This window comes from Apium graveolens, chromosome 8, assembly GCF_009905375.1.
Source record: "Apium graveolens cultivar Ventura chromosome 8, ASM990537v1, whole genome shotgun sequence".
Classification (NCBI taxonomy): Eukaryota; Viridiplantae; Streptophyta; class Magnoliopsida; order Apiales; family Apiaceae; genus Apium; species Apium graveolens.
In genome coordinates, this window is record NC_133654.1 from 5,062,574 (window position 1) to 5,123,714 (window position 61,141).

Sequence of the window (61,141 nt, forward strand, 5' to 3'; positions counted from 1 at the left end):
CTATTTTATATTGCAAGCGCTTTAAACTATTCGACCTTGAACCCTGATTCTTATTGTTCTTGAGCCATAATTCTTCATAAACCATTGATTGTTGAATTCTCAGATACGAGCCAGACACATACGATACTACTCCACAAATACATATCTACCACGTACTGAATTCTGATATTGAATTGCTTGACATACCAACCCTTATTCCTTGTTTAACAAAAGACCAATCCTTGTAACCCTTGAACCCTTGGTTTTCTACTTTCTGATTCTTTCCTTGATTGAAAGCCAATCTTTTTGAAATCCTTGTTATACCTTTATGGTATTGTGAATCACCATATGCTTTAAGATAAATGTTGTTTATGATTCAGCTTATTGAATTACATTGGTTATCATATTGAATTATTTTAGAATTAGATGGTTTTATAAACGTGGACCAGATTCGTGGTCGGACCAGATTCGTGGTCATAATAGGCCAATACGTGACTTGGATCCAGTATATAGAGTAAATCTGGGAGCCTTGCTCGGGCTTAGTGCGTGACTGATCAGCAGCCTAACCTTGGTTCTTAAAATGAAAAGTGAATATCCAATTCTAATCATTGCTTATTCAGAAACTTGATTCTTCTGAATCATATCAATTGATTATTGTTTAACCTCAGTTATTGCTATTATGACTTGCTGAGCTAGTTAGCTCACTCTTTCAAACCTTTTTATATTTTCAACAGTTGAAAAGGAAAATTGTGGGTGACAAAGAGTTCCAGTCCAATGTGCGATCTAGGATTCCAGGTTAAGTTGGAACGAGCTGGCAGGAGCTTTATATTGTAAATGAGTTATGCAAGATTGTGAGAATGATATCATTATCAGTTGTAAGTTGAACTAGTTGGGTTTTGGTACGATGTAATAAAAGTTAGGGTTGTGGCTTGTTTTCATACTTTAACCTGTTGCGATCCGTGGTTGTGTAAAAAAGGGTCAATGCATATAACATTTTATATACAGGTTTAAATATGGAGTGTGTGTGTGTGTGTTGTGAACCCCAAACTTCTGACCTGGGTTTAGAGGGCATTACAAAAAACTAATGCTATCTCTTGACTTTCGGGTTTGAAATACTCAACATTTGGAGGCAACTCATCATTAGGGACACCGTGAACCATTTTTGAGTGAAGCTTTGTGTGAATAAAAAGTGGTCCTGTTCCCCCTCTCTTCTTCACGTAGTCCTATATATAAAACACTTAATTAAAAAAACAAATACATAATGCGGAAAATGCAAAAAGATGTACCCAAAAACTATAGAAAATTTCTTACATCTTCATGGTCGACAAAAGCTTTTGTACCACAACTATGCTTTGTTTTTTGCTTCTTCCGATTCTCAGGTGCAACATTTGAGTTATGTTGATGGTATAAACTTTGCCAATGTTCTATCGCATCCTTCCACCATTCATCATCCCAACCATCGAGATTGCCCTCCCACACCGACAAACCCTTTTTATCGGCATCATCGCATGCCTTTAATTTTACATCGTTCATTACTTTTTTCATGGAATTCTTCATGTGTGTTATAAGATCATTGTAAACATTGATCTTGTCGAGACTCTAGTGTGGATTATAATACTCCTACTAAAGGTAAATTTGACCAATATTTTTATCACCTCGATATAATGTTCTGTAAATTTATATTTAAGGTCATAGTCTTCTTGGCACTGTCTGTTTTTTTGTATTTATTCAAACTAATTAGAATTTCCTTTAATATTAATAAAATATAACACAAATATAAATTCAACTTTCTTGCATGCTATGTATTAACCATTGACGAAATATTTCACTAGTGAATGTTATCTTAAGTTCAAAACATATAGATATATTTCACTGCAAGAAATTCAGCTAAATGCGACCGAATTTTTTTTGTAGAATTTAGCTAAATTGAGATTCGGCCAAATTTAGTCTAAAATTGTTATTTTTGACCGACCATATGTTGATAGAACAAAGTCTATTATAAAATATTTTAAAATTAAAGAAATAAAAAGTCAATTTTCTTCTGGTAAATGTTATCTTAAGTTCAAAAAATTTAGATATATTTCACTACAAGAAATTAAGCTAAATGCAACCGAATTGTTTTTGTTAAATTTAGCTAAATTGAAATTCGACCAAATTCAGTCTAAAATTGCTATTTTTGACCGAACAGCTGTTGATCGAACAAAGTCTATTATAAAATAAGTGGTCTCGAATAAGTTTGACCAACTAAATTCGATCGACTAAACTCGAGCGAAATTCATTGTTCATACTCATCCCAAATTCTTTAATGAAATTTAAATTTTTTGGCAAAAATTCAAAAAATTCCGACCAAAATACTAAATTCGACCATATATGGTCGAAATTACTAAACCTAATTCGACCAAAGATGAGCGAAACTAGTATGTTAAATTCGACCAAATCCGGTAGAATTTAATGAACATTAGATTTTTAAAAAATAGCAACAGACTGTTGCAAAATGCATCCTGGTGACCATATAATTTTTGCAACTTGTAACTAGCTTTTGTATAATATAATTTTGTAAAATAATAATGGACACAAAAATAATATTTCTTTACTAATCTTAACATCATGTAAATACATAAATATAGATTTAATAACAAACTATTTTTATTCCTTTAAAAATATTAAAAATAAAAAACTATAAAAATGAACTTATCGAAATGATAAACAAGTATGAAAACAACAAAGAATAAACTTAAATTAGTTCATATGTATGAACAAATTAATATTAGTCTTATTTCACTTCTAAGTTGGCGAAAATGAATTTGCTGGAGGTGGTGGATTTAAACTCTCGTTGGAGGTGATGAAGATGAACACGCTAAAATGAGTGTGAATCGGATGAACTCCCCGATATTGGTGTGAATCGGATGAACTCACCGGAATTTATGTGAATCGGATGAACTTGGCAGAATTGGTTTAAATTAATTCTCCCTTGGGAGAAATATAATTAGATGAGGTATTTAATATAAGAGATGTGTGTGTGTTTGTGTGTGTATATTGCTTGAAATATAAAAAATATGTATGAGTATATGTAAGTTAGGAAGAAAGATTAAGTATGACTGAAAAATATTTTTATAAGAGAATAAAATTGGATGAGGAATATAAAAATAAAGAGACGAGGATAAAAGATTGAATGGTTAGGATGAAATAATTAACTTTTAATGGATGATCTAGATTAACGTAAGTTGGCAATCCATGTTCTTGCTTCCCAACCAATAAAATCGTGACAAATGGCAATTTTAAAATGTGCTAAATTCGACCAATATTGGCCAAATTTACTATTTTCAACCGAATTTAGTCAAAAATTAAACATGATTAAACTGTACGATTGGATTACTCAAAACAAATAAAAAAATAAAACTCTAACTTAAAACCATACCACAAACTTTAAATCCATCCCCTAACCGCATATTTTATCGAATCATCTTGATATAATTTTCTCTAACACTTACATAAATGTCATATGTCTTTTTGATACTCTCATTTTTTTATTCTTTAAACTAATTAAGTTTTTTCAATTTATTTTGTAAAATATAAAATAAATAAAAGCTTAACATTTGCTATTATATATAATTATTTTTTATTGAAATAAATTGTATATATATTGAAAGTATCCTGCTACTTAAAAATATTGTTAAAAAATTTGAAAACTTTTCAGCCAATTTCAGTCGACTTTAGCTAAATTCGTTCGATGTTAATCACATCTTAGCTAAATTCTTATGAAATAATTCAATTTAGCAGCTAAATTTGACCAATATTTGTATCACCTCGATATAATGTTCTGTAAAGTTATATTTAAAGTCATAGTCTTCTTGGTACTATCTATTTTTTTTGTATTTCTTCAAACTATTTAGTATTTCCTTTAATTTTAATGAAATATAACACAAATAAAAACTCAACATTCTTGCATGCTATGTATTAACCATTGAAGAAATATTTCACTAGTGATTGTTATCTTAAGTTAAAAAAATATAGATATATTTCACTACAAGAAATTCAGCTAAATGTGACTGAATTTTTTTTGTCGAATTTAGCTAAATTGAAATTCGATCAAATTCAGTCTAAAATTGCTATTTTTGACCGACCAGTTGTTGATCGAACAAAGTCTATTATAAAATATTTTAAAATTCAAGAAATAAAAAGTCAAGTTCCTTCTGGTGAAGGTTATCTTAAGTTCAAAAAATATAGATATATTTCACTACAGAAAATTCATATTAATGCGGTGGAATTGTTTTTGTCGAATTTAGCCAAATTGAAATTCGACCAAATTCTGTCTACAATTGCTATTTTTGACCAACCAGCTGTTGATCGAACAAAGTCTATTATAAAATAAGTGGTCTCGAATAAATTTGACCAACTAAATTCGACCGACTAAACTCTAGCGAAATTCGTTGTTCATACTCATCCCAAATTCTTTAATAAAATTTATTTTTTTGGCAAAAATTCAAAAAATCCCAACCAAAATACTAAATTCGACCATATATGGTCGAAATTACTATACCTAATTCGACCAAAGCTTGTCGAAATTAGTATGCTAAATTCGACCAAATCCGGTAGAATTTAATAAACACTATATTTTAAAAAAATAGCAACAGACTGTTGCCAAATGCATTTTAGTGGTCAAATAATTTTTGCACCTTGTAACTAGCTTTTGTATAATATAATTTTGTAAAATAATAATGGACACAAAAATAATTTTTCTTTACTAATCTTAACATTATGTAAATACATACTATAGATTTAATAACAAACTATTTTTATTTCTTTAAAAATATTGAAAATAAAAAACTATAAAAATGAACTTATCGAAATGATAAACAAGTATGAAAACAACAAAGAATAAACTTAAATTGGTTCATATGTATGAACAAATTAATATTAGTCTTATTTCACTTCTAAGTTGGCGAAAATGAATTTGCTGGAGGTGGTGGATTTAAACTCTCGTTGGAGGTGATGCAGATGAACTCGCCGAAATTGGTGTGAATTGGATGAACTTCCCGGAATTGGTGTGAATCAGATGAACTCGCCGGAATTTTTGTGAATCAGATGAACTCACCAGAATTGGTTTAAATTAATTCTCCCTTGGGAGAAATATAATTAGATGAGGTATTTAATATAAGAGATGTGTGTGTGTTTGTGTGTGTGTGTATATTGGTTGAAATATAAAAAATATGTATGAGTATATGTAAGTTAGGAAGTAAGATTAAGTATGACTGGAAAATATTTTTATAAGAGAATAAAATTGGATGAGGAATATAAAGATAAAGAGACAGGGTAAAAGATTGAATGGTTAGGATGAAATAATTAACTTTTAATGTAGATTAACGTAAGTAGGCAATCCATGTTCTTACTTCTCAACCAATAAAAGCGTGATAAATGGCAATTTTAAAATGTGCTAAATTCGACTAATATTGGCCAAATTTACTATTTTCAATCGAATTTAGTCAAAAATTAAACATGGTTAAACTGTACGATTGGATTACTCAAAACAAATTTAAAAATAAAATAAAACTCTAACTTAAATTCATACCACAAACTTTAAATCCATCCCCTAACCGCATATTTTATCGAGTCATCTAGATATAATTTTCTCAAAAACTTACATAAATGTCATATATCTTTTTGATACTCTCATTTTTTTATTTTTTAAACTAATTAAATTTTTTCAATTTATTTTGTAAGATACAAAATAAATAAAAGCTTAATATTTGCTTTTATGTATAATTTTTTTTATTGAAACAAATTATATATATATTGAAAGTATCCTGCTACTTAAAAATATTTTTGCATAATATGTACAAATATTTTAAAAAAATATTGTTAAAAAATTTGAAAACTTTTCAACTAATTTCAATCGACTTTAGCTAAATTCAGTCGAAATTAATCGCATTTTAGCTAAATTCTAATGAAATGGTGCAATTTAGCAACTAAATTTGACCAATTTTTTATCACCTCGATATAATGTTCTGTAAAGTTATATTTAAGGTCATAGTCTTCTTGGTACTATCTATTTTTTTGTATTTATTCAAACTAATTAGTATTTCCTTTAATTTTAATGAAATATAACACAAATAAAAATTCAACATTTTTGCATGCTATGTACTAACCATTGAAGAAATATTTCACTAGTGAATGTTATCTTAAGTTCAAAAAATATAGATATATTTCACTACAAGAAATTCAGCTAAATGCGACCGAAATTTTTTTGTCGAATTTAGCTAAATTGAAATTCGACCAAATTCACTCTAAAATTGCTATTTTTGACTGACCAGCTGTTGCTCGAACAAAGTCTATTATAAAATATTTTAAAAATGAAGAAATAAAAAGTCAAGTTTCTTCTAGTGAATGTTATCTTATGTTCAAAAATTATAGATATATTTCACTACAAGAAATTCAGCTAAATGCGACCAATTTTTTATTGTCGAATTTAGCTAAATTGAAATTTGACCAAATTCAGTCTAAAACTGCTATTTTTGACTGACCAACTATTGATAGAACAAAGTCTATTATAAAATAAGTGGTCTCGAATAAATTTGACCGACTAAATTCGACCGACTAAACTCGAGCGAAATTCGTTGTTCATACTCATCCCAAATTCTTTAATGAAATTTAAATTTTTTGGCAAAAATTCAAAAAATCCCGACCAAAATACTAAATTCTACCATATATGGTCGAAATTACTATACCTAATTCGACCAAAGCTGGTCGAAATTAGTATTCTAAATTCGACCAAATCCGGTAGAATTTAATGAACACTAGATTTTAGAAAAATAGCAACAGACTGTTGCAAAATGCATCATGGTGGTCAAATAATTTTTGCAACTTGTAAGTAGCTTTTGTATAATATAATTTTGTAAAATAATAATGGGCACGAAAATAGTTTTTCTTTATTAATCATAACATTATGTAAATACATAATATAGATTTAATAAGAAACTATTTTTATTCCTTTAAAAATATTAAAAATAAAAAACTATAAAAATCAACTTATCGAAATGATAAACAAGTATGAAAACAACAAAGAATAAACTTAAATTGGTTCATATGTACGAACAAATTAATATCAGTCTTATTTCACTTCTAAGTTGGCGAAAATGAATTTGCTGGAGGTGGTGGATTTAAACTCTCGTTGGAGGTGATGGAGATGAACTCGCCGAAATTGGTTTGAATCGGATGAACACCCCGGAATTGGTGTAAATCGGATGAATTCGTCGGAATTTACGTGAATTGGGTGAACTCACCAGAATTTGTTTAAATTAATTCTCCCTTCGGAGAAATATAGTTAGATGAGGTATTTAATATAAGAGATGTGTGTGTGGCGGGGTATATTGCTTGAAATATAAAAAATATATATGAGTATATGTAAGTTAGGAAATAAGATTAAGTATGACTGAAAAATATATTTATAAGAGAATAAAATTGGACGAGGAATATAAAGATATAGAGACGAGGGTAAAAGATTGAATGATTAGGATGAAATAATTAACTTTTAATGGATGATCTAGATTAACATAAGTTGGCAATCCATGTCCTTGCTTCTCATCCAATAAAAGCATAACAAATGGCAATTTTAAAATATGCTAAATTGGACCAATATTGGCCAAATTTACTATTTTAAACCGAATTTATTCAAAAATTAAAGGTGGTTAAACTGTACGATTGGATTACTCAAAACAAATTTAAAAAAAAAATAAAACTCTAAGTTAAATCCATACCACAAACTTTAAATCCATCCCCTAACCGCATATTTTATCGAATCATCTCGATATAATTTTCTCTAAAACTTACATAAATGTCATATATCTTTTTGATACTCTCATTTTTTTTATTTTTTAAACTAATTAAGTTTTATCAATTTATTTTGTAACATACTAAATAAATAAAAGCTTAATATTTGCTTTTACATATAATTATTTTTTATTGAAACAAATTGTATATATATTGAAAGTATCCTACTACTTAAAAATATTTTTGCACAATATGTACAAATATTTTAAAAAATGTTGTTAAAAAATTTGAAAACTTTTCAACCAATTTCAGTCGACTTTACCTAAATTCGTTTGATGTTAATCGCATTTTAGCTAAATTCTAATGAAATGGTGCAATTTAGCAGCTAAATTTGACCAATTTTTTATCATCTCAATATAATGTTCTGTAAATTTGTATTTAAGGTCATACTTTTCTTGGTATTATCTATTTTTTTGTATTTATTCAAACTAATTAGTATTTCCTTTAATTTTAATGAATATAACACAAATAAAAATTCAACATTCTTGCTTGCTATGTATTAACCAGTGAAGAAATATTTTTTTAAAAAAATAGAGTTTCAACTAGTTTCGGTCGTATTTAGCCAAATTTTACCATTCTTGGTCGAATTTAGTTTTAAACTTTTGGTATTTTTTTGGTGGAAAATTTGTTCTTTCCATCCATTTTTTAAAAAAAGGCGTAATATTTTTCGTCAAGATTATATACTAAATTCGACCAAAAATGTAAGAATTTATTTTGCAAAATTTAATTTATAAGCGGGAAGTTGTTTCTCCCTTTTTTGGCAGAGTATTAAATTTGATTAAAAAAAGATCGGTTGAATTAAGCTGCTAAATTCGACGGAGTAAAAAGTCGGTCAAATTTAGCTACTAAATTTGACCGATTAAAGTTAACCGCTCTTTAATTCAACCGCAAATTGTTGAATATACCCGTACCCCTAAATTCGACTAAATACGGTCGAGTTTAGTCACACTCGTTTTTAGTTGATTGAAAATGTCGTGTCTTTAACAAGATAAAATGCGTAATTAATTTTATCCCGTGTACTAGACATGTTAATAATAATATGACTTCTTAGATATATTTTTAAAAGGAGAAAATTGCATTTCGCACCCCTTAAATTTGGTCAAAAATTAATTTTATATACCTATTTTCAGATATTGCAGTTTGCATCCTCCTTATTTGAAATCTGATCCAAATTGCACCATTTTTACCAAAATTTGTCAAATTTTTAGGCCAAATTATTGTATTCGACAATATATATAATCTATTCTTGTAGAGAAAAGATGAGATATATTTTAGTAAACAACAATTAGGGCTAATTAGTTAGGCAAAAATGGTGCATGTTGAATCTTATTTCTAAGTAGAGGGATGTGAAGTGCAATTTATGAAAATAGGTATACAAAATTGAGTTTTGGCCAAATTTATGGGGTACAAAATGCAATTCTCTCTTTTTAAAAGTAAATTAATATAACATAAAAATTATTTGATGGCAGATAGGAGAGTTTCGTATCAAATGCTTAAGAAAACTAGATAGTAGAGTTTCGTACAGGAGATCCAACTAAATCAGGAAGGCTGTGTACACATGCAGGTCCATTTGCTCCACTTTGCACATACCAGCTGTTTTTTTGGCAACATGCTAATAACTTGTACAAGTTTATATTTGGAAGATGATGCTTGCACTAAGCTATGCAGGGTCCATTTCTCCAATTTGTTTACATACCAAGTCAATTGCTTTTTTTAAACAACATGCTAATAACAGCTTGTACAGTTTTGAGTTTATATTAAGAAGAAGATGCGTGCACCAAGTCCTGTGATTAAGCAATGTGGGAGTTTCAGGAGTCCGGTGATCTTCATGGTAGTTCTAGTAAGAACACGAAATATGGGGTGGCAGTGGCTGCAAATAAAAGCTAAAAAGAATTAAACGAGTGAATGTGATACATGAATGTACAAATATTGGAAGTGGAAAAAGAATTAAAGGAGTGAATGTGATACATGGATGTACAAATGGAAGTGGAAAAATAATATTCTACTACAAAACAAGTAGGTCCTGCCATGACAGATTGTAGTAAAACTATCAAAATGAGAACACATGTAGGTGGGCCTGGTAGACGGAGAATTGGAAAGCAGATAGATGCTTTATTTATGCGTGACCAGTAATTTGCAACTTTACTGTGGGGATAAAGCGAAAGGATTAATAGGATAGAAAAATCGGATGTAGTTTAACAGTTCAGTTATATTTAATTCAATCCACTTATTTTTATTAGTTACTCACAACTTAATACATTTTTCCATATTTTATAATTTATAATTATTTAAAATTACAATAGAACATCTATTTTATATCTATTAATGTATTGATAATATATATAATGATCAAGAAAAATTTATACAATTAATCGAATTTCAAAAGTTGAATCAGTTTTATAATTTGTAGAAGATTAAGCTGTGATTAATCGGTTAAATCGGGATTCGACAACCAGACCAGCAATGACAGGAAGAATAAACGTGATGATAGCCTAAAGCAGGATTATTGACGTGTGGAAGACTTGGAGTCAATATTGTCGAGGGGAAGGATGTTTAGTCCTTAAACATAAAACTAGGTCACACATAAATGATTCATTGAAGCCATTATTTTTGACCCTCGGACTTGTTAGCTTTTCATATACAAACCAGCTGGTCATGATTTGTGCTGGAAAGATATCAGTAGTTGATATGACAATAGAAAGGGAAAAGAAAATACAATCACCTATCTTGCTATTTATACATCCCCGTAGTTCATGCATTATTCATTTAGAGTTGAAAAACACAATAGTATATCAGATGGCTGTCAAGTTGTTAATGCTACTCATGTTAATGTTCATAACTGGAGCATTTGCACAGAATACTACTAATATGTCTGTTGCATTGCCCGGATGTCAAGAAAGATGTGGCAGCCTTGCTGTTCCTTACCCATTCGGAATCGGAGCAAACTGTTCACCTTACCGGTCAATGGTAATATCATGCAACACCTCTTTTAGTCCACCTAAAGCTTTCTTAGACAGCCGCATCTACTATATCGAGAACGATACTATAACAAATCTAGAGGTGCTGAAAATATCATTAGAAGCAGGAACGATTCACATCAACTATCCAATTACCACAGGATGTACGGATACACCTTCTACCACAGATGTTGTATTAAATGAAGCCTTAACATTCTCAAACACTGAAAATCTATTCACTTCCATGGGCTGCGACAATCTTGCTTTATTATATACCATTGACGTTAACCCAATAGGAGTTGGAGGGTGCATATCACGGTGCAATCCATTCTTAAAAAAGGACAACACTTGTTCTGGGCTTAATTGCTGCCAAACACGATTTCTTCCATCCTTACAGTCCGTCAGGCTATCTTTCACAAGTAGCTTTTCAAAGAAACAATGCAGCGGGTCGCCCAGGTACGTAACTACCAGCTGGGTACTAAATTTTTTACGACAATGCTGAATTCACTTTATTTTTCTCCATCTCTCAAAGATTGATTTGCATATCATATGTGTTATATTTTGAAGTAATTTAAAAAAAAATCGGTTTCTAATTTCTATTCTAAAATTTATTTGTGTTAGACTAGCCCCACACTACAAGAAAAAGAAGTAAAAGCGACCACATAAAAGCGACCGACTATAAATTCCACCGAAATTGGTGGCTTTTAAGGTTAACTTTATATGTCCTTAAAACATAATTAAAAACGACCGCTCTCGGTGGAATTTAATGAGCGGTCGCTTTTGTTCGGTAGAATTTGAAAGCGGTGGCTTTTAGCCGGTGGCTTTTATCAACAAAAGCAACCGCCAAATTTAAAGAATTAAGAATATATGGCTTCAGGCCATTTTTGTGTTTGAAATTGACCATATAAAATCCACCGTCTTCAGTGACTTTAATAAGTAAGCGAGAAATTTAAAATTCAGTGAAAATCAAGAAACGGGATGTTTAAATTTTCACCAAAATGTTAAAGGGGCTGTGTGAAACTTTGACTTGAATTAAAAGCAACCGCCAAAGCGGTCGCTTTTATATAAATTCCACCGCGAAAAATAATTTCGACCAGGTTAAAAGCCATCGAGATAAGGCGGTCGATTTTGTACTAAATTCCACCGATTTCAGTTGTTTATAGGTAAAAGCAACCGATTTTAAACCGGTGGGTTTTAGCCTTTTTGCTTGTAGTGCCATATATATATCCAAAATAATCTGGTCGATTGATACAATATAATTATATTATGAAATGTATGTTGCATTTTTATGAGGTGTTGGGTTTTCACATATATGATATAATAGGATTAATCGTGATCGGTGTTTACTTTTTTGGTCGAATTTTACGTTGTTTGACTATGAGTAGTGCCACGTTAGCTTGACATGTGTCGGGGTCCATCGTATGTATCGTGGGTCACCACCTGACATGTGAGTGACCGCGGACACGTGAGCATACACTTTAATGAAGAAGGATAACTCTGATCGTGTATTACGACCGTCCTTTAGTTATTTTTTGATTATTACAACCAAAACAATGGTAAATATAACATATGACACGTTAAAAAAGAATGACAACTCTGACCGTTAATTATGACTGTGGTTTGATCATATTTATTTCATTATGACCAAACACTCGGTCGACAAGTCAAAACAAATCATTGAAGTATAACGTTAGAAAAAAGAGTATTCAATTAAATCTGCAGAGGTTATAAACAATGTGTATAATATATTAAACATCATATATGTTATATATATAAGATAATCTTTTCCTATTTATTTTTTCATTAAAAATATTTAATAACATTATTCATACCATTCATAATAGTTTAATTAATATTGTCTTATTAATATATAAGAATTATATAACCTGCACAACCCTAAACCCTAAACCTACACCCTAAATGAATAAGATAATAAAATCTACAAGTTTTACATATTAATTATTATTAATATAAAATTAGATGGTAAAACCAAATTTGGATAAACGAATAATGAATATACAGTTTTTTTTATTACAAAAAAAGTCCTAATACCGACCGGTTTTTCAGTTTTTGGTGGGTCTAAGTACGGTCGTTATATTTTATTTTTTTGATTGAGCGCCATAATTTGACAATTTGGGCGAAAATGAAAATTTTGAAACACCCGCCATGATATTACTATAGGTTTTTCGGTATTCGGTCGGTATAAATGAGGTCTTTACAGGTACCGACTGATTTGGTCGTTATCGGGCCAGTGGTGTTTCTTTGAAATTGTTATAATCACAATTTTAACCGACCGTTTTTTTTTGCGAAGTCGGTCGATACTGATGATTTTGAATGGTAAAAACAGTCAGTATTCGTGTATTCGGTCAGTTTAAGGGATAATTTAATGGCAATATAAATTTTATTTTTTGCCACTCTTGGACAACATCTAGTACGATATCCATATCAATCAACAATAGCATCAATAATATTAAACATAATGAAGGAAAATGTTTTGACAAATAATTAGTTACAAATTATAATCATTGCTTTCTTTATTACTATCACTTTCACTATCTTCTCTTTCATCTTCGTCTTCATTAGATTATCTATAATTGGAACATTTGCATATGTGAAAATCAACGAACAAAAAAATGATCGCACGAGTCTAGGAATTTGTTCTTCTTGGAAAGCGTTTTTTCTAGGGTTATTTATAGACTTACCATGAGAATGATGTTTACTTATAACAACCATGTGTATATTACTTTGTGGTGTAATTACACTTGGAGCATTGTAAACTTGATTAGCTTAACTAGCCAAGATGAAAACGTCCTTCGATCTTAGCCTTGAAGTCGAATCAACAAGAACAACACTATTTTTGTCAACACTATTTTTGTCAACTCGTATACTGGATCCGGAACTATCAAACCAATCACCATTAAATAAGAATACATGATCTCCCCTTTGATACACAAGTTTGATGACTCCTTGTAAATTACCATAAATGACCATAATCGCTGCTCAAAATATTATTATTCGAGGTACATTTCACAAGACTCTCGAATTAGATGCTAAAATTTTCGTTGTTTGAAACTTATATCCATTAACAATATAAGTTTCATATAACAATATCCATTTTACCGGCCCCGCCAGCAAGTTCTTAAAACGAGAACAATTGGCATCATTATTGTCAACTTTCCTACTCAACCTAGTTTTGAATCCACCTTTCATTGCTCTCTCCAATTTACCTGGTGTTGTATTTGGTTCATTTTCTTTAATAGGTGTTGGTTACAGGCAAGTATCTATAATTTGCTGATATGATGCCGCCATATACATTGGATATTTTAGCTAACTAAATTAAATACAGGTATGCATTCATTGTTGATCAGAACTGGTTTGAAAATTTAAAAGATATCTACAGTGTGCAAACCATGGAAGCAGTTCCTGCAGTGGTGAATTGGAGAACTACAGGGGTTAGAGATGTCGCTGAACCCTTCCCTAATAGCACCTTATGCGGAGTAAACACTTTTTTTACAAACCAAAACCTGTGCGCTTGTAGGAAAGGATACCAAGGAAATCCTTATTTGCGGGATGGATGTCAAGGTAAACCATATGAAGTTGATTATGACAAAAAAAAAAATCCATTTTCAGACTAGTACCTTTAGTTGATTCTTCTCCTGCAAGGATGTAATTCACTCTAATAACTTACCGATTTGAGTCTGATAAGATTTTTTAATGTCAGATATCGATGAGTGTGCACTGAAATCAGACAGATGCAAGCATTTCTGTAGCAATACGCCAGGAAACTACACTTGCTCATGCAAAGATGGGTGGCTCCTTGTTGACAACTATAAGTGCCTGAAGTTAGAGGTTGATCACACTCTCAAGAAAGCTTCAATCTTAGTAACAGGTATAATTTGCACTCTAATAATTTCTGGAATTGTTCATGAATTCATGTGCAAGAAAGACTGTGTAAAATTACACATTACGTAATTTTAGCAGAAGTAAAGTGCATTTTGTGTACTCGTACTTTACTCAAAACACCACTTGCATTACTGTAATTTGGTCAGATTGTTATAGTAACATAAAATTATCTACCTTTTTGGACTAAATTCTTCTTTGCTAAATTCTTAAATATATTCAATATCACTTTACTATTTTAGATATAATAACTGACATCTTTCATTATGATCGGTACTCTAGCCACTTCCGCTGCTCTAGGGGTGATTTTGGCTGCTACATGGTGGTTGTACAATTTTAATAGACGAAGAAACATACGTAAACTCAAGGAGAAGTACTTTAAAAGAAATGGTGGCCTGCTATTAGGTCAACAAGTATCTTCTAGCCAAGGTAACGTGGAGACATCCAAATTGTTTATTTCAAACGAGTTGGAGAAGGCCACTGACCACTTTAGCATAGATCGAATCGTGGGACAAGGAGGACAAGGTACTGTCTATAAAGGAATGTTGACAGATGGAAAAATAGTAGCAGTGAAAAGATCAAAGATAGAAGATGAAAGCAAACTAGAACATTTCATTAATGAGGTTGTCATTTTATCACAAATAAACCACAGAAATATAGTGAAGTTACATGGATGCTGCTTGGAGACAGAAGTTCCTTTACTTGTTTATGAATTTATTCCTAATGGAACACTTATGCAGTATATCCATGAGGATAATGATTACTTTCCACTTACATGGGATGTCCGCTTACGTGTTGCGGCAGAAGTTGCACGAGCACTTTACTATTTACATTCTGCTGCATCAATACCAATATATCATCGAGATATTAAGTCAACAAATATACTTCTGGACGATAAGTACAGAGCAAAAGTAGCAGACTTCGGAACTTCAAAATCAATTTCTATTGATCAAACTCACCTGACTACAAGAGTACAAGGTACATTTGGTTACTTGGATCCTGAATACTTCCAGTCAAGCCAGTTTACAGATAAAAGCGATGTTTATAGCTTCGGGGTAGTTCTTGCTGAGCTTTTGACAGGACTGAAACCAATCTTGACTACTAGACTTGATGATGAAGCACGGGGTTTAGCAACACTTTTTTTGTTAGCAATGGAAGAAAACCGTTTATTAGATATTATTGATTCACGGATTGTTAACGAGGAAAAAAAGGAAGAGATGATAGTATTTGCTAATGTTGCATATAGATGCTTGAACTTGAATGGGAGGAAAAGGCCAGCAATGAAACAAGTTGTGGCGGACCTAGAGAGTATTAAAAATACAGATGTACAAAACTATGAAGACGTGGAATTTGGAAACAATGAAGTCAATGCCCCCTGGGAGTCAGACTTTACTTCATCTTCTATAAGTTCCACCGGATATCACACTCTCAGTGTTGACATACAGCCCCTTGTGAAGGTCTGTTATGAATCGTATACAATATATATATAGCTGTGTGTTTATATAAACTGGAGAAAACAAAGATAATGCTGAACTGCTTCTTTTATTACTACTACGGTTACATTATATAGACTTAAACAACAAAGATTAATAATTGACTCCTACAAATTAGGATCTAAACAGAAAGTCCTGAACAAACTACATCACTAACATATTTATTCTGCAGCACTCCTACATTATCTCCATGCTGGATTGCCACAACTGCCAGTAGCTAAAGACTCGCACAAACACAGCAACAGTTCTTTTGTTCAAATTAAATCCCAACAGATTCCCCCTTAATTTGAACATGTCTGAGCACAATTGTAGACTCCAAGCAAATTCCTCATAAACTCAAACTTAACAGCAGCCAGTGGTTTAGTAAGTGAATCTGCACGTTGTTCTTCCGTTCTTACGTGCTTAACCTCGATCTCTCCATTCTCCACACACTCGCGTATGTAGTGATACCGGATATCTATATGTTTGCTACGACCATGGAATACCGGATTTTTAGCCAAATCAATCGCAGACTGATTATCAATGAACAAAGTAACTGGACCAACATTAATTTTTGCAATCTGAGACAACAGCCTTTTTAACCAAACTGCCTGGCATGCTGCAGCAGTCGCAGCCATGAACTCGGCTTCGCACGAAGAAAGTGCAACGCATCTTTGTTTTTGAGACGCCCACGTTATCAAACTATTATTTAGGTAGAACATCATGCCTCCTGTGCTTCTCCTATCTTCCACGTTGCCGGCCAGGTCACTATCTGAGTATCCGATCAACACCTCATTCTCTTTATTGTGCAAATACATCAGGCCAAACTCGAGAGTCCCTTTCACATAACGAAGTATGCGTTTTGCTGCAGCTTGGTGTAGTATAGTTGGCCTTTCCATGAACCTGCTCACAATGCCCACCGCATACGCCAAGTCTGGTCTGGTATTGACGAGATATCTCAGGCCACCAATTACACTTTTGAACTCAGTGGGATTTACTTCTGTACCTCCCTCGTCCTTGCTTATGACTTCCTTGGGATGCATAGGAACCTTAGTTGGATTGCAGTGCAACATACCAGCTTTATTAAGTATTTTCTTCGCATAACCAGTCTGTTTTAAGCAGATGTAGCCTTTTCCCTGCTCAACTTCTATACCAAGGTAGTGGCTTAGCTTGCCTAAGTCGCTCATATCAAAGACTTGAGCCATTTGCTTTTTAAATTCTGTGATGGCTGCCAAACTTGCTCCAGTCACTAGAATGTCATCTACGTAAACGCCAATTACCAAAGCTTCATTTCCCACATTTTTGGTGTAAACAGCTTGCTCGTATGCACATCTGACAAAACCCAGTTCTTCTAGACATTTATTTAACTTTGCGTACCATGCTCTTGGTGCCTGACGAAGGCCATACAGGGCTTTAACAAGTTTGTAAACTAGATGTTCCTTGCCTGGCTTAACGAATCCTTCAGGTTGCCTGACATAAACCTCTTCCCTGATTTCACCATTTAAAAAGGCCGTTTTAACATCAAGGTGGTGCACCTCCCAATTACCCTTTGCAGCAAGAGCAAGCAGTAGCCTTATTGTCTCGATACGAGTAACTGGTGCAAAAAGTTCATCAAAATCAACGCCCTGTTTCTGTACATATCCCTTGGCAACAATTCTGGCCTTATGCTTGACAATCTTCCCATTTGCATCTCTCTTAATCTTGTAAATCCATTTCAGGTCAATGGGTTTACGTCCTGGAGGCAGTTCCGTTAGCTTCCAAGTCCCATTTCTTTCGACAGCATTCATCTCAACTTTCATAGCTTCCATCCATTCAGTCCCCTTTGAAGCTTGAGTATAATTTACAGGTTCATCTAAACCCATCAAGTACAACTCTTCGTCCTCCAATTCAATGGGTTCACTTTCATTATAGATATCACTTAATTGCCTGTATTTTCGAGGCTCGACACTTGATTCTGAACTTGCAACAGAACCAGCAGATTCCGGTGACCTTTCGGTATCACTTCCAGAAATTGTGTCAGACACATCATCGATTGTGGTATGATCACTGTAGCCATCACCTTGGTTGGATGTTCTTTGAGTGGAACATGCTGCTTCTTCTCCATTTTCATTGAGCTCATTGGATGTCACCAAATTATTCATCGCCACAGTAAAAGATCCCAGTTGTGCATTAATCATATCTTTCGAGCTTTCTGACCAGTTCCATGCTTTCCCCTCCTCGAACACAACATCTCGACTTACACAAATAGTTTCCTTCTCTGGATCATACATTCTGAATGCTTTTGTGCCAGCTTCCTTTCCGAGATAGACCATTGTCTTACTTCTGGAGTCTAGTTTTTTTAAATTTGCAGTTGGAACCTTTACATGAGCCACACAACCAAATACTCTGAGATGTTCAACATGGGGTTTTTCCTTCGACCAAGCCTCATAGGGAGTAATTCCGGTTACAGCACGAGTCGGGAGTCTGTTGATCAAATATGTGGCATGACGGACGGCTTCCCCCCAGAAATAATTGGGTAAATTCATTTCCTTCAACAAGCACCTCGCCATCTCAATCAAGGTTCTGTTACGTCTCTCCACTACACCATTCTGCTGGGGAGAGTAGGGAGCTGAAAAGTGCCTGACTATTCCTGCTTCTTCGCAATACTGAGTAAATTCCCTGGAAGTAAATTCCCCTCCGTTATCTGTTCTAAAAGTCATGATCCTTTTTTCTGGACTATCTTCAACTAAAACACGAAAACGTTTAAATGCATCGAATGCCTCACTCTTATTTTTTAAAAGATACGTCCACATTACTCTGCTATAATCATCGATTAAAACAAATACATATTTGTTACCTGCTGGAGTACATGGCGTGATAGGTCCACACAGGTCACCATGGACTAGCTCGAGTGTCTTTTTGGCAGTGAAGCTTGATTTTTGAGGGAATACCTTTCTCGCTTGCTTCGACATTAAACATCTGGTGCACACATCGTTAGTTGGTTGAATTTTAGGCATTCCAAGCACCATGTTTTGAGCACTCATAAGTTTCAAGGCCTTAAAATTGATGTGGCCCAAACGTGAGTGCCACAACCAATTTTCGTTGTCACTCCTTGCTGCAAGACACATTGACTCACTGCTGTTTATGATGATTTTGTACAGGCGATTGGGCGATCGCTTTACCTTCATCAATAGATCACCCTTGTCTTCGTGTACCCAAAGATTTTCACCTTTAATAATTATCCTGTACCCATTTTCCGAAAGCTGTCCAAGGCTAATAATATTACTTCGAAGTGAAGGAATATAATATACCTCGTTCAGAACTCTACTTTCTCCGTTCTTGCATTTCAAAATTATAGATCCTTTACCCTTTATTTGAACCATCGATCCATCGCCAAATTTCACCTGTCCTGTTACCTTAGTGTCTATCTCTCTGAACTTTGAGAATTGTCCAGTCATGTGGTTACTGGCACCATTGTCCAAGTACCACAGATTTGACTCTATCTCTTTCGTACCTTTGTGGTTTAACCTGGGCATTACTTGCTCTTCATTGATCATTAGTGTTCCGTTCTTTTCTTTCGTGCTTTCCACCACCAATAGTGCAGGTTCGTCGTCTGGAATCTGTATCATGTTAGCTTCCTCCTTAATTTCTTTTTCTCGCCTGGGTTTCTTACATTCAACTGCATAATGACCATAGGCGCTGCAGTTGAAACAGCGAACCTTACTTTTATCTCGAGCACCTCGATTGTATTCCTTACTTCTGTTCTTTTGTGAAGTATCAGGATTTCCTTTATTTGAGCGTCTCATCCATTCATCTCTTGTTAGCAATAATTTGCTCTCGTCTTCCCTTTCACGTTCAATCCATTCCTCCCTAGTCAGCAATAATTTTCCTCCCCCTGTCTCGGGTTGTCCTTTAATTCTCTCCTCATGAGCCTTCAGCGACCCCACGGTTTCCTCCATTGTCATTACACTGAGATCCCCGAACTGCTCTATAGTAGATGCGATTTGTAAAAATTTAGAGGGTATCGCTCGTAGTAATTTCTTTACCACATAGCTTTCTGTCACTTCTTCTCCTAGTGCACGTATGTTTGTGACTAGGTTGTTCAACTTCATGGAGAAGTCATCCACTAATTCTGAGTCTTTCATTGTCATGGACTCGAATTCTGCCTTGAGTGTTTGAGCTCTTGCAGTCTTGACTCTCTCCGCTCCTTGGCATAATGTCCTAATTGCCTCCCATGCTTCCTTAGCTGTCTCCTTGTCCGCAAGAGAAAGAAGAACGTCTTCTGGGATACCCTGGTATATTGCTGCCACAGCCGTTTTATCCATCTTATCGTCAACCGTCGTTGATTTAGGATTCTTAGGTGATATTGCATCCCAAACGCCATGAGCCTGCATATACACCTTCATTTTCATAGCCCATGCTGTATAATTAGCTCTTGTCAACATGGGATAGTTCAAGCTGATCATTCCATCTTTGTTCTTACCCGTCTCCATCGACTGTGCCTTAGGCATGTACTTGGGCATAAACAGATTCTTCTGGCTCTGATACCAGATTGAAGGTCTGTTATGAATCGTATACAATATATATATAGCTGTGTGTTTATATAAACTGGAGAAAACAAAGATAATGCTGAACTGCTTCTTTTATTACTACTACGGTTACATTATATAGACTTAAACAACAAAGATTAATAATTGACTCCTACAAATTAGGATCTAAACAGAAAGTCCTGAACAAACTACATCACTAACATATTTATTCTGCAGCACTCCTACATTATCTCCATGCTGGATTGCCACAACTGCCAGTAGCTAAAGACTCGCACAAACACAGCAACAGTTCTTTTGTTCAAATTAAATCCCAACACCTTGTGATGACAAACTAGTGATCCCAAGACGTTATACGTAAAATGTTTGAAGTCATGTTTTCTTTGAATTTCTAAAGACTGTAGATCTTTTATTAAATATGAATTAATAGTGATGCAAAAAAGGTGAAAGTTATTTGTGAACTGAGTTCTATTCCTAGTATATTCCAATACCAAATTCTTATTAATTTGTAGTTCAAAATTATTTGCAATAAAAGTGAAAAAGTGAAATCATATATAGAGCTACTTTTTCTTGTTTCAACTTGTATGAATTGTATCATGTATAGTGTCGGTTTGGGAAATCTTAAAATAAGTAACTTATAATTTAAAATGAATAAGAAACTTATAAGTGATAATTAGATAGATACTTATAAGTTAAATAAGTGTATGGTTAAATTTCAGATTTTTTTATTTAAATAAACTAAAATAAATAAATTTTAAATACAATTATCTTAATTCATAAATTTTAAATGAGAAAGACATGTAAAAATATAAATCTTAAAATCAAAGTTAATAAAAAATCGAAAAATAAAAATAAGTTGGGAAAAAGTACGGCTAACATTCAATTTATCAGTTTATAAGTTGTAAATTTAACTTATAAGCTGGTCGACAAACACTTGTCGATAAGTATTTACGAGCTTATAACTGAATAAACCACTTATTTTTTGCGGTCAAACTATATATGCTTATTTTTTGCGGTCAAACTATATATGTCCTTGTTGCTGCTTTAAGTTTCGATTCCATCAGAAGTCGCTGATATGCCAATGATACCAACCGGCAAGGCTGTAGATAAAAATACAGAGGCCTGCAATCTGTCCCTGAAAATTATTTCACATACAAAGTTATTATGGGGCAGAAGAATTATCACTAATTAACATTAACTGTCTCCATATTTTCTCAACTGAAAGTATCTCAACATATTGAGGTGCGAGGAAACATTATCTACGTTCCCCAGTATGCACTACTAGAAATATTGCATCAGACATGGGTTTATAACCGATGTTAGAAAAAAATTGAACCGATATCTTTGCGTGTGATGTTAAATTTCATTAACGTTTAACATCGGATTTTAGCCGATATCTATTACATAGTTTTACATCGGTTAGCTATAGTCAATCGTTGTTGAATGACACTTATTACATCGGTTAACTTGAAGAATATTGCATGAAATAATGTTAAACACATCGATTTTGCTAACCTAACCATGTCTAATAATGCTCTTTGACACTGTGTAACATAGAAACGGATGTTATATACTTTTATAGACATCGGTTCTTTTGTAGTAACCGATGTTATAAATGTATATAGACATAATGCAACTGATCAATAAACATCAGTTTACAATAATTAAGTGATGTTAAATTCACCCTTTTTAACTAATATTTGCACATTTGTATATACAAACCAAAATCAAACCGTAGAAAAAATATCCAACCAAAAAACACATATCATGACCAAACAATCTATTATAGCTTAGCTATTACTAATATTTTAATCATTAAATTAAAGGCTATTTTGAACGCTATTACTATTACTATTTTAAAGCTCCTTTCAAGGCTATTTTGCACTAATCTGACCAGTATCAAGCTCGATTTGTGGTTAAATAGGGTTAAGTTCGATTTTGGGATGTAAATTAGGGTTTACGAGAAAGAAGAGAAACATAGAAGAGATGAGTGAGATGGAGTCGAGATCTGAGAGAGAGATTCCAGGTGTTTGAAACCGAGGTTTGAGAGAGAGACGTCTACCGCGCGGGGGAAATTGACAATTGATTTGAAATTCCAGGTGTTTGAAACCGAGGTTTGAAGTCGACTTTTGCAATCGATGAGTGAGAGAGAAAGAGAGTTTGGGTACGACTTTGTGAGCAAAAAGGGAGATATTTTTGGAAGGGGGAAATAAAATATTTTAATAGGGGAAAGTAAGTTTTAATTAAAGGGAAGAAATTTGTCTACCGCGCGGGGGAAATTGACAATTGATTTGAAATTTTGAAATTGCTGGCTATAAAATTGTAAAACTGGCTATAAACAACGGCCGGTATAAAAAACCGATGTTAAAATGAAAAAAAAATTATTTGGCATTTTTTAGAATTAGACATAGACAACAGCTATTATACATAACTGATGTAAACATTATACTTTAACATCGCTTTTAAAAAAATCGATGTTAAAAACTATTTAACATCGGGTGCATTACGTGTCGATGTCTAAACACCGATGTCGTATGCACTATCTCTAGTAATAATAGTTGCACCGATGCCGTATGCACTATCTCTAGTAATAATAGTTGCACCAATATCAATCAGCACTCCATTGCCAATCTTCGGGTGCCTATCACCTCCAGAGCCTTAGTAGTACCCCGGGGGCTAGCCCTCAGATTCAAGGGTAGTAGACGAAATCAGTTTATGCAGTTTTAACATACATACACACATCTATATATATCATGCAATTTCATACTCCCTCCGTCCCACCCATTTGTATACATATGGGGTGTGGCACGAAAGTTAAAAAAAATATAATTTGACGAAGAGAAGTAAGAAAAATGAGTAAAGTGATGGTATCGATTAATATTTGATGTATAAAGTGGGTGTGGCGGAAGAAAAAAGTGGATGTGAGTGTATAAAACTTTAATATTAATTTAAACTTTGATGTTAATTTAATATTATAAAACTTTACTATTTTTGACATGGATACAACTCAATAAGAACGAGGGAGTATATATATACTTAAAAAGTTGAAATTTTAAGGATACTTGAGTGTCCGGGCCTAGATGCAAGTTTTGTTCGCCGATAATCACGGACACCCCTGCAATCCTCCGCCTAGTGTCACGTGGTAATAAATTATATAGTTACCAATGGGTGCAGTCAATTTTAGATTGAAGTGCCGACAGTGAGTCCAAACATCAAATCTTGTCACCTACTCTGGGTCCTGATTACGGTATATGTTTCTTTGGTGATCAAATGATACTTGAAGAGGTTAACATACAGGTGCAATCTGCTTAACTTAATTTACTTCAATCTGCCACGCAAGCCTACCATTTTTTTTTTGCTAAATCACGCAAGCCTACCTTATTCTCTTTAATGTAAGAATTATGATCATTTTCAATATTCAAATTGGTAAACATTTCAAAACTTGGAGGTGATAATCAATAAGTCCAGTTATAAATCCTTGCTAGCTAGACAAGCAAGGGAGCCTTTGAAATTACGTAGGGCAGACCCAAGATTATTGCCGATCATTTAGAAATAAGATTATTGCCGATCATTTAGAAATTTATTGAATTTTTTTACAAACAATTAGTAAACTTACTTAATCAACATTCTCAAAAAATTAGCCACTTGGTTAAACCGGGTTTTGTCATTTTCAAAATTTTCTAATGCAATCTTGGTGCGGTGACACTCGAACTGCTGTAACAATCTTACGTTAGTGAGAATTGAATCGATTTTTTTTAAGTGTTATTAAATTCAAATTTTTAACTAAATTAGATGAATTTTTCATAACCATTTCTTATTTGAGCAATACGAATAATTACTAACTTAAATTTAAAAATCCTTTCTATTCTGGACTTGTGAAATGTTTAAACCTCTGATATATAGTTGACGCGAAGACTTTTTAAATCTTCTCATTCTAAAAACATGATCATGATTTATCTCTATATCTGCGGGTGATTTGTAATTGATATGATGTTTTGCCTTTTCTTATCTTATAACCAAAGATTGTACGAATACAAGTGATGATGAGGATAATCCAGAAATAATTTAACTATGCGATTTAAATTTAGGACACTGAAAATAGATTCATTGTCATGGGCTGCAACAATCTTGCTTTATTAACACTCGGAGATAAATTGCTGGAAAACAGTTGTGTACTGAGCATGCTTTCTAAACAAGTTTATATTTGGGAGAAGAAGCAGTACTATAATGTCTAAGCCAGTAACTACTACAAGAAAAACAGCTAAATACAACCGGTTTAAAACTGGTTGTATTTAGCTAAATTCGACCGTTTTCGGTTGTATTTAGCTAAATACGACCGGTTTTTGGACCGGTTGTATTTGCTCGAGTAAAACTTAGTAAAATATCTAACTATTAAAACTGAAATTAAAACAATAATTATAATTTAAAACAAATACAAAATAAATTAAAACTGAAATTATAATTATTAATTGAACGATAAATATCTAACTATCATAATAATCTTTTTTTGCAAGAACTAAAATATAAATTTCATGTAAATTTTATTCTATATTTTTTCCCAGAAATTTTTCGCCCTTTTTAAAAATAATTCGACCGAAATTGGTTGAATTTAGTACAAAATTCGTTGGCGGGAAAATTCTCTCCATTTTTTGGCAAGGCTAAATTCGACCGAATGCGGTTGAATTTAGGAGCACGCCTAAACTCAACCGTATACGGTTGTATATAAATACGGTTGTATTTATCATGTTGTAATTAGTAAGGCTAAATTCGACCGAGTGCGGTTGAATTTAGAAGCACACCTAAACTCAACCGTATACGGTTGTCTATAAATACGGTTGTATTTATTCGGTTATAATTAGTAAGGCTAAATTCGACCGAACGCGGTTGAATTTAGGAGCACGCCTAAACTCAACCGTATACGGTTGTACATAAATACGGTTGTATTTATTCGGTTGTAATTACTACTAAATCCGACCGCTTAAATATGACCATATTTAAATACGACCGCATGCGGTTGTATTTAGCCGTGCCCTTAATTTCAACCGAAAACGGTTGAATTTGATGTTGGTTGTATTTATGCGGTTGTATTTAGTCTTGTTTTCTTGTAGTGAACATGTTCTAATTAAGTTTATCTCAACCCAGAGAACGGTAAAACACCTAGTCCGCCAGCAAAAGCAACACATAAAACTGAAGCTAAACACTCTTCCGGGTAATTATCTAAACATAATTGAAGGAAGACTTCTATAATTTTGACTTATTTTAATTGACTAATATTTTTTAATAATGGTAGTGTTGGAAATAATAATTCAAAATTATTTGAATTGTTTTTTTGGATTAATTTTGATGAGGTTTTTAGAAATAGTGTTTGAAAATTATTAGATAATATATTATTTGAAATTCTAGATTGGATGTTAGTGGGATAGGGTTAGCTATTTTTTAGGTGTTTTTGTTAAATGTGTAGCCTATATAAAGAAGGCTTACATAGTATTTTAATGTATGTATGACATCTGATAATAAAATTTAGTTTTGTTTTTAGTTTACCCTTTTAGAATACTTTTATCATTTATCATTTATATATAAAAATCCAACATGGTATCCGAGCTATGTTCGATTGAGTAACTGGGCGTCAAAAATTGCTGCTAATAAATGAAGAAATGGAAGACAACAGATGGTAGTGCTCATAGAGATTCACGAAGAATGTGTCTGAAGGCCTAAAAAAATACATATTTGTTTTGAGTTGTGGGTGAAAAGTGCACCCTGGAGAGAAGTACTTCAAAATTGTTTTTGATAAGAAGTGCATCAAACTTGATAGTGGTGAGAAGTGCATCACAAAATGAAGAGATGGTGATGAGAAGTGCATCACAAAAATGAAGAGAAGTGTTTCATAAATTTAAGATTAAGAGGGTGATTGTTGGAATAATCTTAAATTTAGTTATTAATTATTTTGGTTATTTATTTAAGTTATGTTTTAAATAAGATGTGTTTTGTTTTATGTGTACCAAGACTAGGTCAGCTGGGAGTTACGCAATATTAGGAGTATTTGAATAAGTCTGGAGTGATGGAGATAATGGGAGTGAATCCTATTTACTAGCCTATCAGCTCTGTTAGTTGATTTTATCAGTTCTATATATTTTGTAAGGCGTATATGAAAAAACTATGCACGTATTAATTATGTTTTCTCTCGGTTTCAATATATTAACAAAATGAGCATTTGCTCACAGAAGCTGTCTCATACTTATATATTTATATAGTTTTAGAACTAATTTTCTACAGGTAGACCCTGCATTCTTAACAACTACACCAATCAAAACACTTAAAACTTATATGTTTAAGTGCTTAGTAAGTGCTCAAGGATACACACATGTAAATGGATTTCTTAAATGCCCCCTGAATGAAACACTTTTACCCTTTTTAGTAAATATGGAACGAAATGGAACTCCCTCAGTTCACATCTATGAATAAAAATTGTCCTAATTTCAATTATTTTCGCTCTCCCAGGAAATAATTTATGGATCCTCCTGCCGGAATGTGAGGTTTAAAGTATGAAACAACTTGGGAAAAGGAGAACAGTGTATGGGCTTAATTCTGGAAAATGATACATAAAATTAAATACAATACATAGGTAACAAGTATCGGAATTTCAGAAGAAGTCGAGGGAGCTTGGTGGTAATTCTAGTAACAAGACAAAACATGAGGGATGTGGCTGCAAAGGAAAGAGAAAAAGAGCTAAACGAGTGAAGGTGCAAAAAACAAAGGTACCATGCATACAAGCAGGACCTACGAGAACATGGAGGAGGAGGAGGAGGAGGAGGAGGGGCCTGTGCAGAAGGAGACTTGGAAAAATCATAAACCCTTTATTTACGTGAAGTCGAGTGAAGTGACGCAAATGTCCTCGCAGTACTCTACAATAACTGGCTTCAAGTCTTTCCATGGGTCAATATTTTTTATGAATATTTTATCTGCCAAAACAAATACTATCATGCATGCATTAATCCATTTTATACACTCAAAGATGAAATACATAACAGCATAGATGAGTGTAAAGTTGTTGCTACAGATGTTGATATTCTCGATGTCAAATCTATCCGATGAATTTTTTCGCTCACAAGCGGTTTTTTCAATTTTTGTGTGAATCATGTCCATAATGACAATGCATATCTATATATATAACTATATGAATCTTCACTTAATCATGAACTGTTTGCAATATGCAGGGCTTCAATTAAGTAAACTTTATTTTTACCGTTTTTCGTAGTTTAAGTTATGGATAAAAAAATATTAGTTACATAGAATTTTATTTAATAAAGGTTTTTTGGTAAATATGGTATTTTGCGAGTTTAAATTGTAAACTAAGTTAAAATTAAACTTGTAAACTAAGTTAAAATTTATTAGAAAGATAGCTTTAAGTTCGAATTGACAAAAACACACATGATTAAACTCTAACTAATTTGAAACTTATAACATTTACAATTTCAAGTTTATTATTACATCCAAGACTTAAATATATATCCAATCTAAAAACATATTAAAGTAGTAAATTTTTTATGTGAATTCCTCTTTATATATTATCATTTATTTGAGGGGATGTGCTTAATATTTTTTAATTCCGTCAATTTAAATTTTTTGGGTGGGCTCTGTCCGGGACTTGTCAGGTGAACTTCCTGTTATGCCCAAAATTTGGTATAAACCTTGTTCGGGTCAAAACCGGGTCAATTGGTCAGAATTGAAGAAGAAATGCCCAAAATTGAGGAACAGATAAGATAATCTTTCCATAAAAGGAAAGAGGGCGCGCCCTTTTGCGTAATCAGGACGCGCCCTATGTTGACGATGGTTGATAGACAGTTGTAATTGTCCATACATGGGAGACGCGCCCTCAAACATAGTGAGGAGGCGCGCCCAATTACTGAAGAAGGGGTGAGGAATTCCTTGGCTGGATTCTTTCCTATGGTGAGCCTTAGGGCGCGCCCTAAGTGAGAGGGATAACTTGGATGAGATTTCAATATGACTGCTTGGACACTTGGGGAAGGACAAACTATGAACGCTTGGATAATAGAGAAGGTGCGCCCTCCCCTCGGGGAAGGAGGCGCGCCCTCATAATGTAAAGGACCTTCAATGTGCTCTGGAAAGAACGTAGGGCGCGCCCTATGTGGGAAATGGTTTTGGACAGGTTCCAGACATGGCTGCTTGGACGGATTCCGTGGAAGACTCAAGGAAGATTGAGATTATTATTACTAACCTATTTGATGCAGGTACTCTATTGACGAACTCCTTCCTGTAGCACATCTACAGGAAAGGCGGTGTCCGTGGTCAGAGACCTCCAGGGGTATGCCTGGACTGAAGGCCTCCTCCTGTAGTCAATGGGTGTCCTCATTGGGGATGTGGGGTGAAAATCTGGTGTGTGCTTTGGGAGCTCTGTCTCTGTAGTCAACGGGTGTCCTCGTTGGGAGACTTTGGAGTATCCTGCACTTTGTACCCAAAAGCTTGGGATCACTTGTCCTGCAATCTGGTAGGGGCTCCTTATCGGGGGACAAGAATGCGTCCAACATTTGGGGTGAACCACGGCTATACCTGCGTCCGCGAACTAGAGAAACAGCTGGTGGCGGAGGGTTATCCTTGGCCAGGGAGATGCCTCATCCGTGAAGTCTCGAAGCCGCGGACGAGCCTTGGGCCTTTGTTCATCGAATCTACCGGTTACTGTTCACGTTACCGACAAAGAACCACCGTCACAGATCTTGTTTCCGGCTACGAACCTCAAGTTTTGTTGTTCCCAAATTCCTCCGTCAACACTTCCTGGTAGTTTTGTAAGCAGACAATACATAGGAGAGAGTAAAAGAAGAAAAGACTGTAAGTGCTGGGAACATGGATCAAAAGAATCCAAATTGAAACAGCTGGAAAAACATGTACATGTTCTGTTTATATGATTCGCTGAAAACTGGCTGTAGAAGAAAAACAAAACAAGAAAGATTTAAAGGACAGTTTGGAGCTTGATGTTAATATAGATAGTTAAAATTTCAAATTTTTGAAGAATGTGTTACAAATTGTTTCTCAAGGGAAAAAAATTATTCAAAAAGACATACTTATTTTTTTGTAGTAGTTAACATGCGGCTCTACTTTTTGGGTGCACACTGGATAAAATTTACGGGCTAACATGCAAACCAAGTGAATCAAGTTAAACCCCATTTAAGCGACAAATTTTGACTCAGAAGACATAATCATAATTTCTTCTCCGGTGAGATCCGAACCTATAACCAAGTGTATAATTATACCCTCTTTTAAACAATTGAGTCAACCCTTGCGGGCGACATACTTATTTATTAACCATCTTTCCGAATAATAAAAGTAGCGTGTAAATAAATTATTAGGCACTAATATTCTAAGCATCAAATTAAAAGTAATGTGATTAAAGTTGGGTCACTATTTTATAATTTAAATAACACTTAATTAAACAAAATGTGGTTCTAACCAGATTCTATGATTATATTAATGTTATGTTTAACGCATTTAAAATCTGGGCGTGCTAAAAATTTACGACATATAATTTAGAATTTTTTTATAATTAATTAGTTGGTATATGTCTTTGAGCAAATGACAATCCTAATGTGAATGATCAATCACACTTATATGTCAATTTTCCCTGAATTTCAAATTTAATAAATTCTAAATATTGGAGTAAGTAACTGAAGGTTTTTAAATTATACTGTAAGAAGAAAGAATTGTAATTATATCAGTGAGGCGATGTAAGGGGAAGAAGGTTGACTCGAAGACTTGTTCAAGTCTTCTCATGCAAACTAAGAACAAGTCATGAGATATTTAAAACTGAAATGACAACCGACAGAAAGAGAGATGATCATCTCATCGCATGTCCACATATTTTCATATTTTCATCTATGCATTATCATATTTCATGACAGGAGGAGGACTTAATAGTCTATACATCTTAAAACCTGGTGTTATATATGGTGATTGGTGAAGAAAAGCTGAAATAGATTGACAAGGGGAGATGGGTGTAAAGTTGTTAATGCAGATGATGAAGATGATAGTCATGTTAATGTTCACAAAAGGAGCATTTGCACAGGATCATACTAATAGGTCTTTAGCCCTGCCTGGATGTGAAGAAAGATGTGGCAGCCTGGTGGTTCCTTACCCGTTCGGAATTGGACCAAACTGTGCAGCTTCCAAGTTGATGGGAATACATTGCGACATCTCTTTTAATCCACCAAAAGCTTTCTCCAGCGTCCTTAGCTACTTCAACGTTGACAGAAAAAGGCCCGACTACGAGGAGAGTAAAGCACTGGAGGTGGTGAAAATATCAGTAGAAGCAGGAACCATTCAGATCAACTATCCAATTACCAAAGACTGTATCAATACTTCTTATAATACCCCTGTTCTTAATCTACTTTGGCCCTTTACATTCTCGAACATTGAAAATCGATTCACTGCCATGGGCTGCGACTATCTTGCTTTATTTTTTTCCGCGAAGTCAACCAATTCGACATCCTTAGAGCGTGAAGATTCCGAGCAAGTTGTAGTGGGAGGGTGCATGCCAATGTGCAACTCATTAGTAGAAAAAGACAATAATTGTTTTGGGCTTAATTGCTGCCAAATACAATTCCCCCCATCCTTGGGACTCATTTTGACAACATTGAGCAACGCCAGCTCACCATATGCAGGATCAGGTCCATCAGGATGCACCACAGGGCCCAGGTATATTCAGCTACTTTAATATTATAAATTGGAAGTATTTCAACAGTATTTTCATTACATTTAACACCATAGTAATTTATGGATATAAAATATTAACAATTTTATTATTTTTAAATTTTTTTATAAATAATGAATTTAAAATATCTATCTAAATTGAAGGACATGCAGAACAGTGTGGAGAGTTTTAATTGTTCAAGTTCACTAAGAAAATATCATTGTTTTCATGTTTCTTTAACAAGTTAATAAGGAATATAATTACAAAAGTACATCTTTACCAGCACTACCAGCACGTTTCCTGTGACAAAACGAGGATGAATATATATTTGTTACAACAGATATTTACTATTTAATTTTGAATACTTTTTGCATAATTTGCAAAAAATATTCGTGTAACAGAAAAAAAAACTTTGTATTATATGAGCATAGTGATCAATTAAACATAAAAAAAATTGGAAATAAACAAAATACCTGTGTGAAATCATCAATAATCAAAAATGGGCAAATTTATCTTGTTTGATTAACCAAATCAGTGTAGTTTAATTTTTTTAAAATCGTAGATAGATGTTATACCCAAATATGGACATGAGCTCTAAATAGGCCCATTACAAAAATTATTAATAATATTGGTCTTAATAAATAAGCCCAAGAATATGTAAGAGCTCTCTTAATTAGTATATGGATCGGGACCATGTACCGCATATTGACCAAGACTTCGCATGATGAAGGAGGATAGTCATGTTCACCTCTTACTAGGAGATGGCACATGTGCACCTCTAACTGGGAGGTGACGCTTGCTCATCTCTTACTAGGAGATGAGTCGTGTCTGACTCTCCAACGGGAAGGGGGCATGTCCACCTCTTACTATGAGGTGAGTCCTGCCCTCATCTTACAAGAAAGTGAGTCCTGCCCTCCTCTTAATTGGAGGTAAGTCTTATCCGCCTCTCCAGCAGTGAGGGGGTCATGTGCACCTCTCAACAAGACTAAAATCCTGTCCACCTCTCAATCGGGAAGGGAGTCATGTCCACCTCTCAACAAGATAGGGATCAAGTCCACCTCTCAATAGGAGGGGAGTCCTCTCCTCATACTACTGAGAGGGGAGTCCACTCCTCATACTACAAAGAGGGAAGTCCTTTCCTCATACTAATGAGAGGAGAGTCCTCTCCTCATATCACTAAAAAGGGAGTCTTCTCCTCATATCATGCATGACTCCATATTACTAGGAGGGGTGGCCTATCACCATATCACTATGAAGGCTAGCATGTCCCCATATTAACAGGAGGGGAGTCATCACCTTATATTTTTAAGAGACTTGAAGAGACAACTGAGAGTCCACGATCACATGTCAACTGTACAAGGAATATTATTACAATACTTTATGTCTACATGACCCTATTGGGGCACATCATGGAAATCTAGCGGGACTATATTACGCTAGGAAGGACCTCTTCGAGGTCAGCACTACTTACCTTAAAGGATTTAGGCTCAGCTCGCTCTGATGAGTTATGCACTTCAGCTCGCTCTTGCAGAATTCAGGCTCTCCTCATCTTTCTCAGTAATTCGAGCTCTTCTCACCTTAAAGGATTTAGGCTCAGCTCTCCAAAAGATTCAAGCTCACCTACTTAAGTGATTCGGGCTTACATATTCAAGGGATTTGAGCTCACCACTCTAACAGGTGTACTGGCCTTACTTTTCTGGAAGAAGCCCCGACCCTCACCAATGGAAGGATTTAGAAGAAGATTCGGGGAACCGACCACACTTGAACTATTATGAAGACTTGAATTGACTGTTGATGAGCTCTTATTGCCCGGGGAAGCCTTGATGCGACATGAGTGTGAAGAGGCTTCCCAAAAATCAAGGCACACCTATGCCCCCCTCTTTCAAGTAAATTGTGGAGTTAGGGCACTTTGATGTGGCATATTAGCCTGAAGGGACTTTGAAGGGTCAAGCATTGACAAACTTCATGCTTGAGTTCCCGCCTCATTCCAAGGATGACACTAGGGAACTCATAACGACCCTAAGAGGAGTGGAACCCCCCGAGAACGTGCCACCTGTACCCCTGGTGGGCCCTATATATTGATGAAGCTCTTATTAACATCCTCAAGCTTGCTCTCGAGATGAAGGTGGTTGATCTCAATGTCTACAATAACTTCATGTTAGTGACTCTTCATATTTGTTGTGAAAGGCTCATCAAGTTCTTCAATGACGGTAGGGTGAGCCCATCCGAAGGGATCAGAATCAAAAGGTAGATGCATTGACATAGTTGAGCATTCAAAGAGAAGTCATACTACTTGGAAATATTTTTCATAAAATTTCAAGTCAAGGCTAGCGTGTCTGATGAATTCAACATGGAGATAGCGACTCTGGGGCCTACATTGATGACCCTCTCCGGGACTATGTCAATGGAGAATTTACCTCAAAATAGGATGAAAACATGAACTATCAGATAACAAACGACCTTCTATCTTATTTATGACAAGATTCTACAAGGGAGGCTTCAACACGCCGCTACTGAGGTGTGTGGATAGACTAAAGTGAACTTACTTAAAAATAAATTACACGAAGACATTAGTGGCAATCACCCCGGGGTAGCGTTGATGAGGCCTCATGTCCCCGGGATAGCATTGAAGAGATCAATTGAGCCGTGATAATGTTGGACATATGGTGTTAACTCAAATAGCACAAAAAGAGCACTACAATATTTTGATTCCTCGTCACATCTCTAATGATAAAAAGGAATCGGGGGGTGGTGGTACTACCAAAACACCTCCTTCAACATGATATTAAAAAATATAGGGCGAGGCCAACATCTAGTGACACGAGGATGCAAATTTGAAATATTACAATATGAGACTTCTTGACCCCGCTGATAATCAATGATGGGCCAGTCCGTAAGTCCATACATTATGAATCGATCTCAATCTATGTGCTAAAGACAATCTGTCAGTAAGGAGAATTATTTGAAGACACAATCAGTTATCTTAAAGCACTTGGAAAATTTAAAAAAATTATGATCTGCACGAGGCAACACGAGTCTCTCGAGGCTGACACTTATGATGCATCGCCTTCTTGCATGAGTCATGAAGGTAGGGACAACGTCCGCTATATGAGGTCGATAAGAGCTATACAATAATTTTATAAGGATCCTATTTGCAACATATATTTTACAAGAAGGTGAAGATATAAATCTCTATTCTCTAACAACCATATGCAATGATGCGAGGCCAACCAACCATCGTATATGAAGCAAGTTTAGAGCCAATATCTTGCGGTACAAGACCGGTAAAAAAGAGATCAAAATTGTGCTCCTAAAAATCACAAGACCTCTCCAAATCATTCAACTTTTTGGTTGCCTTGCGGAGATCCCTTCTCAAGTCCTTGATGTAAACCTCATTCTCTAGTCCGGAGTTAGAAGTAATCAATATAGAATTTTTTGCGGCGTGGAGCTTATGTGCAAAACATCCCACCCAAAGTTGAGCTCTATGATCACAACGTTATTATCCAAAATATCAGTAAACCAAGAATTCACGTCAATCACGCATAACAACCTTAAATTGGCTTGTGTCTAAGCTACTATATTTGAAGAAGGTGAAAGAAGGCTAGAGTCATTGCCCTGCTTTGGTAATCAGTTTGAGAAATCATTTGGCAGCCATCCCCCAACAAAGCTTCACTTCTTCGGCTCCCAGCGTTCACTCGAAAACGCTTCCTATTTAGATGCACATTCAACATAGTAACTGGACCTTTCCCATACGTTAGTTCAAGGATGAATAATACTTTCTTGATTCCACATTGCATTCATAATGACAACATGAAATCGGGGGGTAGTTGTTATACCCAAATATAGACATGAGCTCTAAACAGGCCCATTACAAAAATTATTAATAATATTGGGCTTAATAAATAAGCCCAAGAATATGGAAGAGCTCTCTTAATTTGTATATAGATCGGGACCATGTACCACAAGTTAACCAAGACTTCGCATGATGACACGTGGGAATATATAAAGGAGGATAGTCATGTTCACCTCTTACTAGGAGATGGCACATGTGCACCTCTAACTAGGAGGTGACGCCTGCCCATCTCTTACTAGGAGGTGAGTCGTGTCTGCATCTCCAACAAGAAGGGGGCATGTCCACCTCTTACTAGGAGATGAGTCATGCCCTCCTCTTACAAGAAAGTGAGTCCTGCCCTACTCTTACTAGGAGGGGTGGCCTACCACCATATCACTATGAGGGGTAGCATGTCCCCATTTTAATAGGAGGGGAGTCATCACCTCATATTTTTAAGAGATTTGAAGAGACAAGTGAGAGTCCACGATCAAATGTCAACTGCACAAGGAATATTATTACAATACTTTATGACTACATGACCCTATTGGGGCACATCATGGAAATCTAGCGGGACTATATTGCGCTTGGAAGGACCTCTTCGAGGTCAGCACTACTTACATATTTATGGGTCCACATCATATGATCAAACTCTAAGGGGTCGTATGTGAGGCATCTAGGTGTTCTCGTGCCTCACCAACGAGATGTCTTCACCTAATGTCATGAAAGCCTATTACAGCCTAATTGGACTTGGGCCATGTAATAATATGGGCTTTTTACGAAGTATCCAACGGTCAACGAAACTGGGCTTTGAAGGACCGGACCAAACCCAAGCCAATCTGGGGAACTTGTTCTTCAAGAACTACGTGTAGCTTGAACCCCTGTAAAAGGCTACGTATGCCTCTTGTTTACGGATGATCAATAGTTTGAAAGAAGAGACCTTTGGCATTCTAAGAATCATTGAACAAGATCCGCTATAACATCCATCAATTTTCATCCCATGTTCTTCTCGTTCTTCATGAAAATAGTCTCAAATCAACATAATTTGCTCTGTAATTCCAGCAACCTCCGAATTCGTGTTGTTACGAATTTCTTCCAACAACAATAGATATGAAACATACTTAATGGATAATAAATTTAAAAAAAAAATTAATTTAGAATAACACATGTCTTACAATAAATAATAGTATAATCGTTGACAGGAATCGAACCAAGATAGAGAATATACAAATAAAGAATATAAAAGCTTACATATATTATGCGGAGTCGAATCCTGAACCTGTGAGAGAAGTCCAAATATATTAATATAATAAACAATATTTTATGATTATATCTAACGGTTCTTGTTTATCTACATTATGATCTGACGACTGTAATCTACCGTACCATATAACCGAGCAACAACAAATAGAGAGTATTATGTTTATAATAGTAATATAGAAGATACAAAATATACAAATAAAGAATATAAGAACTAGAATATATAAAGAATATAAAAACTAGAATATAATAGACTGTTAAAAGGATTTGACCCTAAATCAATGAGAGAAGTTTGGATATTAATATAGCAAATAATAATTTATTAGTGTATCCAACAGTTTTAATTTATCAGAATTATGATCTAACAGTTATGATCTATCGTATCAAACAACTGAATAAAGAGTGTACCGCTTATAGTATAGTATGAATGTGAAAATATGTAAATACTTTTTAAAATAATTATAATCATTAAATAAGTTTTAAAAAAAAAGTTATAATCATCTCAGATAAACATGGCTTGAGAAATATATACCCGTCCAAGTAAATAAATAGATATTAGAGTTATATTTTAGTTAAAATAACTTTAATTTATCTCAATTTTGAATAAATTTTTAAAAATAATTAAAATTGGTTTAATAAGTTGTGAACCTCAAATAGGGGGTTTGATACCAAAATCTCACATTTTCAATTTTCCTGACCATGTGTATCACATTCCAGAATTTTGACTCAAAATACATGCGTATTCCAAAATTTTGACCCAAAATATCTACTAAACACGCTAAATAGTCGGTAATAGTACTAGGGTGACATACAGTTTTATATATTGCATCAATCTTGATACACATCCCCATATTGCCTATTAGGTGTTGATATGTATTTAGAAGTTAAGTTATGTATTAGTATCACCCATTTTTTTAAAAAAATGATAAATGCGATACACGATTCAGCATATTAAATTAGGTGGGTAGTGGACTATACAACTTGAAAATTTGGGATATTTGGTGATTAACTCCAAGATATACATGTTCGGAAATCTAGTAAATTGTTATCATATTTATGTTTTAGTTTTAAATTTACTTAGTACTTTAAAGTTCATTTTAATTAAAATAGTTTTTTAATAATCAAGTTATTTAAATTTAAATAATTATAAAGTAAATAGGCTCATTACCTGGTCCTAGTAATTATTGATCGTCAGTTGATCGATATTTTTATTGTTTCGATTTTAAAAAAATCAATTTGTATTTTCAATATTTTTGAACAAGTTTTTATTTGTTATTAAATTAATCCATCTGATAGGCAACCTTGTATAAAGTAACATTTACACTTTTCATAATTTTTGTAGTTTTGATATATTTGGACATGTATGTGTTTTATTAATTTATATGTTATATTTATTTTAAATAGGTTTATTTTATTCTATATTCTTTTAGAAAGTGTTAACTATTTTTCAAAAATGTGTCAGTGTAATAACTAAAAATAAAAATAAATCTCGTTTGACTTACACATTTAAATAAATTCATGCCAATGCAACAATTAAATATTAAATAAATCAAATTTGACTTATAATTTTAAATATATTTACTAATGAACTATGTTCTTAAATATTATTTTGATTTTAAATGAGCAACTATGGGCTTTTGTTTTTGGGTAGATAGCTGCCCATGAAAGTTGTAGTGTTTGTGTTTATGTAGGTCTATAAATTATATCCTTAATTGGAGTAAGGAAATTTTGGTGGTATGGTTTGCGTACTAAAGTCTAGTCTAGGTCTAATAGGTCTAATAATTTATTTGGTGGTAAAGTGTAGCTATAATATATTTATATTTCATTTATTCTGTTATACTATTATAATAGCTAATAATTTTTATAACAAACACAATAGAGAAATTGAACCATAAATACATATTTTTAAATGATATAAAATAATAATAATAAAAGTATTATTATTATATATAATATAAGTAAAAATTATCTTAATAAAGATAAATGTAAGAATTTAGCAAAAAAAAATGTAAGTAACAATCAAGAAATCATTTGTTAATCCCGTTAAAGTAAAATTATTTTTTTACAAAAAATTGAAATGTGTTAATTTATTTTAAAATATTTTTGAATAGATAATTTCATTTTTATCTTATAAAATAAAATACACATTTAGATGGTATTTAGGTATAAATATTACATGTGTTATTTATTTTAAAAAATTTAGATTACATCAAACCTATAAAACATAAAAGTAAGGAAGAAATATAATAATAATAATAATAATAATAATAATAATAATAATAATAATAAAATTAATAATAATTGTTAAAGCGTAGGTCTAATAGGTCTAATAATTTATTAGGTGCTAAAGTGTAGATATAATATATTTATATTTCATTTATTCTGTTATACTATTATAATAGCTAATAATTTGTATAACATACAAAATAGATAACTAATTAATAAATTGAACCATAAATACATATTTTTAAATGATATAAAATAATAATAATAAAAGTATTATATTATATATATATATAATATAAGTAATAATTATCATAATAAAGATAAATATAAGTAACAATCAAAAAATCATTTGTTAATCCCGTTAAAGTAAAATCATTTTGTTACAAAATATTGAAATGTGTTAGTTTGATTTAAAATATTTCTGAATAGATAATTTCATTTTTATCTTATAAAATATATACACATTTAAATGATATTTAGGTATAAATATTAGATGTATTTTATTTATTTTAAAAAAGGGTTTTGATGGTATGGTTTACTATTATAATAGCTAATAATTTATATATCAAATAGAAAAATTGAACCATAAATAAATTTTTTTAAATGATATAAATTAATAATAATAAAAGTATTATATTATATTATATATATAATATAAGTAACAATTATCTTAATAAAGATAAATATAAGTAACAATCAAAAATTATTTGTTAATCCCGTTAAAGTAAAATCATTTTTTTACAAAAAATTAAAATGTGTTAGTTTGATTTAAAATATTTTTGAATAGATAATTTTATTTTTATCTTTTAAAATAAAATACACATTTAGATGATATTTAGGTATAAATATTACATGTGTTTTATTTATTTTAAAAAATTTAGGGTACATCAATCCTATAAAACATAAAAGTAAGGAAGAAATATAATAATAATAATAATAATAATAATAATAATAATAATAATTGTTAAAGTGTAGGTCTAATAATTTATTAGTTGCTAAAGTGTAGATATAATATATTTATATTTCATTTATTCTATTATACTATTATAATAGATAATAATTTGTATAACAAAGACAATAGAGAACTAATTAATAAATTGAAACATAAATATATATTTTTAAATAATAGAAAATAATAATAATAATAAAAGTATTATATTATACATATATAATATAAGTAATAATTATATTAATAAAGATAAATATAAGTAACAATCAAGAAATCATTTGTTAATCTTGTTAAAGTAAAATCATTTTGTTACAAAATATTTAAATGTGTTAGTTTTATTTAAAATATTTTTGAATAGATAATTTTATTTTTATCTTATAAAATAATATACACATTTAGATGATATTTAGGTATAAATATTACATGTATTTTATTTATTTTAAAAAATTTAGAGTACATCAATCCTATAAAATATAAAAGTAAGGAAGAAATATAATAATAATTATAATAATAATAATTATAATATTTTTTTAATAATTTTAATAAAAAAATTAATAAAAAAAATTTAAGTAAGAATTAAAAAAATATTTGTTAAACGGTTTAAAGTCAATCATTTTTTTAAAAAAAATTGGAATAGTTAAGTTTGATAAAAAAAATTATAAAGGGATAATTTTAATTTTTATTATTTAAAATAATAAACACATTTAAAGTATATTTATCTATAAATATTATAGGCGGTTTGTTTTATTTTACGGATTTGTCTTTTATAAAATTGAGAGTACGTGAATTTTATAAAATATAGAAAATAGAATGAAATATAATAATAATCATAAAAAACTATTATAATTCAAAATTGGAAAACAAACTAATTAAATAAATTTTAAAGTACTATCACAACAAAATTAAAAGTATTTTTTTCAAAGTCACAACCGAAAAAATATAAAATGTTATCACAAACACGTCTTGCCAACTAGATTATCTATTAAAAAATTTAGAATACATCAATCCTATAAAACATAAAAACGAGGAAGAATTATATTAATAATAATAATAATGATAATAATAATAATAATAATAATATTACAATTTAAAATTGGAATAACAATCTAATAAACTATATTATAAACTATATGTATTTTATCTATTCTATTATTCCATTATAATACTTAATAATCTTAAAATAAACACAATAGTTAATTAATTAAGAAATTAAACTATAATTACACATCCTTAATTTATATAAAGTAATACTAAAAATATTTTATATATAATACAAGTAACAACTATCTTAATAAAATTATAGATTATTTATTAATTAGGTTAAAGTAGATAATTTTTTTAAAAAAATGAAATGTAAAAGTTTCATTAAAATTTTTTATAAAAAGATAATTTTAATTTTTATTATATAAAATAAGAAATAATTATATTTAGATATAAATATTACACGCATTTTGTTCAATTTGTAAAAAAAGAAAGTTATGGATTGTCTTTTAAAAAATTTAGAGTACATGAATTTTATAAAGCATCAAAATTAGGAAGAAATATAATAATAATCATAAAACTACTATAATTCAAATTGAAAAATAAACTAATAAAATAAATTTAAAATTACTATCACAAAGACAAAGAAATGTAAAGATTTTTTCAAAATCATTAGGAACAAAATAATTTTGAAATATTGACAAGATGCAAACACCAATGTTGCAATTTTTAATCAAACTCCACAATATAAGAAAAAAAATATAAATAAAAGAAAATTAATTTTTTTTTGAAAAGCAACCAATATATTCTTAACTGATATAAACCAATATTAAAAGTATTATATATATATATATAATTCAAGAAACAGTTTGTTTTAAAATATTTGATAATAGAAAATTTTAATTTGTATTTTAGAAAATAAAGAACAAATTTAATTTATATTTAGGTATAAGTATTATATGTATTTTGTTTTGTAAAAGTTGTCTTTTAAAAATTTTAGAGCCCATGAATCTTATAAAAATCAAGGGAAATTACAGTTTGTCTTTTAAAAAGTTTAGAGCACATTAATCTTATAAAACATAAAAATTAGGAAGAAATGTTGTAATAATAATAATAATAATAAATTATTAGAATTTTAAATTGAAATACCAATCTAATAAAATATATTTAAAAGTACTATGACAATTAAGTGTAAAGTATATTTTTTCAAAATCAATACTATAACCCAAAAATTATAAAAAATTATTACGAATATCGCAAGATGCAAATCCAAATAATTTTATGATTTTTGATCAAACTCCACAATATTAAGAAATATATATATATATATATATATATATATAACTACGTAAAAATATTATATGATATGATTAAAATATACTATTAACAAATTTATAATGTGAAAAAAATCAAATAATGAAGGAAATAAAATATATATTATATTTAGGTTAACAATGTCAAATATAAAAATATAATATTTAGAAAAAAATATAATAATATAATAACTAAATATATAAGTACAAAAAATACATATTTTTGGAAAATATATTATTCCACATAAAATTTATTTAGTAAATAAAATTATCTTATTATAAATTAGGTAAATAAAGAATAAATATTAAAAAAATATTTAAAAAAATTATAATCATCTCGGGTACAAAGCTAGTATATATTTAGTGAGAAGAGAAAAGTCTCAGACTATGCACGATGTTAATTTTTAAAAATTAATAATATCATCATATTTTTTATTTTTAGAAGGTGGAAGTATTTTTTTGGAAGGTGTGACCAACCAACCATTATCATATGCTTTGTTTATAATATATAAATCAACCTATAACTTTTGGATGCACGGACAAATATAACTTTTGTAATTTTATTGTTTTAATAATTTATAAAATTAAATAACAGTAATTATGTATTATTTAGATTAATGAACTTAAAATATTTACATATTATATTGTATTTATTATATTATTAAAAATTTCAAAATTTAGATAGTAACATTTAAAATTTAGGTGGTTAAAATCTTAAAAATCTTTCTAGCCAATACATGGCTTTGCTATAAGAAGACGGTCAAACTGAATAATGATTTGGAATTGATTTTTTAAAAATTATGTTTTTTATTTGTTTCTTGATTTATTAATTTTTTTTGTTATATTATAATTAAGTTATTAAAATTAATTTTGGGAAGTGTTTGATCAAAAGAGGTAAGAAAGAAGTTGAGTATGATTAGAAATTAAGTTGGATAATAATTCATTTAAAATTTGTAGTTATATTTGATAGATGATTTAATTTTTTAATTAAATTATATTTTTTAAACTTTGCTTTGGGAAAGGTGTTAACGTTTTTTTAGGAAACTAGCAAACAAAACGGTTCAAATTATAAAAAAAAATCAATTTGACGATTTTCACATATCTTTTATATTGAATTTGCATGTAACGATCATTATAATATTCGGCATAAATTTAATAATTGTATTATATATTTTTATTCTAAACCCCTTATAATTGTATCTTATTTACTATCTTATTTTAAGTTTAGTTGCTAAATAAAAATTCATATTATTTTAATTTACTATTATTATTTATAATTAAATTGATTTGTCATTCAATAAGTAAATTAGTTTTATTATTATAAATGAATAATAATCAATAATATAGTTTTAAACAATAAGTCAGATTAAAAAGAATAACTTAACCATGAATGAGGTATTTACAACTAAACATAGGTTTCTACTTTTTCATAGTAACTAGCTAGTAAAGTGTAACTAGGTTTAATGGAATTTCAAGTTACCGCCTAACTATAAAACCCTTGAAACAAACAAGACCTAAGTTTGAAAGGCCATGAACATCTCCAACAATATTTTTGTTCCTTTAATTAAAAACTAATATATATCAGAGGTACCAAATTCGATACTAAAATTTGGTCAATAACATTAATGATTTGACAACTTAGAATGTTTTAATGGGGGAATTTATGTTAATACATGAGGTCACTATTAGTAATTAATTTATTGACAATTAGATTAAGTTAAAGGAAATGAAGATGATTAGAGTTAAACACCTGTCCTAAAAATCATTTAGGAAAAGTTAGGAGTACAATTTTTTTATCAAAATTTCTTAAATTTCAGCTTAAGATGCAAGTAATATAATGACAAATATATATTTACTGATTTTGTTCATTATCGAAATCCTGAAACCATAACTTTACAAATTTCGAACACTAAAGACAACATATATTTATACTTTGAAGATTTGATACCAATTCATCTCGTTCATTATTTTGTCTTATTAATTAGTACAGGTATGCATTTATTGTTGAGCAGAGCTGGTTTAAAAACTTGAAAGATATCTACAGTCTGCAAACTATGGAAACTGTTCCTGCGGTGCTGGATTGGACAGCAGGAAGCGACTGTCGATCCTTCACTAATGACACCTTGTGTGGAGTGCATGCTTTCTGTACAAATCAAAGCTTGTGTTCTTGTGAAGAAGATACGAAGGAAATCCTTACTTGCCAGATGGATGTCAAGGTGAGTTTATAATATTACTTCATCAACTCTGGTAAACTCTGAAAATGATTATGACCATAATAACATTTTCAGTTACTAGTTGATTTTTCTTCTGTTAAGATGTAATTCACTCTAATAACTTGCGGATGTGCGTCTGATATGATTTTTTAATATCAGATATCGATGAGTGTACATTCAAACCAGGAAGCTCTCACAAAAGAAAAAGATGCCATCATATTTGTACCAATACCCCAGGAAACTACACTTGCTCATGCAAAGATGGGTGGCTCCTTGTTGACAATTATAAGTGCGTGAGCATGAAGTTAGAGGTTGTTGATCACAGGCTCAAGAAAGTTGCAATCGTAGCAATAATAGGTACTTGCGCTCTAATAATGTTTTCAACTGTTTTCTTATTGGAATTGCATATATGGATAATCATGTAATGGTTCTAGTCAAATTGATGTACTAACACATAGAAGTTCTCTACCATTTTCTGGTAAATTCTTCACTATATTCAACATCTCTGTACTCTTATAGATATAATCTGACCTCTTTCATCTTAATCGAAACTGTAGCCACCTGTGCTGGGCTTGGTGTGTTGTTAGCTGCTACATGGTGGTTGTACAAAGTAATAAGACGAAGAATTAATCATAAACGGGAGGAGAAGTTCTTTAAAAGGAATGGTGGTCTGCTATTGCGTCAACAAGTATCTTCTAGTCAAGGCACTGTGGAGACAACCAAATTGTTCACTACAAAGGAGTTGGAGAAGGCCACTGACCGCTATAATGTAGATCGAATCGTGGGACAAGGAGGACAAGGTACTGTCTATAAAGGGATGTTGACGGATGGAAGAATAGTAGCAATAAAAAAATCCTGGATAGAAGATGAAAGAAAACTCGAACATTTCATTAATGAGGTTGTAATTTTATCACAAATAAACCACAGAAATATAGTAAAGCTACATGGATGCTGCTTGCAGACAGAGATCCCTTTGCTGGTTTATGAGTTTATCCCCAATGGAACACTTATGCAGTATATCCATGAGGAGAATGAATACTTTCCGCTTACATGGGATGTCCGCTTACGTGTGGCGATAGAAGTTGCAGGAGCACTCTACTATTTACACTCTGTTGCATCGATTCCAATCTATCATCGAGATATTAAGTCAACAAATATACTTCTGGATGATAAGTACATAGCAAAAGTGGCAGATTTTGGAACTTCAAAATCAATTTCTATTGATCAAACTCACCTGACTACAAGAGTGCAAGGTACACTCGGATATTTGGATCCCGAATACTTTCAGTCAAGCCAATTTACTGATAAAAGTGATGTTTATAGCTTTGGGGTAGTTCTTGTTGAGCTTTTGACAGGACATAAACCAATCTTGGCTGCCAGACTTGATGATGAAGCACGGAGTTTAGCTACACTTTTTTTATCGGCAATGGAAGAAAATCATTTCTTAGATATTATTGATTCACGGATCAGTAACGAGGGAAAAAAGGAAGAGATAATAGCATTTGCTAACATTGCATATAGATGCTTGAACTTGAACGGGAGGAAAAGGCCGGCAATGAAACAAGTTTTAGCGGAACTAGAGAGTATTAGAAATGCACATGAATCGCCTTGTGCTCAACAAAACTATGAAGAGGTTGAATATGGAAAACATGAACTACATACCCCCTGGGAGTCGGACTTTACTTCATCTTCTGTAAGTTCCACCGTCTATCACAGTCTCAGTGTTGACATACAGCCCCTCATGAAAAACCAGTGATCCCAAGACATCAAATGGAAAATGTTTGACGCCCTGTTTTCTTTGAATTTATGGAGACTGTAGTTCTTATTGATGTTAAATTGGTTGTGAAGTCTAGGAAAACAGCGAAGACAAGGCTGAAAAGCAGTTTTTCCTTGTTATTTATCTTAATTTTTGTTTCTTTCCAGAGTGATGCGTCAATTCTGCTTAGGGTGGTCCGAATATTTCTGTCCAAGTTGTATAATATAAAGAATAAGAGTTATAATCAAATTAATTTGTATATAGAAACCTTAATTAAATTATAGAATAATTAATACAATATAAAATGTTTGCATTGCACATAGATGCCTGAACTTCAATGTGAGAAATAGGCCAACAATCCTTATGTGCAACTTACCCTGTAACTTTCTTATCTCTGTCAATTTTCTTATTGTTTCCAACTCCTTAAACAGTTATGAAGCATACATTCATCTTCCAAATTTCTACATTTCTCTCCTCTTCTTTCCAATGCTGTCGCCACTGTCGCAGTAAACCAAGATAAAAAAAAAAAAAAAAAAAAAAAAAACCTAAATATGATCGTATACCATTGAATCCGGATAAAAACTTATCATTTAAATTAAAAATAATAATATTTCGTAAATACACATAGAAATAACCATAATACTATATATTACAAGTACTAATATTAATTTTTTCAAATTTAAATACCTCTAAATAAAAAGAATAAATTATATACTTATTACAGAATATGCATAATTAAGAGGGATATTTTTCAAATTTTCAGTAGTTATTGTCCATGTACTACAATATGGACAGTTATATCTTTTTACAAATATATGTGTAAATGTATAATTATTATTTTCCCATACCACCAATTTGACCAACCCGGATGGAGATTCCGACGACCACACTGGAGTTGGAGGGTGCATACCAACGTGCGACTCATATGTAGAAAAAGACAATAACTGTTTTGGGAGTTATTGCTGCCAAGTACAATTCCCGGCATCCCTGGGGGTCGTCCAGCCATCATTGAGCAACGCCAGCTCATACTATTCAGGACCTGAATGCGACCAAGAGCCCAGGTATATTTAGTTACTCTATAATCAATATTTTGCACAACTAACATTTTTAATATTATATAATTTGGAAGTTTTTTAACATTAATTTTATTAGATTTCATTATATCATTTTAAAGTATTTTACATAAATAATTAATTTAAGTAACAAATATGATTACAAAGTACATCTTACCAGCAAGTTTTACTAAAAGACAAGGATGAATATTTGTTACCATTGATATTTACAACTCAATTTCGAATACTTTCAGCTAATTTTTAAAAATATTCATGTGATAAAAAAAGACTATGTATAATGTAAGGATTGTGATCATTTAAAGATGAAAAAAAATGGAAATAAACAAAATACATGTATAAAATCAATAATCAACAATGGGCAAATTTAGCGTGTTTGGTTTATAAAATCAGTCGAGTTTAAAATTTTAAAAATCATAGATATGATGTTTTTAACCTAGTGGTATTTATATAAAATTAACTTAGAATTGAAATTAAATATTTCACTTGTTGTTAGTGAGTGGTGACTCATTTAGACAAACACATATTTAATTAACTACGTGTATGCTAATATTTACAAATCTCTGGTGAGTTATAACTCGATTAATTTGTCTTTTGACAGATAATTGTTTGTTAAAATTAAGGCCCCCAATTAACTTAGCCACCAGCCATATCAGTTTTTATTTGTAGGTCATGTTTATTTCATAGTATAAAATATAATTAAAATGTTTTGTAAAAAATTTAGTGAAAATTTATTCAAAATTTACATTTCTTTAAATTATATTATTTATGTTTATTTTGTTGAATTAGAAGAGAACTATAATTTTCTTTAATACTTGGCGACGAGAGTTATTATTGTATCCCCTCTAATAAATCAATTTTTAAAATAAATATAATGCTCTAATTGTAATCCGATATGAAACAAATATAGAATTGATAACCTAAAAGATAGTACTCCAATTCCAATAACTATACATCAAAACAAATATATGATAAATTTTAAAAGATTATGGGAGTGTTTGGGCACCCACATGTGAGTCACCTAATAGAAATAAATCAGTCTGATCTAGCATGTCAAATCCTAAACTTAATCTTTTCAAATAATATTAAATATGATTATTTAATACACATGACTAATTTTGATCTTTGATAAAAAAAAGGTACTAATTTTAATGCGATTAATTATCATCGAATTGTAATCCATTGAAACAAACATAATCATAGAGTTGGAGCTTAGAATTTTTTAATTGACTAGTTAAATTCAAACTTGATACTTCATTGATCAAATAATTTTTTTTTGTTAAGATCCACTAATTAATTTGATTGAACTTGAACTCATCAACAGAGAAAAATAGTCTGAGTTCAAATTGTTCATAAAAATTTGATAAATTAATATATAACAGAGGTATCAAATTCGATACTAAAATTTGATCTTAAAAATTTGACAATTTAGAATATTGTAATGGGGGAATTTATGTTATTACATGAGGTCACCATTATTAATTAATTTATTGACAATTAGATTAAGTTAAGGAAGACAAAGATGATTAGGGTTTAACATGTGTCCTAAAAATTATTTAGGAAAAGTTATGAGTACAATTTTTTTATTAAATTTCTTAAATTTCAGCTTAAGATACAAGTAATATAATGACAAATATAGAGACCAACTTTACTAATTTTGTATGTTGGAATTACTAGAGGAAGTATGTATAAAAGGTAATAGAAAATTCAAGTCTTGTATTGATATCGAAAAACTTGAGATTTACATTACAAAGACATGCTTTCATATATGCATATTGAAGAAACGTTTTCCTTGTCATTTAGGAATATCCTTACAAAGTGGCTATTCAGCCTTTAACTGCATTTATTTTATGCACCAGACTCGTATTCCATCATAAATCGAGCTATGTTTAGGATTTCCATGACACGACTGCCAAGTGTGAAATATATTCTCTAATGACTTTTAAGTTCTTAAAGTCAAATATCTAATTTACATATTATATCCACATAGTACAATTAGATATCTTTCGTATTGCAGTCCAAGCGCACGAGCACATATCGTACACCTTGAATCCCATTGCAATCACTTCCAAGTGACCAATTTTCATTGTACTCGTGCATCTACTCAGTTTACCAACTATGTAGCCTATGTCTGATTTTGTATAATTTTAAAAATTACAACAGACTTGCAATCCATCTTGAGAGATCCTTGTTCATCTACGCTTGGAAAATACAAATCCTTTGTGTAATCAATCTGCAAATTGGGAGATCACATTATTGTGTATGCAATGGTACGTCTCAACCAACTATTTGTTTAAACCAACTATTTGTTTAAACGTTTACTTATTCTAACTATGACAACTTTAGCTTCGTTGATCTCTTCAAGATTCACATCACCAACATGTGACATTGATCATCTATGACTTTTAAAGTCACGAAGATTGTAATCTTCAAATCAAAGTCTTTCAATCTCATCAAGGTTTTCAGACATGATCCTCTTATCATTACTTCTCTCAATGATCAGATCACTCACATACAATCAATTATGACTTGCATATCATGTGTTAGTAACACATGCACGCTTGTAAATTCTATGATTTTAAATCAGTTTGACATCTCATATTGACATGTTTCACATTTATGAAATTACTTTATCAGTTATTACTCAAGGCTTCCCTTGTTATTGATGTTACCAGCTTTTAGCGTCCCAAAAACTAGCAATTTCAATTTGCATCATTATCGAGTTTAAGCGTCCTTAAACTGGAAATCTTTATTCACATAATAACCAATTTTGAGTGTCCTCAAAATGGCAATCGTGTGGTTTATTTGAAGCCATTGCTTATCATACCAATATCTAATTTAATATGACATTATTTCATGTCTATGTTGTTTCACTCAACATGATCACCGAAAATACAGACTTTCTAACTCTTACTCTATCTAGAGCAACCCTCAACTTCACGTAAATAGATATTTCTCTAAATATCTATTTAGAAAGACCGTCTCAATGTTCATTGATGCACTTTTAAATTTCACAATACGATAATTTAAGTACATCTTAATGAACCTTATTCTCAAAACTGGAGAATCTTTCATAAAATATATAAGGTCATCACTTTTGAATGTAATATTTTATTATCAGTATGACCTTTTACTTCCTTCCGACCCACATATATTTTTCCAATTTGAAAATTCATTTGGATCCTAATGCTTCTATCTCGTAAGAAGAACCATATATTTTTTAAATAAGATTTTGTCAAATAGAACCACTCTCTCTACTTCTTAAGATCCTTTCCCCCACAAAGGACATAGAGAGAACATACACAGTCCATTTTCTAGTACACGTGCTAGAAAATCTTGATTTATTGACTTCTCAATAATAGCCAAATTTTCTCTTGATATATTCATTTATCAAGGAATTATACGAGAAGTGCATTGCTTCTATTAAACTTACAGGTTTACCTTCAAGCAAATTATCAAGATATTTGGGACTAGCAATTACCCAAGTTTTTTGCTCTCTACAAGTTCATCCTCATATTCATCCAATAACTCGTAAGTTCATTTAGATGACTTTTAATTACAGATCTACTAGGAACTACTGGATTATCGCATAATCATTCCTAAACTCTGTAATAGTATTCTTACAAATATCACAAATTAGATTCATATATCATATATTATTAGACCCAACCATTGTCTATGTATCCATCCAAAATATTTCAATTGATTTTGGACCTCATATTACCATTAGAGGTATTGGTATCAAGTTTCGAGATACCCCCACATTTGAATTATTTTTATGAATGTTTCATTACATTCCACAATTCAATAAAAAAATCAATAATTTTATATTCTAGATACCCCCACAATTTTAATATTTCATAGAATGTCAGAAAAAATTCCAAAATTAATAGGGAATTTAATTATTTACTTCTGTGATATCTTATTTAAGGAACGATTAGCCCTTCGTAACTAATATCCTCAAATTCAGTGATAGTATGAGCTGATCACAATTATTTTACATCTCACTCAGAGCGCAACTCAAGTCTGCATCTACTCCATTTATTTAATGCGAGTAACGTGCAACGACATCATGAATATTCACGTTGTAAACATTATTCACCCGGTGATTATTCATCATTAAATTTATTTACTACCATCTTAATTATCTATATTAAGTTGGTTTTTACCCTTGAGTTTAGAGAGCACACATCTCTCTATTTAGCTTCAATATTGACTCGATTACGAGTACGGGTGACAAATATTTTACTATCAAACCAGAACGTAAGCACATATCGTGCCACTACCTCTCATCTGAGCAGGTTTCACATCAGTAAAACCTCTAAGATTTTTAATATCGATCTAAAGAACTTCTTGTAGTTCTTGTCACCAGAAATTCAATTACTAAATTTCTCTAGAAGTTTAACATGGGTCACAAAAACTAACATTTCTGCTTCACCTACTGGTACAACTAGAAGACACCCATAGGCTTCCAATAAATCCACATTCAGTGATCCTTGATCAGTTAATGCGTTAAGGTTTACATCATTCCTGATTTTTCCGAAATTCAACTGACAAAACTGACATCAACAGTCGCCATATTAGGTATCACATGGATCACCGTAATAGGCTCGTGTGTCACTGTCGCAGCAGATCGACACCAACACGAGAAATAATAATTTAACTAAAGAATAAAATTCAACCGGAAAATTTTAATCTCATGCCGACCCATAACCTGTAATTCAGGCCCATTAGGTTTTAAATGTTCCGAATGACCATAAATAATTTAAGTTCAAAAGAATTTCCTGAAATCAACTATATTCAGAATTCGAATTAATTTAGTTCAAATAATCAAATTTAAACTAAACATATATCTTACTCAATTTAAATATCCAACACATAATTTGATAGCTAATTACTCCTCACTTACAGGATTCATACCAGATATGTCTTAACTCGCAAGCTCTTTCGAATATTCTATGCAATACATGTATTTGGATTAATAAATCCAAAAAAACCCAAATATATATATATATACAGAAAATGTTTAGCTGATTAAGATCAGGGTCCCATATATTGATTGTTTATTCATAACTAACAACAAAAAATAATACTAGAAACCAAGTTATTAAGTAAACCTATAAATATGTTTACGTTAAACTTTAACACGAGGTCAGACACTTGACAAGAAATATATCATATATTCAATGTCAATTAACAAGTAACTATTACTTGTCCACAAAAGAAATGCTCAAATCAAAGCCATCAAAAGAAACTAGCGTAAGAACCCATGCAAGGCAAGGGTCTGTTTATAAACTAAAATAATTTCTCGAACGAACCGAGTCATATATTAAAATAATTTTGTAATTAAAATATGGTAAATTATAATTTTTCAAATTTAATTTAATTTTTTTAAGTAATTTTTAAGTCAATTTTTAATTTTGATAAGAACATGAACGTATGTAAACTTGTATGATTTTAACAAATTATCGCATAATTAATAGACATTAAATTGGGTAAATATCGGGAAGTATATGGTGAACATATGATGCAATCCTATTAGTATTGGGTAAAGATCGTGCTTAAGATTCTCTTACTTTTTTTAATACATAAAATCTATAATTACATATGTGGGTCATTTCTCAATGAAGAACAATCATATTAGTAATGTGTAAATATCAAGCGTAAGGTTCTCTTAATTTTTCTTTTTTTACATAAAATCTATGATTACATATGTGGGTCATTACTCAATGAAGAACCCTATGATATGCAGAATCGTAGAGAACCCTTGATTTTAATATAGAATCACATCACAAATTGTAAAATTCTATTTTAAAATATATAAAATTCAACGCTAATATTGAATATAATTATATTTGAATATAATAAAAAATAACAATTAAAATTTGAAAAAAAAATAAATTTTAAATTTGACTTTATAGTTGAACAATTTTGAATAAGTGTGATCCCACTCTGATTCTACGATGAAACCATTTTAAAGCTTTTCATAATTTAAAAGTTTTTTAAAATAAAAAAATTGTGTAACTTGGATTTTTAACTTGGTACTTAAAGTTTGTAATCATATATGATGAAAAATGAAATATATTATAAATTTTATATTTTTTAAGTAATAATTATAGACGGTTCTCTATATAAGAGGGTTCTGCACGGAGTGCTACCCTGCATATGTGAGTTAATTTTAAAATATGTATAAATTTATAAATAAGATATAGATCATCATCCCGCACAAGCAAACATAACTTAAAACTAATTATTACTTATAAATATGTTATGTCACGTGATAAATATAACAAACCTAATAAAGTTATAATATATATACTAACGATTGATTTTGATTAGTATCCGATAAATTATTTCAATCAATCTCCAATTATCTGATTGGTCCGTAAACGGTGTTTGCACCGATTAACGCTGACTCCCGCTTTCAGCGATATCACATATCTTAAAATTTTTAAGTTAAAATTATAAGTATTTTATAAATTTAGTGTGTGATTTACTAATTTATAATTATATAATTATATATTAGGTGTCCACAGATCGGGTTGGTCGAATTGAAAGTGTTTTTACTTTGTAAAATCAGGCCTAATTGAAATAATTTGAAAAATTTCAAACCAACCAATGAAAAATAAACTAATAAACCAACCATACTCGTCGTGTTTCAGTTTGTGTTGGATTGTGTCAGATTGAATAAGTTCAATAATTTTAATATCAATATACGCACAAAAAATAAAAGACTTTTTAATTGGGTTAAAGAAAAATTGTGATTTAACTAATAAGATTTTTAAAACAAACTTTAAACTCAATTTACCACAATGGTTATGACAAGAAATTCTAAAAAAGAGGTCGGTGGTTCGATACTTACCTAAAATAAATTCATCTCATTTTACATAAATAAATAAAAAGAAATGAAATAGAACATCAATACCTACAACCGAATGCATAAATCATACCCAACAATTTATCAAAGTTTAGTTCGAAAAAGATAGCAATTTGGTACATATTAGTTGTTGACTTGTATCTATAAAAACTCTGAATATTTCTATTCTTATTGACTTGGGATGTTACAAATACCCCGTCTTATTGGGTCGACGTACTTGTCGAGCCCATAAACACACTTACGAAACTCGGAGTCGGGTGTAACTCTGATATAATTTATAACATCCAAATTCATTATTGAATGCATACTCGACCTAACAACCCATCAGAATTCAATCCAAAAAAGCTATACACGTTAATTATTTACTTGTATCAATTAAGGTCCAGAATACTCTTTTTTTTATTTGGTATGTTACATGACACCTTAGAAATTTTTAAATATATAAGGGTTAAAAGGTAATTTCGTAGCAATTTTATTGATTTTCTTTGTCCTTCAATTTAAATTTATTTCTTATTGTATTATTAATTGTGTTTAAAGTTTTTATTTTAATTTTTTGTTACAAATTTGTTTTATTAGCTTTTACAATAAATTTTGTATAATTTTAACTATACCAAATTAAAATTATATATATTAATTTATAGTAAAATTATTTAATTTATTTACTCAAAAATAGAAATGACTTCAATATTTCTATATTTATTTCATACACTTAAAATATTAATGTTTGAGTTAAACAAAAGTTGTAAAAAATTGTTACAAATTGACGTGGAGGGTGATGTGACAACATGAAATAATTTAATTGGTGCTATTAGTGTGAATGCATGGGAATTTATTTACATTTAACCAATAAAAATTTGACACGTGTAATTTTGTACCCCTAATATTTTCCTATTTGAAATGATTTTGTAATTGAATAATATTAAATTAGATTGAGCACGTAACCTATTAATCCAGCCCTAACCAAGGTTCCATTAATATAATATAAAATTTCTTCAGGGGACACTATACATTTTAATTATATTGTATAAGCGTGTATTGTCTTATTCATGCAAAAATATGTTAAATCAACTATACATTTTGATCCAATATTTTTATATATATTATCATAATTTTAACTTAACTATATATATTAATTTGATTATGCATATGAATTTATCTAATTATTTAATTCATAATTGATATGTAGCAAAAAACTCAAATTGATATCGGTTAATCTCGTATAAAATATTTTAATTCATACTACTTTCTTTTCAAAAAGAACTTGTATATCCGCGTTGAATATGATAGATGATACGACTTGTTATTTAGTAAAATATAATATTTACATCATTACATACTTATTGTAATTACTATATTTGTATTATAAAAGATATTGATATAAGTCATTTTATAATGTTTTTTGTATCTGCTTATTGTTGGAGGATGTGTTCTCCATTATTGTTAAATTTGAAAAAAAAAATTGCTACAAATATAAGTTTAGGCCTCGTTTGTTTCACGGGTTTCAAAGTTAGGCGGTAACTTGAAATTTCATGTAACTTAGTTACAGTGTATTAGTTATTGTGAAAAAGTAGAAACACGTGTGTTTGGTTGTAAATACCTGATTCATGGTTACTTTATATTCTTTTTAATCTGACTTACTGTCTAAAACTATATTAGTAATTATTATTCTTTTATAATAATAAAACTAATTTACTTATTGAATGACAAATCAATTTAATTATAAATAATAATAGTAAATAAAAGAATATGATTTTTTATGAAGCAACTAAACATAAAATAAGATAGTAAATAAGATACGATATATATAGAGCACGGTTGGATAGCTCAAGTGGTAAAGGGCTTATTCTCTGTCGTCCCAAATCCTGGGTTCGATCCTGGCTCACCCCGAGAATTGTTGAGAACAGATACTCATTTGTAAGGCTATAAGCCAAAATTAGTCAAAAAAAAAAAGATACGATATATATAATGATTTAAAGACAAACAAAGATATATAATGAAATTATTAATATATAATAATATATAATATTAAATTAGAACTAAAAATAATTTAAATTTATACTTACATATATAAAATATGATAAGATGAATAAATTTTAAATTGAAATTAATTTATTTTAACACTTAATATGAATATACAATTTTTTATTTATTTTATAAAATAAGAGTTTTGATAATTGATATATGGTACCTGTTATAAAAATTATGAATATGAGGTAAGTAACTAGGTTACAGTGTTTTTTAGGAAGTTTTTTACACTGTTTTTTAGGAACTAGAAGTAGAAGTACATGGAACTTTAAATTACTTAGCTAAATCAAAAAATTACACAACCAAACACGGGATTTTAAGAAGTTTAAGGAAGTGTGAGTTATTATGTTGGGTTACATTGAACCAAACGAGGCCTTAAGGTACTTGTATAAAGAAATTGTATACCTTATTAAATAAATTATAAGAATAAATGGAAATTTAATAGAATGTAGGGTACTTTCGAATATTAATAATGAATTTTATTTTTGTTCAAAATTAATGTCTAGTATAAGTGGTTGATAGTCTCACTTTTGAATTCGAGCGGTTGAGTTTGATTTCCAACACCAAATAATATTTTTCTAAATTAAACTTCTAATGATTTTTTTTTAATTATCGATTAAATAAGGGTATACTTTATGCCTTATCAAATAAATTATAAGTGCACACGAAAATTTAATAGAATGCAGGGTACTTACGAATATTGATAATGAATTTTATTTTCTTTCAAAATGAAAATGAAAGCCTAGTATAAGTGGTTGAGAGTCTCGCTTTTAACTTAGAGGTGCTGAGTTTAATTCCCAATACCAACTATTATTTTTCTAAATTAAACTTGTAGTGAATTTTTTGTAATTATTGGATAAATAAGGGTATACTGGTAATTTGACGGTTATTAAAAAGGAACTTTTTGCCCTTGTGTCCTGATTTAATATACAGTAAGAGATTCCCATCAAATTAAGTAAGGGACGTTCATACAACAACCATGGCAACTAAATAAACAGCTGAGCATAAATAAGAGTGCACGTAATGATCAAATCGGACTATGACACATAAAATAGAAATTATTTATTACACTAAAATCATGGAAATATCCTCTTTGATTTTTCTTGGTGCACTTAAGCTGTAGCACATGCACAAACATAATAAGAAAAATATGGTTACCATCACCGGTTTACCTACTTAATAATCTACTTTTTCCATCAAACAAGTGAACGTTGGTTTATCAAATCATGTACAAACCAACATGACCACAACTAAAATGAGTACGAGTACAACAGTTAAATTCAGAGTTGTACGCGGCAAATATACTAGCATGTGGTGCACACGACATACAGAAAAACCAACAGATCATAATCTTAATTACATGAAGCAATTCAACCGAATCCTGAAAAATTCCGAATCGTTAGAAAAAGAAAATTGCTTTAAGATTGTTGTCAATCTTGTACGATATAGACATTATTATATATATTGAATATATAACTAATTCACAAAATCATTGCTAATTCTTAATTCATATAAACATATAAGAATTAACAATTAAATGAGGAAAAGGGTTTGAGAAAACAAACAGAGATTGGATTTAATCTCGAGTCCAGAAAACTGTCTCCTTAAAGCAGTTTCGCCCCGCACCATCCGTGTTTAGCGACCTGCTTCCCAGGATAAAATGATACTCCCTCCATCCCGTTAAACGTTGCCTAATTTGACTTTCGGTACAGTTCACGGTAAGCGATTGACTACTAATTTATGTCTAATTTATAATATCAAACATAGTCATGAGTGATCTCGTTGGATTCGTATTTATCAGTACTTTAATACAATGAAATTTTTATATTTAATACTAATACGAATTTAAAGATATTAACAATTAAAAGTGTGCACTGGCAAACGTGTCCAACACAAATAGGAAACGTTTTTAGGGACGGAGGGAGTATACTAGTATAATCGATAAATCGAAAATACTTCAGCGAACTTGAACTGAGGCCGAGAACTATCACCGAAATATTTGGAAAATTTAAGATTGAAAAGGCCGAGAATTAAAGAGACAACTCTTATTTTCTCGACTTAATAAAACTGGTGCCCTAAGACTCTATTTATAAACAGAGGCTTGAAAATGACTTGTTTTTCTTTTTGATGTGGTACAAGATATTTATAAGAAAAATCAACGAATAAGTTTGTGTTACTCGAGCTCGATGTGGTACAAAACCCACTTTTCACATTAAAGGTCACACTTTGGAATATTAGTTCTCATTCACCTTTTACTCATTTTGAGCGTGTAAATATTGAGCGTGTAAATATGCGTTGGAATCCCCTCGTAGAGGAGAATACATTTCAATAAATACATACCAGTTACACATAATGTGTCTCACTCATATAGAGTACATTAACTAATTCATGTATACTAAAATGATATGATACCAATTCCAAAATGCTCCTCTCGTTCATTATTTTGTCTTATTAATTAATGCAGGTATGCATTCATTGTTGAACAGAGCTGGTTTGGAAAGCTTAAAGATATCTACAGTGTGCAAACTATGGAAACGGTTCCTGCGGTGCTCGATTGGATAGCAGGAAGCGACTGTATATTCTCCATTAATGACAGTGGTAGCACCTTGTGTGGAGTGAATGCTTTTTGTACAAATCAAAGCTTGTGTTCTTGTAGAGAAGGATACGAAGGAAATCCTTACTTGCAAGAAGGATGTCAAGGTGAGTTTATGATCATACCTGATGTTGGTAACTCTGAAAATGATTATGATCATTATAACATTTTCAGTTACTAGTTGATTTTCCTTCTGCGAGGATGTAATTCACTCTAATAACTTGCGGATGTGCGTCTGATATGATTTTTGAATGTCAGATATCGATGAGTGTACATTCAAACCAGGAAGTTCTCTCAAAAGAAACAGATGCCAGCATAACTGTAACAATACACCAGGAAACTACACTTGCTCATGCAAAGATGGGTGGCACCTTGTTGACAGTTATAAGTGCAAGAAGTCAGAGGTTGTTGATTTAGAGGCTGTTGATCACAGGCTCAAGAAAGTTGCAATCGTAGCAATAATAGGTACTAACGCTCCAATAATTTTCTGGAATTGTTCATGACTTCATCTGGTAGAAAGACTGTAAAATTACACATTAGGCAACTTTAGCAGTACAACATTATAGTCTTGTCAAGTTCACATTAATATAACCAGTAAAATGATAATTTCCTGCACAATGAGTCTAAGGTATTTATATCCATTTTTATTAAAGTAAAAGACACAACAAAATTTTTGTGAAACGCTATCATTCCATTAGATTGTACATAATAGACAAATTAAACAGGGCAGATCTTAGTACGTAACCTCAACAATGAAAAAATAGTTGATGAGGTGAGGATAATTGCTCTACTAACACATAGAAGTTATCTACCATTTTCTGCTAAATTCTTCACTATACTCAACATGTCTGTACTCTTTTAGATATAATCTGACCTCTTTCATCTTGATCGAAACTGTAGCCACCTGTGCTGGTCTTGGGTTCTTGTTGGCTGCTACATGGTGGTTGTACAAAGTAATAAGACGAAGAATTAAACATAAACAGGAGGAGAAGTTCTTTAAAAGGAATGGTGGTCTGCTATTGCGTCAACAAGTATCTTCTAGCCAAGGCACCGTGGAGACAACCAAATTGTTTACTACAAAGGAGTTGGAGAAGGCCACTGACCGCTATAATATAGATCGAATCGTGGGAGAAGGAGGACAAGGTACCGTCTATAAAGGAATGTTGACCGATGGAAGAATAGTAGCAGTAAAAAAATCCAAGATAGAAGATGAAAGCAAACTCGAACATTTTATCAATGAGGTTGTAATTTTATCACAATTAAACCACAGAAATGTAGTAAAGCTACATGGATGCTGCTTGCAAACAGAGGTCCCTTTATTGGTTTATGAGTTCATCCCTAACGGAACACTTATGCAGTATATCCATGAGGAAAATGATTACTTTCCGCTTACATGGGATGTCCGCTTACGTGTGGCCACAGAAGTTGCAGGAGCACTCTACTATTTACACTCTGTTGCATCACTTCCAATATATCATCGAGATATTAAGTCAACAAATATACTTCTGGACGATAAGTACAGAGCAAAAGTGGCAGATTTTGGAACTTCAAAATCAATTTCTATTGATCAAACTCACATGACTACAAGAGTACAAGGTACATTCGGATACTTGGATCCCGAATACTTTCAGTCAAGCCAATTTACTGATAAAAGTGATGTTTATAGCTTTGGGGTAGTTCTTGTTGAGCTATTGACAGGACAGAAACCAATCTTGCCTACTAGACTTGATGATGAAGCACGGAGTTTAGCTACACTTTTTTTATCGGCAATGGAAGAAAATCGTTTATTAGATATTATTGATTCAAGGATCAGTAACGAGGGAAAAAAGGAAGAGATGATAGCGTTCGCTAACATTGCATATAGATGCTTGAACTTGAACGGGAGGAAAAGGCCAGCAATGAAACAAGTTTTAGCGGAACTAGAGAGTATTAGAAATGCCCATGAATCGCCTTGTGCTCAACAAAACTATGAAGAGGTTGAATATGGAAAACATGAACTACATACCCCCTGGGAGTCGGACTTTACTTCATCTTCTGTAAGTTCCACCGTCTATCACAGTCTCAGTGTTGACATACAGCCCCTCATGACAAACCAGTGATTCCAAGACATCAAATGGAAAATGTTTGACGCCCTGTTTTCTTTGAATTTATGGAGACTGTAGTTCTTATTGATGTATAAATTGGTTGTGAAGTCTATGAAAACAGCGAAGACAAGTCTGAAAAGCAGTTTTTCCTTGATATTTGTCTTAATTTTATGTAGTGCAATAATTTGGTAGTTTGAGCAATGTATTGTAATTTTTATGTCCAAGTTGTATAATATAGTAGTATAGAATAAGAGTTATTTTGTACTATATCAAATTAATTTGTATATAGAAACCTTAATTAAATTATAGAAAAATTAGTACTCCCTCCGTACCACAATACTTTTCCCATTTTGACTTTTGTCACTGTTCAAGTTAAGCGATTGACTATTAATTTACGGTTAATTTATAAGATCTAACATAATCATGAGTGATTTTGTTGTATTCGTGTTTACGAGTATTTTAATACAGTAAAGTTTTTATATTTAATACTAATACGAAATAAAAGATATTAACAAACAAAAACGTGCATTGGCAAACGTGTCCGACACAAATGGGAAAAGTATTTACGGACAGAGGGAGTACAATATAAAGTGTTTGCATTGGGC

General features: G+C 31.4%; 4 protein-coding genes and 1 long non-coding RNA gene across 5 annotated transcripts; all 5 read left to right on the forward strand.

The window, feature by feature from the left end:
* The first annotated feature begins 10,494 nt into the window (after nucleotides 1-10,494).
* LOC141677837 (wall-associated receptor kinase-like 8) lies at nucleotides 10,495-21,144 on the forward strand. Its single transcript, XM_074483913.1, has 5 exons — nucleotides 10,495-11,219; nucleotides 14,110-14,345; nucleotides 14,485-14,652; nucleotides 14,946-16,111; nucleotides 20,982-21,144. Exons 1-5 carry the CDS (start codon nucleotides 10,495-10,497, stop codon nucleotides 20,997-20,999), a joined length of 2,313 nt encoding a protein of 770 aa, XP_074340014.1. The 3' UTR covers nucleotides 21,000-21,144.
* Nucleotides 21,145-30,502: 9,358 nt separating this feature from the next.
* LOC141677841 (putative wall-associated receptor kinase-like 11) lies at nucleotides 30,503-46,047 on the forward strand. Its single transcript, XM_074483916.1, has 4 exons — nucleotides 30,503-31,365; nucleotides 43,909-44,134; nucleotides 44,291-44,488; nucleotides 44,689-46,047. The coding sequence occupies exons 3-4, from the start codon at nucleotides 44,431-44,433 to the stop codon at nucleotides 45,885-45,887; spliced, it is 1,257 nt and encodes a 418-aa protein (XP_074340017.1). The 5' UTR covers nucleotides 30,503-31,365; nucleotides 43,909-44,134; nucleotides 44,291-44,430; the 3' UTR covers nucleotides 45,888-46,047.
* Nucleotides 30,662-44,428, forward strand: LOC141679178 (wall-associated receptor kinase 4-like). The gene is made up of 3 exons (XM_074485684.1): nucleotides 30,662-31,365; nucleotides 43,909-44,134; nucleotides 44,291-44,428. The coding sequence occupies exons 1-3, from the start codon at nucleotides 30,662-30,664 to the stop codon at nucleotides 44,426-44,428; spliced, it is 1,068 nt and encodes a 355-aa protein (XP_074341785.1).
* A 730-nt stretch (nucleotides 46,048-46,777) lies between the features above and the next one.
* Nucleotides 46,778-49,576, forward strand: LOC141677842 (uncharacterized). Its single transcript, XR_012557541.1, has 3 exons — nucleotides 46,778-46,948; nucleotides 49,121-49,227; nucleotides 49,304-49,576. It is a non-coding gene; the product is annotated as an uncharacterized LOC141677842 (long non-coding RNA).
* Nucleotides 49,577-56,042: 6,466 nt separating this feature from the next.
* Nucleotides 56,043-60,714, forward strand: LOC141679179 (wall-associated receptor kinase-like 10). Its single transcript, XM_074485685.1, has 4 exons — nucleotides 56,043-56,047; nucleotides 58,324-58,559; nucleotides 58,711-58,917; nucleotides 59,245-60,714. The coding sequence occupies exons 1-4, from the start codon at nucleotides 56,043-56,045 to the stop codon at nucleotides 60,549-60,551; spliced, it is 1,755 nt and encodes a 584-aa protein (XP_074341786.1). The 3' UTR covers nucleotides 60,552-60,714.
* The last annotated feature ends 427 nt before the right edge of the window (nucleotides 60,715-61,141 follow it).

Excerpts from the sequence above, each read along its gene's own strand:
- LOC141679178 (XM_074485684.1), top strand. The coding sequence starts at position 30,662 with ATGGGTGTAAAGTTGTTAATGCAGATGATGAAGATGATAGTCATGTTA. Across the intron at positions 31,366-43,908 it reads GGATGCACCACAGGGCCCAG|GTATGCATTTATTGTTGAGC; the intron begins GTATATTCAGCT and ends TAATTAGTACAG. Across the intron at positions 44,135-44,290 it reads CTTGCCAGATGGATGTCAAG|ATATCGATGAGTGTACATTC; the intron begins GTGAGTTTATAA and ends TTTTAATATCAG.
- LOC141677841 (XM_074483916.1), top strand. The coding sequence starts at position 44,431 with ATGAAGTTAGAGGTTGTTGATCACAGGCTCAAGAAAGTTGCAATCGTA. Across the intron at positions 44,489-44,688 it reads TGCAATCGTAGCAATAATAG|CCACCTGTGCTGGGCTTGGT; the intron begins GTACTTGCGCTC and ends TCGAAACTGTAG.
- LOC141679179 (XM_074485685.1), top strand. Across the intron at positions 58,560-58,710 it reads CTTGCAAGAAGGATGTCAAG|ATATCGATGAGTGTACATTC; the intron begins GTGAGTTTATGA and ends TTTGAATGTCAG. Across the intron at positions 58,918-59,244 it reads TGCAATCGTAGCAATAATAG|AACACATAGAAGTTATCTAC; the intron begins GTACTAACGCTC and ends AATTGCTCTACT.
- LOC141677837 (XM_074483913.1), top strand. The coding sequence starts at position 10,495 with ATGACAATAGAAAGGGAAAAGAAAATACAATCACCTATCTTGCTATTT. Across the intron at positions 14,346-14,484 it reads TTTGCGGGATGGATGTCAAG|ATATCGATGAGTGTGCACTG; the intron begins GTAAACCATATG and ends TTTTAATGTCAG. Across the intron at positions 14,653-14,945 it reads AGCTTCAATCTTAGTAACAG|CCACTTCCGCTGCTCTAGGG; the intron begins GTATAATTTGCA and ends TCGGTACTCTAG.